The sequence below is a fragment of the Cheilinus undulatus genome, linkage group 16 (assembly GCF_018320785.1).
Source record: "Cheilinus undulatus linkage group 16, ASM1832078v1, whole genome shotgun sequence".
Classification (NCBI taxonomy): Eukaryota; Metazoa; Chordata; class Actinopteri; order Labriformes; family Labridae; genus Cheilinus; species Cheilinus undulatus.
In genome coordinates, this window is record NC_054880.1 from 36,679,527 (window position 1) to 36,751,615 (window position 72,089).

The following is a 72,089-nucleotide window of genomic DNA, read 5'->3' on the forward strand; positions in this document are numbered from 1 at the left end:
TAAGCTGTTAGCTTGGATGTCGCTGTAAGACCGCTGCAGTTTACTCCGACCTGGACCGCTGTTCTTAAATCCAGAGCACAGAGCCACACCGACGGCTTGTCTTGTGCAGAGAATATATTTCGTGATTTAAGACTCGTCTGCAATCTTCAGTTTTCAATTTTTCCATCACGAGCTCCTGCCCCCGTCACTCTTTCTCCTATCGTCCCTTTCTCTTTGACCGTTCGTGCGTCTTTCATGCAGCAGCGTCGGCTGCTCTCCTCTCATCCTCATCTGTTTTAATGCTGCGTGTCACACACAAACGCGACGCTCAGGCAAACCTACACTTGAAACGCATGCTAACATGTTGTTGGTGGAGACTTCAGGCTTCTACCTGTTGAGGGAAAAGTGTCAAAATACTGGAGGATAAACAGCAGAAATTTCTTGTCTTAAAGCTCCTCTCTGACTACAGAGGACCAGCGCATCAGCGCTGTGTGTGTGCACTCCAGCTGTGTGTGTGCACTCCAGCTGTGTGTGTCTGTCGCCAGCATGAGCCAGGGGTGTACGCTATGTTAAAAAAATATTGGATAAATATTCCCTTAATACTACATGTTTATGGGAACAAATAAATGTTAAAATCTCCACATTTGTGTTGTTAAGAGAACACTACTTAAATGTTTTAGCATGTCTTTAATGGCAGGGAATATGATAAATGTGCTGTGTACAGATAATTAACATATAAAAACAACAGGAACACTAAAGTAGAAATTCAGCTTAATTTTACACGTATAAAGACCCTTACATACCTGTCTGAGGAGAATTAGAAATGTTCATGAAACCTGCTGCAGTTTTTATTTTATTGTAGAATAAACCATTTATTAACAATTAGTGTTTTATTGTTAATATAAAATAACTACCTTTAAAGACATATATCTGCCAAAGAAAAAAAAATCTCCAGTAAAGTCTGACACATGCCTGTGGAGTTTCATATGTACACTGAGGAGAGCTTTATTAAGAGGAGAGACAGAGAGAGAGAGGACAGCATGTAGCTATGTACATTTAAGAAACCACAATAAAATTGGCTCACAGAAAAATAACAATAATGACAAAATCACTCTGCCAGTCAGGCATTTCAGCTGGCATCCCAGATAGTTGCAGTCAGCCATGTACTAGGTTTTTACCTAGTCTTGTTTCCTTTGTAATTTGATCAGCTAAATTGATAATCACAGCTTTCTCAAACAGCCTGCATTACACATTACTGTTTTTGTTGTTAGAGATTGTGGTTTATTGTATGACAGATAAACACTGAGGAGCACTGGTTTGTACTAAAGACAACAATCTGTGGAGGAGGGCAGCAGGCTAAGACACCATAAAACACAGAAAGTTGTGATGCACCAATGTATCAGTGAAACATCGGCATCAGGGATGGTGGCCAACAGTAAAAACTGTGACATGGCCAATGTGTGTAAAACATGGAGAAACAGACAAATCTGCGGTGCATGCTGTAGTAAGAGTCAAAGCTAAATATGACAAAAGCAATAAGAAACAGCAGTCTGACAAGTTTTTGCTGCTTATCGCACACACCTTCCAGCTGACTTCAGATCAGCTGAGTATAGTCAGACACTTTTACCTGCCTCTCGTTGCCAACTTACACAGGTTTGTTCAAGAATGAAACCAGAAAGACTGCAGCAGGATGCCTCAACCAGGTGGAGTAATAATCTCTCTCCATCTGACCAGCTGATGAGAGCAGTCAGCGTATCAGGTTTATCAGCTGAGGATGTGATCCCCTGAGAGGCCTAAAATGTCTTTTAATCACAGAGACAGCTGCTGACTGTGGTGTTAAAACAACACATACGCTTCAAAAGTTTGGTGATGTCAGTGGGTCACAGACTTGATGCAGTTATTGCAAGAAAAGGATTTGCAACTAAATATTAAATCTTATTCACTTAAACCTGTTTAAAGTCTATCTGCTCCAATACTTTTGCTCACGTAAAAATGTGGTGTTCCGTTACAAATAAAGCTATCTCCTAAGCTGTGTATCAGATCCAGATGTAAATACCTGGCAATAAAAGCTGAAAAATAAATCTCTTCTCTCATATTCAGCTTTTTCTGTCAAACTCTAATGTTTTTAGTTGACAGCAAAAATAAAGGAATGGGGCCCACCGTTCCAATACTTTTGGAGTGGACTGTAAATCTGTCCACATCCTTGCATATTTATACTTCTGATCATGTCTAGTCAGCATTCTTGCACCGTTTGCATTATTAATACTCACAGACTTGTATATACAAGACAAAATACCTAAGAAGAGCTTGTACAAATTTCAATCTGATTTTTCTTGTATTTTTCAGTTTTATTTCGTTTTTGTATTTACACTATTGCTGCTGGTAGAATGCCTTAATTGTTGCAATGGTGTCAACTCCTTGATCGGTAAGAGCTGGGCTACATTTGAACTTATGTACAGCTGGTGTAACCCATAGCTGAAGTTTTCTGATCTACTCATACGATGGTCGTCTCACAGCAGAGGGAGCATGTTTCAACGTCTCAGCTGTCTGTGGTAGAGCTGAATCAGGTCGGCTCTCGCTCTGCTTACTAAGTCATTCATCTGTCCGTCTGTTAGCGCCCACGAGGGACATGGACTGGCTGTTTTTTTAAGTGTACAACCTCCTTACAGAGGATGAGGAGTGAGATCCAATTTCACTGTGACTGTAGGAAAAACTAAGAGGCCACTGACTCTGCAGTAAGACTCTCATCCACTCCTCTGACGGACCTGCATTTGTGCATCTTTGTGTGAATAAGAGTGTGTGGTGTGTACATTGTGTGTGTGGTCCCTGCTGTGAGTGTTTAATAGTTAATAAGAGCCTTGTTCACTTGGCAGGGTTACTGCCCACACAGCAGATGCTGCTTAAATGCTGAGAGACACAGCTTTGGTGATGTACAGAGAATAGATAGAAAACACAGTTGCTGTGTTTTAACAGTACAAAGTCTGACATATGTCCATAGAGAGCTGGGACAATTTATGGAATATTTTTGTAGAGTTTATATTTAAATAATTAATCTGGAGGCTTTTATTAGAACTTTTTGACAGACAAGAGACTAAGAGTCATCAGCCTCTGCATCAAAGCTAGCTCAAATAGAATTTCAATTCTGTTCCTGCCTAAAAAGCCACTAGCAGTGACTACACTTCCACCTCTCAGACATGCAGCACCTCAATCCAAGACTCAGACAAATAGGGAGAGCTGATCCAAAAATACAGCTCCTAGCCAAAAGTATACCAAGATGACTTAGATTCCAGCTGATAGGAAATGATTGCTTTACTGACACAATACCCAGCCAAAACAGACCGAGGGATCATATGGGTGCGCTTGTTTTGCTTCTCAGAGTCTACCAGACACAAAGAGGGTGAACTTTCTTATTTACTCCACCCCTGTCAAACACACACTACGTATGTTGAATTGGAGATAATTATTTTTATTGATAAACTATCGAGTCAGTGTGCTGTTGGGACTAGATGAACGCTTAGTGTTAGTTCATGCAAGACATGGTAGTCATACGCCCAGCCGCGATCAGCTGACAGCTGATCCCAACTGTCTCCTCCCAGCTCCCACAGCCAATCACAGCTCTTTCTCTTAACTCAGCAGTGTATCTAAATATTCACTTCTTACTCATCCCTGCTTGTGTAGATGCTGCTGATGGCAAAGCTTAACCTCCTCCACCCAAGCCTCCTCCTTTATAGCAGAAAGCTTGTTGCACTCTCATTCATATTCATGCTACTATGGATTCACTGCTGGTGAACTAATTTTATTTATTCAGTATGCATTGTCATAAATGTATCTCTCTATATGGGGGTTTCTTGCCATGCATTCCCTGGACTGTGGTGCTATTACAGCTTGGTACCAATAGAGGGGGCCAGTGTATTGGTATGCAGGGACTACCCAGAGTGTAGCCAGTAGCAGTTGTAGGCAGAAGACAAAGCTGTAGAACTGCCATGCTGAGACCTGTAGTAACTGTTGACAGTTACCTGCATTAAAAGCCAGCTCAACTGGAGATGTCGTGCGTGCATCTGTTCATTGATATCTGATGATATTACATATGGCGACGAGGATAAGAGCTGAGGAAAAAGCTGGATAAAAGTCTGCTACGTGAGGACGACTCCCGTGCTGGTTAGCAGGCAAAGCTAGCGTCTTTGCTAACAAACAAGTGAGTAGAGATGTGCCGTTAGCAATAAAATGGCTGCTACAGTCCTTTTGATAGCAAGTCACAATCATGGGAGGAGTTCTGTGAAATTCTGTACCATTTCTTTGTGGCAAACGGCATCGATGATGCAGACAAGAAACAAGCTGTGTTGTTAAGTGGGGTGGGTTCTCAGACCTATGCACCAGTGAGGAACCTGCTCAGCCCAGCTAAACCCAGAGAATGGTCAAACAACGAACTGGTGAGCCTGTTGAAAAATCACTTTCACCCCAAGCCGAGTGATATAATTCAGCGGTGGAAATTTAATTCAAGAAAAAGTAGGGCGGATGAAAGTGTTGGGGACTATGTGGGAGAACTGAGGAGGCTGTAATTATGGGGGACTCTCTGACCATGATGCTGAGAGACCGCTTGGTCTGAGGTATGGATGACGACAGGATACAACGGAGGCTGCTGTCAGAGGATGGATTGACTCTTGACAAAGCGCTCAGGTTTGCACAGGCTATGGAGGCAGCAGACAGAGATGGTGTGGATTTGCATGGCATGAAAAAACAGGGTAAATGGACCCGAGCGACGGGGTCACTTAACAAGGTCACAGATGCCCACTCAAAACTCCAGCTGGACACACAGATATGCTACAGGTGTGGTGGAGACAGCCACTTGGCTGAAGACTGCAGGTCGGCCAATCAGAAGTGCCACAACTGTGGGAAGGTGGGACACATAAGAGAGCCTGCAGAATTAAAACAGTGGGGAAAACTAAGAGTACTCAAGTTAAAGAGGGGAGGACAAAGAAAGGAAAGAGAACTAATTTCATACAAGAGGAAAGGGGAGATAGTGATAAAGAAGAAGTTTTCACTATGTATCACATGAAGGACAGTGACTTGTTTAACTGGGGGAGAGAAGTACACCAAGAGCCACGATTATCAGCAGACTGTGCTGGATGAAGAATCAAGAAAGTATGTCACAGTGAACACACACAAGGGGCTGTTCATGTACACAAGGTTGCCCTTTGGTGTGAGTTCCAGCCCAGCCATTTTTCAGCGTACAATGGAAGGGGTACTGCAGGGAAAAGTGACAGTGTATCTTTACGACATTATCCTGACTGGAACAGATTCTAAAGATCACCTTCACCCACTGGATCAAGTGCCGCAGCGATTAGAGAATGTAGGACTACGCTTGAAAAGGAGCAAGTGCCAGTGTATGGAAAAGGAAGTGACATTTCTGGGACTTCAAGTGGACAAGACAGGGCTGCATCCACTGCCAGCAAAGGCGAGGGCAGTATAGGAGGCACCCACAGCCACCTCTGTGGCAGAGCTCAAAGCATATTTGGGACTGCTGAACTTCTACAATAAGTTTCTCCTGAACTTGTCCACATTACTGGCACCTCTGCACAGACTATTGAGAAAGGTTGAACTGTGGTCTTGGGGGCCAGAGCAAGAAAATGCTTTCAAGCAATCAAAAGAACTTTTGCAGTCAAGCAGTGTGTTAATGCACTATGATTAAAAAAAAAAAAAAAAAAAAAAAAAAGGACCTGATACTGTCCTGTGATGCATCGCCATACGGGGTTGGAGCAGTGCTAGCTCACCGTATGAGTAATGGAGAGGGGAAACCAATAGGGTTTGCATCAAGAACGCTTTCAGTGGCAGAAAAGAACTATTCCCAACTTGACAAAGAAGGACTAGCAGTTATTTTAGTACTTTAGTATTTTATTTTAGTACAGTATTTCTACAAGTATCTGTATGGCAGACAAGTTGCGATTTGCACGGATCACAAACCTCTGATAAGTTTATTCCATGAGATGACAGCTGTGCCACAGATGGCGTCACAGAGGATCATGACATGGGCTAGTATTGGCACCCCTAGAATTAACTCTAACCCTAACTGAAGAAAAAAGCCAAAACTGACATAATTTTACACAAAACTCAAAATGGGCTGGACAAAATTATCAGCAACCTTTTAAAACTGTAGGTAAATCATTTTATTTCAAGCTTGTGATGCTCATTTAAACTCACCTGTGGCAGTAACAGGTGCTGGCAATCTAGAAATCACACCTGAAGCCAGTTAGAATGTATAAAAGTTGACTCAACCGTTACGTTGAGTGCTTGTGTGTGTCACACCAAGCATGGAGAAGAAAAAGAAGAGCCCAGAATTGTCTGAGGACTTAAGAAGCAAAATTGTGGAAAAATATGAACAATCTTAAGATTACAAGACCATCTCCAGAGATCTTTAAATTCCTTTGTCCACTGTGCGTAATATAATCAAGAAGTTTATAGACAGTTTATAAAGTGAAACATGGCTGGTCATTTAAGGTCACAGCCTCACTGTCATCTGATGTTTGTGTTGATCTGTGTGCTCAGTGATGAATAATGCATGAAGCCTTTGTGGGATTAAAGGGTGACAATGTAACTACAATAAAAACAATAATCTCTTACTGACAGATGAGTCAGACAAATCCTTTGTCCACTGTGCGTAATATAATCAAGAAGTTTATAACCCATGGAACTGTGGCTAATCTCCCTGGATGTGGACGGAAGAGAACAAATGACAAAAGAATGCAACGCAGGATAGTTGGAATGGTGGATAAACATCCTCACTCAACTTCCACACAAATTCAGGCTGTCCTGCAGACTCAGGGTGCAAAAGTTTCAGCTCAGACCATACGTGGTCATCTGAATGAGATGAAGCGCTATGGCAGGAGACTGAGGAGAACCCCACTGCTGACAAAGAGAGTAAGCCTCAATCCTTCTGGGAGAACATTTTGTGGACAGATGAGACTAAGGTAGAGCTTTTTGGAAAAGCAGGTCATTCCACTATTTACAGAAAACAGAATGAGGCCTACAAAGAAAAGAACACAGAACCTACAGTCAAAAATGGTGGAGGTTCAAAGATGTTTTGGGGTTGTTTTGCTGCCTCTGGCACTGGGTGCCTTGACTGTGTGCATGGAATCATGAAATCTAAAGATTTTGGGCCACAATGTAGGGCCTAGTGTCAGAAAGCTGGGTCTGCATCAGAGGCCATGGTGTTCCAGCAGGACAGTGACCCCAAACATACCTCATAAAGCACCAAGAAATGGTTGGAGACAAAGCGCTGGAGAGTTCTGAAGTGGCCAGCAATGAGTCTGGATCTACACCCTATTGAACACCTATGGAGAGATCTCAAAACTGCTGTTGCAAGAAGGCACCCTTCAAATCTGAGAGAACTGGAGCAGTTTGCAAAAGAAGAGTGGTCCAAAATTCCAGTTGAGAGGTGTAGGACACTTGTTGATGATTATAGGAAGTGATTGGTTTCAGTTATTTTTTCTCAAGAGTGTACAACCAAATATTAGGTTGAGGGTGCCAATAATTCTGTATGGCCCATTTTGAGTTTTGTGTAAAATTATGTCAATTTTGTCTTTTTTCTTCAGCTTTTTGTGTTGTTCCAAAGCATATAAAGGAAAAAAAAAACATTTGTATACCAAAAACATTTGTAACTGCAACAATTTTTGGGAGAAATGGTGTATTTTCTGGTGTAATTCCAGGTGTGCCAATACTTTCGTCCATGACTGTATGAGTATGTTATCATGTACAGAGCAGGTAAAGACAATGGTAACACAGATGGTCTCAGTCGTCTCCCACTGCCAGAGACGCCCAGTGAGGAAATGTGTTAATGCTAGATCAGCAACAAAGTCCAATGATGACATCACACCAACTTCAGAAATGGACAACAAAAGACCCCATACTCTCCAGGGTACATGAGTACATTTTAAGAGGTTTGCCAAACAACCTAGACAAAGACAGAGACAACATGAGCTGGGTGTGCAGGATGGATGTGTGATGAGGGGAGCCTGCATTGTGATACCAGAGAGGGTATAGGAACAGCTGCATCAGTCGCATCTTGGAGACGTATGAAAGGCTAGGCAAGTGGGTATGCGTGGTGGTCTCAAATGAAAAACGAAGTGGAAAACAAGGTAAAATCATGCACCACATGCTAAGAACACAGGAAGGAATCACCTGCTTGTGCACCACTCCACCACTGGGAGCGGCTGGAGAAGCTGTGGAGGAAACTTCATATTAATTATGCAGTTCCCTTCATGGGAAAAATGTTCCTAGTTATTGTTGATGCACATTCTATATGGCCAGACGTCTATCCTGTAACCTCTGCTGCCTCAGAAGCAACAGCCAACTGTTTGAGAAGCAGCTTAAGTACAGTGAGTGAACAAACCATGAAATGGAATTACACATGCCACATCCACCCCTTATCAAATGGTCTGGCTGAGAGAGCTGTATTAACCTTCAAAGAACTCATAAAAAAGAGGGGGGGCACACTGGATGACAAAACTGAATAGAGCTTTGTTTAGCTACAGCATCAATCTACAATCAACAACTGGACTGTCACCGTATTACACTTACCTTCGTCTGATACCAGGATTACCAGGATTTGCTCTGATTTTTGGATTAATATTTGATGGAGAAGGCAGGCAGCACACACTGTGAGTTTGATTTTTTCCTCTGTTTTTCCTCACGCTAAAGGGCTTGTGTCTGTTTCTGTGTTTCTGTGAGCTGTTACTGCTGGACTTTGTTAGAATCTTGAGATTCTTCTCTTTCTATCAGTCTATAACACGACAAAGCTACTTAATATTTCATGCTTTTAATGATTCTGTTAACAGCTTACATTCCAAACAGCCAGAGTATAGGTCTCCATGGGGCCCCAAGTAGTCCAAGGCCCCAGGCAATCACCTACCGTTGCCTAATGGTAAAGTCCACCTTTTTAGCATTGTGGTGGGTTTATGTTCAGGAGAAGTGACGTGATGGGGGATGGAGACAGGATGGGGGCAAACTGAAGTGAAAGGTGCAAATATTTTGGATTTTATTCAAAATCTGTGCAAATTTGTGATTTTTTTCTGCACCAATTTCAAACCAGTACACCTAAAAAGTCTTTGGAGAGATATCAAGGACAATTGGAGCAATGGTGTGGCATGCATATCCAAACAGACACACCACCAATTATACTAAAATAAGATGTCTCAAATAAGACAAGACTACATAATATGCCTTTCTGATTTTTAACTCACTCAAAATGTTAATCACACACTCACATACACACATTGCTGGCTCCACATATTGCTGTGCTCATGTTATGCCTTTGTTTTGCATATTTCATTCAGTCATGAGGAAAGTGTTTTCTGCCTTTTATGCTACAGCAGGGCGGCTGAAAAGTATTTACTTCTTCTTAGTCAAAGCATGCACAGAAAGACTCACTGTGACATGATGTTCATACTATGCAGATGGGAGACAAACTCACAAACACTAATTTGCAAACAAATCTGATTTGTACTCACAACGAGTTTTTCATTCCAGGAGTTGAAATAGACTCACACCTTTACTTTTTGATGCCATGCTTTAGGTGTGATTTGTAATGTTTTTATAAATTTTATTTATCTTTAATAATCAAATGACAGAAATGAAGATGTAATTCATGGAAAACAAACTGAAACGTGGCTGGTCATTGAAGGTCACAGCCTCACTGTCATCTGATTTTTGTGTCGCTTTGTGTGCTCAGTGATAATGCATGATGCCTTTGTTTGATTTAAGGTCGACAATGTAACCACAATAAAAACAATTGTCTCTTATTGACAGGTGAGTCAGACCGCATTGGGGGGAGGATGGAAGAGAGCGGCGCAGACAAACAATATAAAGGGAGAGAAAAAAGAACAGACAACACTTTCCAGTTCCCCCTCAGGGATTCCAAGGCGCTCCCAGGCCAGATGGGATATGTAATCCCTCCAGCGAACTCTATGTCTGCTTCGGGGTCTCCTCCCAGCCGGACGTACCAGGAAGACCTCATCACTCCACAGGAAGGCGCCCAGGAGGCATCCCGATCAGATGCCTGAACCACCTCAACTAGTCCGTTTCAACATAAAGGAGCAGCGGCTTTACTTTGAGATCCTTCCGGATGTCAGAGCTCCTCACTCTATCTCTGAGGCCAAGCCTGGCCACCCTTCTAAGGAATCTCATTTCGACTGCTTGTATCTTTGATCTCACTCTTTTGGTCATTACTTAGAGTTCATGACCATAGGTGAGACCGGCAAAATTGCAGACGCTGCACCAATCCACCTGTCAATCTCATGGTCCATTCTACCCTCGCTCATGAACAAGATGCTGAGATACTTGAACTCCTTCACTTGGGGCAAAGACTGACTCCCCCCCTGGAGGGGGCATACCCCACTGTTTTCCAGCAGAGGACCATGGCCTCAGACTTGGAGGTGCTTATTCTCATACCAGCCACTTCACACTCCGCCGCAAACCGCTCCAGAACCTGCTGGAGGTCCCCAGCTGAGGAAGCCAGCAGAACCTCATCATCTGCAAACAGCAGTGATGAAACTCTGAGCTCCCCAAACTAGAGACCCTCCTCCCCCTGACTGTGCATTGAGATCCAATTTTAGATTAGTTGCAAAATGTACCAAAAAGTAAAACAATGAAATATCATGCTGACATAAGTATTAAGATTCTGTCCTGGTTGAAGCACCTTTGGCACCCAGTTACAGTCTTTTTAAATATGGTGCAACAAGCCTCCCACACACACATTGCGGGATTTTTTGCCATTCTTCTTTGCAGAAGCTCTCAAGCTCAGTCAGGTTGGATGGGGGCCGTCGGCGGACAGCCATTGTCAGGTCTCTCAAGAGATTTTGGATAGTGTTAAAGCCCGCTCTGTCTGGGCCACTCTAGGACAGAGTTGTCCCTGAGACACTCCTGTGTTGTCTTGGCTGTGTGCTTAGGGTCGTTGTCATGTTGGAAGGTGAACCTTCAGCCCAGTTTTCAAGTTTTCATTGAGCATACCTCTTGCTTCAACTTTCCCTCAACCCTGACAAGTCTCCTACTCTCTGCTGCTGAAAAGCAACCCCACAGTATGATGCTGGGACAGGGCACTCGATGAGCAGTGCCTGGTTTTCTCTTGACATAACATTTAGAACTGAGGCCAAAAAGTTCAATCTTGGTTTCATTAGACCAGAGCATCTTGTTCCTCACAGTCTGAAAGTCCTTCAGGCACTTTTTTGCAAACTCCAAGTGGGCTTTCGTGTGCTTTTCTCTAAGGAGAGGCTTCTGTCTAGCCACTCTGCCATAAAGCCCGGATCAGTGGAGGGGTACAGTGATGGCTGTCCTTCTGGAACTTTGTCCCATCCTCACACTGGATCTCAGGAGCTCAGTGAGAGACCATCTTGGTCTTGGTCACCTCTCTTACTGCGGCCTTCTCTCTAGATTGCTCAGATTGGTTGGGCAACCAGCTCCCGGCTGTGCCAAGCTTCTTCCATTTAAGAATTATGGTCAGCCAACACTTATACAGACTTGTAGGATTTCAAAAGACAGTTATTTTAATTAAACTAAAGAGCAATGTGACTTTTCTTGTAATTTCCAAAACACTGAAATATGGTGGATAAAAATGTAGTTCTGAAGACTGTATTTCAGCACACTCCTTGCAGTGACCGATCCTCTTCATTATTGGCTGTCTGTAGTCTAAAATCGAGTGCCATTGGAGGACTAACAGAATGTCTTCAAGGGGCTAAAACATCATTAGGCAACATCTTTGACGTTTTTGGTACATATCTGACTGCTAACAAGCACCTTTACCCCTGATTTATGACCTTTATAAGTGGCAAATAGCACCACATTGATTTTTTCCTTAATGGCCACATCCATACCTTGTGTATTATTAGCACTCTGTCCACAGGGAAGTACGAGGGTACTATCCAAGATGTCTATTGTCTGGGGGACTATGCACAGAGACATAGGCACATGCAGTGCAATTAAAAAAGCCATTTCTATTAGATGTGTTGTTGACTGCTATAGTTTGTATAATTCTCAGAGGGCTGGGAAATGTGGCACTTAATATTTTATCCAACTTCTACTACCACAGCAGCCCCTGGAGTTAAATAAAACTAATACTTATACTACTACTAATAATAACTTTATTTGTACAGCACTTTTAAAAACATGGGTTTACAAAATGCAAAGCGTTCACTAAGCATATCTTAACCATCATAAGACTGGTTTTTACTAACTGTATTATCCTCAAAGTGAGGCATATGGAAGTGGCCCCACCATCCTTATATATTTTTGTATGTGGCCCTCAGTGGAAAAAGTTTTAACAGCCCTGATCTAAACCAACGGTAAACTGGTCCATAACTACCACACTGGCGGGACTTCAGCCGGAGGGACCTACAATATGGAGTTGGCCGGACTCTGTCCACTGTCCTGTCTATCAAAAGAAAGCAAAAAAGCACAAAAGTAAAATATTTCTTAGAAATAGGCCTTAAAATGATTCTTTAATTAGCAGGGCAAGTTACATGTCAATAGTCATGATGGCGAAAAAGTTAAGCTGAAAAAGTAGGTCATATTTATTTTGTATGGAAGGAGTTTCAACACAATGGCAGCATGTCTTATACTCAGACACTGAGCCAATCAAAAGCCTTCTTTTTAGCCTCTTTTTGAATAAAGTGAATTCCACTGTTATCCCTCCAAAATGACAGACAGACACACAGAGCCATTCCCACCCTGCAGGTGCTGACTGCTAAGAGTTTGCACCCTCTTTCTGAACGCTCTTCTCTCTCACTATATCATAAACAACAGTTGTTATAAAAACAATGATACGTTTCTTTACCAAACAGCGTATCATTCTTATAAAAACAATGATACGCTGTTTGGTAAAGGAACGTGTGGTTGCTTATTTAGTTGACAAGAGTCAATGATTCAAGACAGCAGACATGCCTGTGGAACCGCTTCATTCAATAACATTTTCATCTAAAATGTGCTGTAATAACTAAACAAAGTAACTTTTGTGCTGGATGTTGAATATGGACAAAAGTATTCAGCCACCTGCCCATTACACCAACAGCGACTGTAGTGACATTCTATTCAAATGCATGTACTGTGATGTGGAGTTGGCCCCCTTTTTGCAGCCAACAGCCTCCTCTCTTCCCTGACGGATTCCCACAAGATGTGGGTGTTTCTGTGGGAATTTGTGCCCATTTGTTCTGTAGAACATTTATGAGGGCAGACACTGGTGTTGGGCGAGACGGCCTGGCTCTCAATCTCTGTTCCAGTTCATCCCAAAAGTGCTCGATGGGGTTGACGACAGGGCTCTGTGCCACCAGTCAAGTTCTTCCACACCGAATGCATACCACAGCCATTATCTCTCCTCCACCACCAAACTTGGCACAATGCAATCAGGCAGATGTAAGTATTTAACTAGTAGTAATGCCTTTGTTATTAAGTAATTCCTCATAGTAATGTAGGAATTCTCTTGTTATTACATCCACCCTTATCCTCGTATTGATAGGGCAATTCTCTGATAATTAGGTGGTATTTAACACTAACCAAGGCCTCCCATAAGGGGGTATTAAGGGAAGAGTGTTCTGGGCTAAATAGTGAAAAGGTGGTAAAAACTGGTCAAAAGTGGCAAAAATGGGTTAAATAGTATTTAAAGACATGAAAAATTTGAAGTGGTAAAAACAGGTCAAAAGGGGCAAAAAGAAGTTGAACAAATGAGCAATAGTGGCTTAAACAGATGAAAAGGGGCAAACATGGTTTAAAGTGGCAAAAAGTGGCAAAAATGGATGGAATTGTGAGAAAAATGGCATAAATGCTTAAGCGTGGCAAAAAAAAAGGGGAAAAAGTGGTAAAAATTGATAAAAAGTGGTGAAAAGAAGTTGAAGAAAGGTGCAACAGTGGCTAAAACAGATGAAAAGTGGCAAAATGGGTAAAATAGTAAAAAAAAGGGCATAAATATTTCAAAAGAGGTGAAAATGGGTGAAAAGTGCCAAAAAGAAGTTGAAGAAAGGTGCAATAGTGGCTAAAACAGATGAAAAGGGGCAAAAATTGGTTAAAATAGTCAAAAAATGGCAAACATGGTCAAAAGTGGCAAAAAAAAGAAAAAACTGAGAAATATGTGAAAAGTGGCAAAAAGAAGTTAAAATGGGAAGTGTGGCTTAAACAATTTAAAAGGGGGGAAAATGGGTAAAGTTGGCAAAACATCAATGCAAAGATGGGAGACAAGTGGTAAAAGAAGGGGTGAAACGCAGCAAAAAATGGCAAAATTGGACAAAAAGGGGCAAAAATGGGTTAGAAGTGTCAAAAAAGATGTGGCAACAATGGAGGGGAAAAGGTGGTGATATAAATAATAACAACACCAAAATCCAAGCTTGTCACACTTTTAAGCTCCAACTTGAGGTACCTGCTAGCCAGGATGCTAGCACCAATGCCACTGATCCATCAATAAATCATGACTGAGGGCCCATTCACCCCTGCCAAACCTGTGGACGGGCCTGACCCTCACCCTTGTAGCATCATGGCAATTCTCTGCTATTTAGGTGCTATTTTACGAGGTAACTTATTAAAAATGGGGTGATTATTTTCTATTTACTAAGTTGCTTGATAGTTCCCAATTTCTTTAGTTTTGCCCACTAAATTAAAGTGAGTCCTTCCAAGTAATTTTCAAGTCATGGTTAGGGTAAGGGGTTAAGGTATGTTAAAATATTACCAGAGAATTGCCACATTACAAAGAATTCTGAGATGATTAATATATGATTACTAGGTAAATACTCCCCTATTATAACCATATTTCTGAGGTTTACTTGGGAAATGGCAAACTTATTCCTAGGTAATAACTAGATAATTACACTTACTACTGTAAAATTACTTGGTAATTAATAACGTTTTATGTGAAAAGAATACTGTCAGAAGAGGAGGAAGCAGCTGCTGCTTGTCTCATTATTTCCCTGACATTTACAGTAAAAAATCATCTGTCAACAGTCCTCATAAACAGATCCTGTTACTGTGACACTCATTTAACAATACATGGGCATTTGCCAAGTGCTGTTTGACACTTGCATCATGTGCTTCTCCCTTTCTCAACCAGATAGAAACAGGGTTGCTCCCTGATTTTGAGGTCATGTGGCATTGTTGGCCAGAAATAGGAGGTGGCTCTTGCTGCACTCTTGCCTAGGTAAGGGTCAAAACTAAATATGAATTTTGGGTGTTTGTCCTTTCTTGATGTTTTAGTCTGGATTGTCTGTCTTCATCCATAACCTCCTCTTCCTCCTCCCTTATGGCCCATGGTCCCTCATTTCTTTCACTCTCAGGGCTTTTTCACTAAAATGAAACAAGGAAAGATTCTGCAGAAACATAAATCCTATTTACACCCACTGCTGAATGGGTGAGTGCTGACTGGCAGTCAGTTTTTCTTTTTTCAGCTAATGCTGTTTCTGAGGACTGGGAGTGATGCCAGGCCCAGTGTGCTGTGCTTCAGTTGGTGTGTTGGTTTTAGTCCCGGCTTCAAGGGCATTCCTCCGCCAGTCTTCTGGCACAGCAACATGCTCAGCAGTTGGTGGACTACAGTTTACCGATGCATCCTCAGCAGTGGCCAAAAACACACATGCCCTTAATGTATAGGCTCTGCTTGCATCATGAAATAGCAAATCAACACTCTGCCTCATGCTTTTGGACAGATTTGACAGGTGATTTAAAGCTCATATCACACTGCATTGTAGATACAAGGCAAACAAGCTCTTCTTCTTCTCTGATCCAGAGTTTCCACCAGACTTTTTCATCCCTGGCTAAATGATTGTCCTAAAGAATTTCAGCCATTCAGAACAACTACCAGATATTCGCTTTAGGTAGCCATATGGCCAATAATCTGCATTTTATAACAGTAACACATATGGCCATCCGGACACCAAACACTGCACATCACCACAAAACACACCATCCCCAGTGAGAAGCACAGTGGTGGCAGCATCATGCTGTGGGGAAGCTTCTTGGCAGCCGGTACTGAGACAGGGTCAAACAAGGGAGTGAATAATTTTATAGGCACTGTACATTTGGTTTGGTTGGTTTTGGTTTCACAATTGACCTATGGTTAAGCCACGCCCCCTCCACTCACTCGGACAAACAATGAACATTCACTGACAGACGCTATTGCAGTTGTCACAGTAGGAGACATTTCACTGGAGGCCATTGATGATTTTTGGAGACAGAAAGATCACATATAATCTAGAAGTCACCAAAAGGGTCTAAACTTCGCACTGGAAGGATCTTTTAATCATTTTATTGTCGAGAAGGTCGATAAAAAGCTTCAGTTACAAGTCCAAACATACAGGTCCCAGTGCAAACATGATAAACAGCATCTTGTTGCCATCACAATCTCAGACCACAAGATAGAGGATCAGCATCAAAGTGCCACTGAAGTTGGGGTTTTAGGCTCAGAATATGAGAAAAATATAACGGCCTTTTTACCGTGTTTACCAAGAGTGTCCCTCCGTTAGTTTGGTGCTATAGTATATTTACATTGACTCATTCAGCATAACGTTTGCCAAACTTTGTTATCTTGGCTATTACAGATAAGTTAACGAAGCTAAGCTCCAGAAGTTAACGTTAGTTTAACTAGAGCCCTTTGGACAACAGCTAACAATGATGTACGATCACCAAAGAACAAAAACTAGAACAAAAAATGCCAACGAACTCCCAACAAACGACGTGACACAACGAACAACGCAGCTAGGAGCTAACGTTAGGCTAACTTTAGCTGCCGTTAGAGATGTTAAAGATAACTTTATATTTCTTTCCAGCAAAGTGACAATATGTTGCCTCAAATATGATGTTAGCTTACCTTAGAGCAGATGTTGTTAATTTTATCCACGTTAGGTTGATGTTGTGGTCCACTGCAAAACTTTTATCCAAAGAAGACACTTTTCTTAGATGTGGCTTAGGAAAGGGTAGAAAATACACTTCGTCGCCAAGACTCTCAGGATACCTTCTGTTGGAGTCGCATGTACCCCATGAACACTGTTTGACCATTTTTAAACTTAAAATCTCAAAAAAAAAAAAAAAAAAAAAAACTCATAAAACCGGACGAAAACTGACTTTCTCCCATTCATTTAAATGGACTTCCAGGCAGCTGATGTCCGAGTGTATTGGAGTAGTATATGCACTGTGATTGGCTTATCGCGTTTGAGGGCGGGACTTAGCCATAGGTCAATTACTGCAAACGGACTAACAGACAGGTCACTTTGGCACATTGAATAATACATGTAGTTTGTATGTAGAAGAGTAGAGTAGTTAAGCCTTTCAAAACAATACTTTCACACTGGATATGAACCAGACTGTGTTTCAGTTCGGTCAGACCAGGGCAGACTGTTTGTCCAGACCATAGTCCAGGTAAGGTTTAATACCGGTCATTTAGGTTTGGATCAAATTAAAAAGTCTGAAAGTCTGGACCAAACAACGTAGGCAAGAAAGCACCCTTAATACAAGCTTAACAATAATTCATTTTACGTTTGGAAATGTTTGGAAATGTCTCTTGTGTATAGACTCCCTTGTGGTGCCTTTATGTACATAGAAGGGGTAGTGAGGCCGACATCACTAGACACTGGTAGAAATGGAAGGATAAGCTAAGGAATGGACTGGCTATGAAGAAATGAGAGTTGGCATGAAGAAGCTGGACCTGGATCGCAATGAGATGTAATGGAGGTGGCTGGGGTGGAAGAGAGTTGCAGCTGTTCCACTGAAACAACAGACTGACTGCAGAAGAGAAGAAAACAGATTTTAAATATAACAGCAGCAGGAGACGCAGTGGCAGAATGGGATTGGCTCAGACCTTAAAAAATTAGACGCCCATACCAGCTGATGACCAGAACAGAAAGGGAGAATGGAGGAAAGGAGAGAAGTGAATGCTGGTGAATGAAAGGATATATGGAAATGAAAATGTCTTTCTGCTTGAACTTATGCTGAGCTTCATTACCACTTTACTGGTGATACCACTTTATTAGTAATAGTTCTGTGTATTTCATCATATTCCTAGCTGCTAATGCTAATATTACATTGCTTTGGTTTCTTTCATCATGGTTGTTATTGCTAATTCTTCATATATATGCTACCATCATTATTGACGTAAAAGCCATATCCTGTAAATTGGGAGGTAAGTTTATGGCCATAACTACCATGAGTTTGTCTTCCATTTGTTGTTTCTCTTGTCCCTCTCTCCTTCCTGCTCTCTCCCTTGCCTCTCCTACTAACTTTTTCCAATCCTAGCGTGGCTTTGACAGATGGCTATCAAAATGAGTCTGGTTCTGCCCGGGATGCCTGCCCCTTAAAGGAAAGTTTTTTCTCTCCACTGTAACAGGGCTAAATACTGCTAGTACTGAGCTCATGGTGATTAACGCCATTCTTTATTATAAAAGGCAACATCAGAGAGTACGGTCTAGACGTGCCCTGTTGTCTTGAGACAACTTCCATAATGGATTGCCGCTATTCAAATAATGACTGATTGATTATGTGGATGTAGCATATCCAAATTGATGTAAGCAAGTGTTTACTTACACTTAACCTTACAGATGTTGCTTATGATGCAATTTATTTTACACTCAGTAAAGCTTCAATATGTATAATATTGATATAATATAATATAATATTAAATATATATTTGTGGCACCCTGCATTGTGCTGAATTCATTTGACTGTCATCAAAGCAGTAGGAAGTAGTGGCGTTTAAGCAAAACTTGGGGCCTCGGGGCCTCAAAACCAATAAAACTGCCCCTATATACATTCAAATAGGTTTATTGACTCTTCTCAACACAGAAGTGCTAAAAAAAAATTGCGATACTTTTCTACTTGGCTAAGATTTTTGCTGCAAGAAGTCTTTGGGGTAGACTCTTTTCAATACAGAAGTGCTAAAAAACAGTGTGATCATTTTTTAACTTTAATTTTTTAAGTCTTGTTGCACCAGGCTACAAAAGACATATCCTTAACAGCTTGCATCTATTGAATCAAGGGTGTCCTATTTTGAAGGGATTGTTTGAAGGGTGTGTCCTTCATGGCGCAACGTATCACTTGATTCCATATTGTCAAATTGAAATGTGATGATGGATGCATCATTCAGCCAAGGAACCAACTTACATGTATGGTTTCTCAGTTCAGCAGCTGGCTAGCATGAAAAAAAAAAAAAAAAAAAGAGCTGTCTTAGTGCTCTGGCAGTTTGCATGCTCCATGTACAAGGGTGTTGCCCTCAACCCTGCAGCCTGGGTTCAAATTTGACCTGCTGATCCTTCCTGTATATCATCCCCACTCTCTCTTTTCAATTTCTAACTCTATCCACTTCCCTATCTATCAAATGAAGGCATAAAAGCACAAGAATAAAATATTTTTAAGCCTTTGTATAACATAATGTCTGATTTAAACTGTAAAATAAGACCAACCTTAGGTTTAACCAGTGGACCAGGTGTAAGTTTTTAGAGTACCTTGACAAAATGTCTTTTATATAAAAGCAAAAATAGATAAAGTAGTATGAGCTTTTCATTTTGTTGTGCATGGTCTGTGTGCATTCTCTGTAACGCCTGCATATGGGTGTGCAAGAAATACAAGTTAAGAAGGCATTTTAAGACAACTCATGCTGACTTTGACAACACTTGGCTAAGATTTTGCTGCAAGAAGTCTTTGGGGCGGACTCTTTTTATTACAGAAGTGCTAAAAAACAGTGTGATCATTTTTTAACTTTAATTTTTTAAGTCTTGTTGCACCAGGCTACAAAAGACATATCCTTAACAGCTTGCATCTATTGAATCAAGGGTGTCCTATTTTGAAGGGATTGTTTGAAGGGTGTGTCCTTCATGGCGCAACGTATCACTTGATTCAATATTGTCAAACTGAAATGTGATAATGGATGCATCATTCAGCCAAGGAACCAACTTACATGTATGGTTTCTACTCAGTTGAACAGCTGGCTAGCATGATTAAAAAAAAAAAAAAAAAAAAAAAGAGCTGTCTTAGTGCTCTGGCAGTTTGCATGCTCCATGTACAAGGGTGTTGACCTCAACCCTGCAGCCTGGGTTCAAATTTGACCTGCTGAACGTCTTCTTTGTTGTTTTCTCCATGTGTCGCTGCTATGTTAATAGAGGTGAGTCCGCCAAGTACAAGTAGATGAAAATTTTATGAGATTTTGGGTTAACAAGCACAGCCATAATGTTATATTTATCTAAATGAATCGATTTATGTTCCAAATTCACGTATCACTGAGCCCACACAAAATATGCGACGGGAGACTGGCTGGCCAGAAGTTGGCATCTGCACCATGTTGCCAGAGGCAGGTTGCTACGTCATTCAATATAGTAGATAAGGATTGTACAAGTTTTCTGAAGAAAAAGCTCAAACGATGAGACTGGATGGATTTGAGTAAATCATTTATAACAAAAGATCCATGTAAAAAAAAAAACTTGAAAGTGAAACATAAAAGCAGAATCTGCTTTCTTTTATTTTCTCAGTTAAAAGAAAAGACATAGCCTACTCCATAATTTAAAATAAAATAATTCTATAAGTAATACAGTTTCATATATGTATAGCTATTTTTTGTTTTGAATCTATATATACATATTCATATATAAATCTAATCGTTTTAGCTTTTTATTCAAATAACTTGCACAACAAGGCCTTTTTCAGGCGTATACGAAGTACTTCCAGTTCAGCGTTTATTGTGCTGGACCACTTCTGCCAAAATGGACCGTCTGCACCATAAACGATCTATGACTTATTTATACTTATATTTCATTATCACTTATCACTTTTATGATAAGTGATTTTTTTATTAAATGATTTATTAAAATCCATGTAATCTCCTCATTTGAGCTTTTTATTCCGAAAAACGTGCACAGTCCTTGTCTACTGTGTTGAATGACGTAGTGGACTTGCCTCTGGCACTTGGTGGCGACGTCAGCATCGCCAAGAAGCACTGTTGAGCCACTTCCCAAGTGAAAGTCCGGACTTAAATCCAATTGAGGTGGCTTTCACACTAGGGACCCGGTCCCGGATCAGAGTGCACTGGAGCCCAAAGTCCTGTTCATTTTGGCAGTGTGAATGCAAAAGAACTGCGCCCAGGCACCGGGCCGGGGCCCACTTGGGTAGGTGGTCTTGGGCGCGATTCAAGTGGACTCTGGCTCGGTTCAGATGAGATGTAAATGCAACCATGCCCATTTAATCCTCTGAGCTATAGTAGATGTGCAGATACGAAGAGCAAAGTTGCTGGCATCTTAGCATGGTGTTAAGAAAAGGGTACTGTGCAGAGCTCTATCTCAGGCCTTTCATATGGGATCATTTTTCAGAATTGGCCCCAATTCAAACTGATTGGTTTAGCCCTGCTCTAAAGGATGACACCTCTGAAGTGGAGCACATCTGTTTTCTGTGCACAGAAGGAGATCTGGCTACAGCTCTAGGTCAGAAGGTGAAGGAGACCAGGGTGGAGATTCCAGACAGCGTTTTCCTTTTAAAATAAGAAGAGTAAAGAAGAGTTAGAGGAAGATTGAAATGATAAAAGAAAGAGGGGCTGAGGCATGAAGCTCCTCTTTTCAAAGGCTGAATTGGTTTTAGTATTTGTTTTTGTCAGTGAGAAAATATTGATTGTCATGCCTCTTCATCTCTTCTCCTCTTTAGTTCTTAGTGGGTGACATAAATCCTCCTTAGTCTTTCTCCGACTTCTTCACCATGGAAATGAAGTTTATTTACTTATTTATTTAATCAGTAGCAGGAGAAAGTACTCCACAGGTGGTGAGTGTGCTTGGAAGAAAATATCTGGAGCTTGGCTGAATGGATGTGCCCTCCAACCATTTTCCAGAAGAACAGAAGGATGCACGGCCAGACACCATCTGGGCTCACTACCACACACTGTCAGGCTTTTATGGGCTTTAAAGGAGAAAAATTTGTGTGTACTTCATATTACAAGAGGCTGGTTGATCTCCTGATTGGTTCATTTCAAGGTGCAGATTTCAGATCCTGGCTCTGTGGTCAGGCAAGTTCTTCGGTGTGTTCAATGGGATGTTGATATCTTTCATGGAAAGAAAATACACGTATGCATGGTTATGATTGAACTGTTGAGGAGTCATCGCTTTCTTAAGTTTTTTTTAAACTCACACTCTAGCTCAGTTTCTTTTAGATAAAATATTTAACACTGTTCATCGATAGCTAAGTCTAGCCAAGTACATTTTTTTAGCTGAAGGCAAATACCGTCTCCTTTTTAAGGAAAAAATAGCGGTTGGCTTGGTGCTTCAGTTTTCCCAGAGAATCAAAACGCTTCATTAACATACAATCAGAAGATTGTGACCCAATCCAGCCCATTTGGGGGCGTTGTATGCTGATAACAATGTTGGGATCAACTTCTATGAAAATACTTCTTACAATCTCATCTGTATGTTAGAATATTGTGTAAAAGTCCAATTTGCAAAAGTTTCCTGAGCCTGTATTCTCTCACTCTGGTTCAGTCCACACAACCACGATCATGAGGAAGACTGCTGACTTCACAAATGTCCAGAGGACAATCACTGACCCCTCTACAAGGAGGCTAAGCCACAGAAGGTCCCTACTGAAAGTCAGGCTGTTCTCAGAGGCTGTATCAAAGCATATTCATGGAAAGTTGACTGGAAAAGAAAAGTGTGTGAAGAAAAGGAGTGTAAGCAACAGGGATGAGCTCAGCCTTCAGAGGATTGTCAAATAAAGCAGATTAAAGAGCTTAAGGGAGCTTCACAAGGAGGGGACTGAGACTGGAGTCAGTGGATCAAGAGCCACCACACAGACGGGTCCAGGAATGGACTACAAGTGTTGTGGTCCTAGTCTTAAGCCACTCCTGAACCACAAACAACAATATAAGCTTCTCACCTGGACTTAGGACAAAAAGAACTGGACTATTGCTCAGTGGTCCAAAGTCCTGGTTCTAGGTGAAACTAATTCTAAATTCCATTTGGAAATCAAGGTCCCAGAGTCTGGAAGAAGATCTGGAAGGCACAGAATCCACAGTGCTTGAAGTCCAGTGTTCCACAGTCAGTGATGGTTCAGGGTGCCATTGCCAGTATGCTTTGTTACTTCAGACTTTAATCATCCAATCCACCAAAGAAGAGTCAGCAGAATAAGCTGTTTGGCATTTGCAGAGATTTGGCAAATTTATCATGGGGGTCAACCCACAACCATAGAAAAAGTTAATTGGACTAAAAATGCATCACATATACAAACAACGCTACTGTTGCTTTAAAGTTGAATCAATAAACATGAAAACACTCACTGCTTGAACACTGTACACTGATGTAAGGCCACATGGCGTCTATTTGTGTCGTTTATTCTTAGCTCCAGAATAATTCAGACAGCAGTAGAAGAGCAGAGTCCCTGTCTAAGTTAACACTTTCAAAGAGACGCTGAAGCATCTGAGATATAAAGGAAATGTCCAAGTGGCCCATGGTGCCTTCGATCTCTCATTCTCCCAGGAGGGAGGACAGACTGACGTTTGGCCAGTGCTACACTCATTACAGGCCAGCAGGCACATATCTCCTAATGATTCAGAGCCACACTGAGAGTGGATGGCACCTCTGAGAAGCTTATAATGGGCCTCTGGGGACACCGTAGCTCCAGGCACCTTTTGCTAACTCTTCTCCTTATCCACTTAGCTGGATAGAAGTTTATATATCGCATATATCATTGCTCTGCTGCCTTGGGACTACACAGTTGATGTGTGTGTGGAGAGGCTGGAATGGTAAGTGCTGTTCTTTCTCAGCTATCTCCACTGCAGTGATGCAATCCAGCGCAGCACAGCAATGATCATCCACAGTCAAAATGAAAACCTGCTTTAATGAGACTTGAATCATTTCCTTTGACCTCATCAAGATCTCATAATGCATGGACAGGAAGACAACAGAGAACATAATGGCTCTGAAAATAGCATATTAGTTTCAGTAAAGCACATGATTTCCACTCTTTAGGTTCAGTAAGACAAACACTTACACACCAGGGATGAGCATTTACAGTAAACTCAATATATGAGTGATCTCATCACCCTATGAACAAACACTGGATTGCTTGTTAATAACACATACCATTACCATCTGTTGGTCAAGGACATCTGACTCTCTTTCTGCAGCTAACCAGAGAATGAGCCCTCTCCAGTGATTTATTGATTATACTAATGTGTGTTGGATCAGTAGCATTGATGTTAGCTGTCCTGGCTAACATTTAGATCATTTATAGAGCTGAAACGTGTGTCAGGCTGTTATTGGGTCTGATGTTGAAGTTATTTATTTCAACCTCTTCTAACCATGGCCAATTTTTGCCACTCTTATGAGTCAGTTCTCATTAATTTGTACCCTTTTTTTTTAAGATTTATTTTTTAAAGCGACTACACACATATATCCCTGGGGATATTTTCTGCACCTACTTTAAATGATAAAATTCGTGATTTATATTATCTTTTTAAATACATTTTTTTCTCTTATCACTTCCAGCTCTGATCATGACATAACAAATCATTGGGAACTGTCATGATTTTATGTGTTTAAATAGTGCTGTCAAACGATCAAAATTTTTAATCAGATTAATCATAGGGTTGCTGTGGATTAATTTCGATTAATTATGATTAAATATCATTCATTTTTAATCTCTTTTAATCACGTGTCATTTTGCATAAGCAAAATGACTCAAGAAAGAAGGGAATATATATGCCAGGGCTATTCAATTACAAATTCAACTGGGCCAAATTTTTAAATCAAGAAATGTAGCCGGGCTAGACATGTCTGGCACCCAGAAAGCAGCTGGTAATGTCAAATTTCCAAAAACTACAGATCAATTTGATGAAAAATATTCACTTTTAATTTTTGGCCTCTGATCATGATCTGATTTTTTAAAATTGAATATCTGCTGATACAGAGTCCCGATCCGATACTCATAATTACCTGGATTAGAGTTTCAGTTGTTACTACTAGATATCTCTTATCTCTTATAACTTATTCCATTTAACTCAGTACAGCCAATATTGTTGTAAAAAAACATAAAATCAAATTTCTGCTCAGATTGGTGTAACAGCTCTGTTTCACTTTATCTGTCAAAAAATAAATTTACATATTCACTTAGTGCAGTGTTTAGTATTCAATCAGAACATCAAAATCCATTTAAAGTGGTCAGCTGAATGACCTGAGCAGTCAAAAAAATGAACTCATATAACCTCAGTTTCACTTAGAGGGTTAGTGTAACAGAGTCAAAAATCAAATACAAGGAACTCTTGTAATTTCAGTGCAATTTCTAAAGTGCAACTAGAGCTGCTACATCACTCCCCCTCCCCTCACTTTTTTCTCAGAGACTCAGCAGTGACATGGGGCAAACATCTGAGCTCCAAATGTCTGTAGTGAAGCTAACGGCAGTGAAGTTGCTTTTCTCTAGTATGCTATCATGTACTTCATTGTACAGCTCTGTTAAAGCAGTGCTAGTAATGTATCGTGGAGACGGCAGGGCATAGCTTGGGTCCAAATTCTCCACCACGGAGATGGGCTGGTTGTCCAAAGTGATGAACTCGACCACTTTTTCTGTTATCCTTTTTGCCTTGTTGCTCTCTCGAGGGTATTTATCTCTCCTCTTAAAGTCCAGAGGTTGTTGCTTCGGTGACGCTGCCTGTTGCTCTTGTAAAGTCCCCGTACTCTGCTAAATGTTTTGACCGTAGATGACGGATCAAATTTGTAGTGTTAAACACAGCTCTGCTGCTACCACCTCGTGAAACAGTCATGTTACAGATGCTGCAAGTAGCTTATGGACTGTTTTTGCTCTCACGTTTGAAGTTTTTCCACACTGCTGACATTTTAACACACAGAAGCTAATGTTGCTACTTGCTACTTCTGCTTTGTTGTTACTGGTGCGTTTGCGGACTGTCGTAAATTGTGCTACATTTACGGCAACTGACGTAAATGATCTGCTGGGCTGATCAATAAAAAATGCTTAGTATCAGCCCTGATCTGATACATGTGATTGGGATCGGGACGTCCTTGCTTTTATTCATAGTCTCCCTTTTAAATTTGGCAACATGACAAAAGCACATCAAAAAGTGCATAAAAACACAACAACAGAGCTGTATTTGAACATAACCTGAGGCAGTAGAATTTTTTTTTTTACCTGAATAAAAATAAAACAAATAGAAGTTCTAGCAGAATCCCTGATGAACCTATGCTTCGCGTTAATGTGGTATTTTAAGCTGGAAGTGCTTCGGTGAAAAGAAAACTCCTTCCTGCAGAATCTGCATAATACTTTATATCAGTCGACTGTTCTGTCGTGTTTTTTTTGTACTTAAATTTCCCAGCGAGATGGCCAACGTGCTGTTTAGCGTCTTCCATATCGAGTTGGTTGGTCACTACTGGATCAACGCCCCATTTGCGCATGCGCGGCGGCATGCTCGACGGTAACCCTCCTTGGACAAACTGCCCAAAATGCATTGCCAGAGACGTTTAAGGGATTTTGTGTCATTCTGCGCTGTAAATGGATTGATTGCGTTTAAATTTTTTAATCAGATTAATCATGATGATGGATTAATCCGCATTAATGCGTCAATGTTGACAGCCCTAGTTTTAACTCTTTAAATGCCAGTTGGTTCAATATTCAATTGAGAATGAGATATTTTCCATATAAAAATCATAAGTGGATTTTTAAAAGAATTATTATCAAAAATGGTCCCAAGTCATCAATTACCATGAACATCAAGTTTTATGCATTTTCATGTTTTGTGCAGTGTCCAGAAATTGGTGGAAATAATTCAAAAGATGGACCCCTGGGAAACATTTCAACCCCTACTTCATATGGTTATATTCATAATTTTTTTTTTTTCAATTGATTGATTTATTCTTTGATATCACCTCCAATTCTAATCATGACATCCCTTTAAATACTAACCTTGCAAAGCAGATGGATACACCCGTTTCCTTGTTTTTCACTGGCGAATCCATCTTACAAAGCTCCCATCAGAACTGTTTTGGCCCAGTTAGAAAGTGACAGGACCAATCAGCGACGAAGGGCAGTACTTTCATGTGCAGTAGAGTCATGACGTAAACAAGCAGCAGTAAGAGATGGTGCAGTTATGGAGGAAGAGATTAGCGTGGATGGTGCTAAAGCGCCAGTTTTTTTCAAAACTTGATGACATTTCTTCGTTAAAAGAAGAACAAAAAGCAGCAGTGAGTTGTTTTCTTCTCAAAAACGACAAAATTCGAGTACTTACATGTCTGTAGTCGCCATGTTTTGCGTTATTCGTCAGTAGCTGCACACGTGCAGCTTGGTAGCGGCTACGTCACGTGTTTTGTTGCTCTGATTGGCCTGTAGAGATGTGATGGACAGAATGTTTATGCAGTCATACTCCAAGTATTTTTCAAAGCCTCTGCCTTTTCTCCAGCGTTTCCTATTGAAGCTTTCCCAGATGGAGGTGTGAAACAAATCCATCTGGCATGTCAGGTTATTTAAATACCTGATACTCTGAAATTTTGACTTCCTGTGTGGAGATTTCTGATCAGTGGGTATTGATGCAGTTTGGCAGCTCAGGCACTGAACCTGCAGCAAATCCCCAGTGAAGCACGTTGGAGTGGCACTTCAGAGATGCAATTTCTCACATTTAACATGCAAAACCCAAGCTATAAAAAATCCCACTGTAAGTGGTGCCCTACGGATACATGCTTGGCCCAAAAAGGATAATCAAACTAAGAAATTATAATGGGTTTAAATGGGCAAGAGTTGTCCCCAAGGGATGTATACGTGAGTAGAAGTGAGCAAAAATACACATCTTTGTGCAGTTTATGCCAATCACAGCAACAGAACATAAATTAGGTCAAGAATTACAAAACATAATGCAAAAAATGTGCCCAGGAATACCTAAGGGTTAAATCTGGGTGTGCATGAAAAATATGTTTGAGTTGCAGAATGGACTTCTCATTGACACCTGCAATCCTTCACCAACCTGCAGCCATGCATCTAAAGTTATCCTGTTTCAAAAGCTAATTAAAATCTCTAGACACACAGGTGTCGCTGTTTCATGAGGGGATGAAATGAAAACTGTCATCATTCTTGTTTTTGTCCTTGAGACATCTGTAATATTTCTGCAGGGTGCAGAATAAGGGTTGACGTAAGAACTATGCGATGTTCAGTGATCTGCAATCATTGAGATCACCTCACCCGAGAACTCCTACCAGAGATGCAGCAGGATGGATTATAGATGAATGATAAAAGCAGGTTTCTCTGGCTGAACTTGGGAGTTTAGCATGTACTGCAAATTAATATTCACAACCAGCCCTTTAACCTCAGAGAAGATGTATTTCCCTGGGCTCCAATTAAAGGTAAGACAGTTGTTTTTGCTTCTGCTGTGATTACCTTAACCCCTAAAAACTGAAAATATTCAAGTCATGTTAATATTCAAAATCTGTTTAAAATGGCTCGCACTGAGTCGTCTGATTCACAGCAGCTGTTATCAGCCTTGCTGACAGTACTTGTTAAATTATTGTGTTTCTGTCAAACCAACTGACCCATACATTGTTATTCTCTATCAAGACATGCCTCTTTATTCCCCTTTTTTTATTCCTGTTGGGTTTTTATTCAAGCAGGGTGTAGCTGACAGTGACAACAGGACCACATTAACAATTTTTAATGTTTTCTTTTTCATTTAAAGTTTTTTTTAAAGTGCTGTCTTTACCTAACTGTGTAAGATTTATAATATTTATTTTAAATTAATAAAAGTGTTAATTGGAAATACTTAAAACTGAATTACTTAAAAAAAAAATTAAAACCAGGAAGATCCAGATCTTCTGTCATTGCTCCCGTTTGGTTCTCAACACACCTTTCCAACCTGCAAGACTGGCTAGAGCTGACAGCTCTTTTGTCCTGACTGCCATCAGCCTTCTAAAAACCTCAGCATGACGTTTTTTTCTTAAAGTATTTTATTAAAAAATAGCTCTGAGTTTTTATATATATGAAATTTTTAATTGTAACACTTAATCGTTTTAGTGTGCTTTTCTGATAGACTGTTTAGTCTTTTGTGTGGATTTGTGTGGCTTTGCTGGTTGTAAACAATTATATCATTGTAAATGATAATTGACGTCACTTAAGTTTTCATCGTTATCATCTAGATAAAGAGACTGCAGAGATTTCTTCTTTCATAGAAATTAATTATGTCCAACAGCACTCTGAAAATCAGTACATGTGTTTGTTCCATCCCTAACAGCAAACAGGCAGGATATACAGTTCTGCACTGGCATTACGAGTAGCAAATCTTACCTCTGTCAGGTGATTAAATAATATATGAAAAAATATGTTGAGTCGAATATGTAATGTTGGTGTCAAACTTTTGGTTTCTAACAAAGGTATTATGTTTTTTATATATATAATTTGAGTATGAATATGTCCATGATAATGATAGGTGTGTGCATGCTGTCTTGCAAGTCATTTACAACATTGGCAGAGCAACAGCAGTGATAACCAGTCAATCTTAAACCTCTCTTTGTCTCTCTCTCTCTCTCTCCATTATGTTCTATTTGGGCAGCATGATGTGATTATGGAACAGCCTGCAACTGGCTGACAGACCCTAACAAAGGGTAAACAATACGATGGTTAGCATTCAAGCTAGCATTTATAAATGATGGTAATTGGATTCCAATGGATAAAAAGACCTTCAATATCGGGTTTACTGGTGTGGATTTAATCATTTAAGTCCCGAAAAATTACATGAGATCCAGACTCACTGAAAATGCTGCAAGGGATTCAAAAGCAATCAATAGCGGAAAGGGGATGGCACCACGGCTAGCCTCAAAGGAAAAGAAGTAAGAAACAAAGATTTATGGTGTACAAGTTATTTAACTTTTGATCAACTGTGTCACTTGTCCCGTACGACAGTGCTGGTCTGGAAGGCATTTTAACGATCACATTCAGAGAAAAATGTCACGCAGCCACTATTCTTTGCTTTTGCAGTGGGTCCTTTGATTCTTCTTCTCTGCTCTAAAAATGGTAGCCCGTACATGCAGTGCTTTCCAGCAGCGCAGAAGACTTGATTTTTGATTTATAGAGCTAACATTCAGAATGGCTAAATAAAGCAAAATATAAAGCCAAACCAAACAGTATCGGATCGGTGCATAAACTTGTGTACTCGCTTATACCAGTACCTGAATTTTAAGCAGTATAGAACGTATTTCCAATACTGGCATCGGAATTGGAACAACTCTAATTTTAACTGAAATAATTTCCTGTTTTAGGTGTGTTAAAAATCTATTTTTGAGGAGTATGGATATGATAACAAAATGTTCATAATTACAGTAATGATTAAGATGAGTTTCTTAGCATGCCTGCAGTCTGCAAGGCCAAATATTTGTCACTGAGCAATCAGTAAAACTGAAGGATAAGAGTGATGGCTTTGAATATGAAGTTGTATCAACCATGTGGTAATAAACTAAACTTTATTGATAAAAACAACATGTGAAAATTATTGATGGCATCAGCTGATCACATAGGAGGATAGTTAAGAACAATGCATTCCCAATGAATGGGAGAGATCTAATAAAAGACCAGCCAGTCAAAGAGAGGCTTCAAGTCACATTCTTGGCTATCTATTTATGCACATTTACATTATATATATATATACAGATGCATCTCAAAAAATTAGAGTATCATAAAAAGTTCTTTTTTTTTGGTCACTCTTTTCTGAAACTTGTTACACATAGAGTGAAATATTTCAGGCCTTTATTCCTTGAAATGTCAATGATTATGACTTACAGATAAGAAAACCCAAAATTCAGTGTCACATAAGATCAATAAAAAAATTATGTTTTACACAGAAATGTCAGGGTTCTGAAAAGTATGTTGATTTTTATGCACTCAATACTTGGTTGGGCCTTCTTTTGCATGAATAACTCCATCAATGTGGCGTGGCATGGAGGCAATCAGCCTGTGGCATTGCTCAGGTGTAATGGAAGCCCAGGTTGCTTTGATAGCGGCCTTTAGGTCATCTGCATTGTTGGGTCTGGTGTCTCTCATCTTCCTCTTGACAATACCCCATAGATTCTCTGTGGGGTTCAGGTCAGGCCAGTTTGCTGGCCAATCAAGTACAGTAACACCATGGTCATTGAAGCAGCTTTTGGTACATTTGGCAGTGTGGGCAGGTGCCAAGTCCTGCTGGAAAATGAAATCAGCATCTCCATAAAGCTGGTCAGCAGAAGGAATCATGAAGTGCTATAAAATGTCCTGGTAAATAGCTGCGTTGACTGTGGACTTCAGAAAATACAGTGGACCAACACCAGCAGATGCCATGGCAGCCCAAATCATCACTGTGGAAACTTCACACTGGACTTCAGGCAATGTGGATTCTGTGCCTCTCCACTCCTCCTCCAGACTCTGGGACCTAGAAGAGTCACTTTTTATGGACTAAATCTAGACTAAAATGTTTTGAGTTTCCATCGACTAAAGCTAGACTAAAACTAAAAGGGGTAGAAATTACTAAAATGGGACTAAAATTAAAATGCATTTCATTTAAAGACTAAAACTAAAACTAAAATTAAAAATAGCTGCCAAAATTAACACTGTGATGCAGACCCAGCTTACTGACATTAGGCTCTACATTGCAGCCCAAAATCTTTTGATGGTCTCCAGATTTCATGATTCCTTGCACACAGTCAAGGCACCCAGTGCCAGAGGCAGCAAAACAACCCCAAAACATTTTTGAACCAGTGTTAATTTTGTCCCCACATTTTAGTCTTTACTTTAAGTCCAAGCATTTATCTTCTTGCCCAAATTTGGTACCAAATCAAGGTATTTTGTTCCCTGTATTCTGCTAAACCTGTGGTCCCTGCTTTGTACAGCTGAGAGGCAGAATAGATACAGATGCATTGCATTTTGACAGAATTACCCACAGTGGAGAAATATCACAGATTTGAATGTCCAACAAAAACTAAATTATATTTTAGTCTAGTTTTAGTCATCACAGCTCTTTTTTTGTTAGTTTTAGTCTAATTTTTGTCATGGGAATAAAGGCTGTCGACGAATAGTTTTAGTCGACAAAATTAACACTGACTCTGCTGTGCCTGAAAGTACTACCCCTCATTGCTGATTGGTCCTGTCACTTTCTAACCGAGCCCAAACGGTTCAGACAGGAGCTTTGCAAGATGGATTCGCCAGTGAGAAACATGGAAACAGGCATATCCATCAGCTTTGCAAGGGTAAAAGACCTATAAACCAATCAAATCATCATCATCAAATCATCTGAAAAACCACTCATACACAGCGTTTGGGAAAGGGCAGAGCCTTTGAAAAAAAAAAAAAAAACTTGGAAGGTGACTGGATGAATGTTCTGTCACATCTTTACAGGCCACTCAGAGCAACAAAACGTGACGTAGCCCCTAACGAGGAGTAAACTCCATAGAGAACTGCATAACACATACCATGGCGACAGTAAACTTTTGTTGTTTTTGAAAAGAAAAGAATTCAGTGCTGTATTTGATCTTCTTTTAAAGAAATGTCATCAAGTTCTTATAAAACTTATGCTTTAGCAGCATCCATGCCAATGTCTTCCTCCATAATTGCACCGGCCTCTTCTCGCTGCTTGCACATGTAACGACTCCACCACACCTGAAAGTACTGCCCCTCAACGCTGATTGGTCCTGTCACTTTCTAACCGGGCCCAAACGGTTCAGATGGGAGCTTTGCAAGATGGATTCGCCAGTGAGAAACACGGAAACAGGCATATCCATCTGCTTTGCCGGGTTGGTCTCTTTACTCTCCTTGGAAAACTTGGCTACAGTGAAAGTAAATGCTTTGAGCCACACTAGCCATTCATGCAAAACACAGAACACCGTGCATCACACAGCGCGATGTCTATGGCCATATGTGGGTATTGACTGATATAAGCGAAGTCTCAAGGTTGATAATTTCTTCAAGGATATTTTGTAACTGAGTGACTTGAATTACTCAAGGAATCATTTCAGCCCTACTTTGAACCTCTTATGAGGCAGCGAAAAAAATTCTGTCAAAGTATCTACCAACACTTTAATATAATTCAAAAGTTATCTTATATTCAAAAGTTCTAAAGTATAACAGAAAGTATGGTATTTTATCAATTAAGCCATTGATTGAAATGTTTGTGTGTAATTCTATGTCAACCCATTTTTGCCAGCAGTATTACACAAGGTAGCAAGGAAGCTGATCAGCCGTCAGGGGCCAGGGCAGCTGTAGCTGCTGAACTCATCCGTACTTATTATGACGATAGAAGCTCAGCCCAACCCTCTCTTAAAATAACTTATGGACTCGGCACGGTTAAAAGAAAATAACAACTTGCCTGACAGATTTACTAGAGCTAAGGTGTGTTCACAGGACACATTCTTGGCGCTTCTTCTTTGCATTCTTGAGGCGAGCAGAACGCTTCCTCTTCGTAATCAATCAGGTTTGAGTTCTTTTTATGATCCTGTACTTTAATCTGGGTGTGTGTGACAAACAACTGTCTGATTTTTACTGGAAAAAAAGATTATGTAAGACAAAAATATCATACTGTCCTTGTATCATCTTACAATTTTGTTTTGTTCAGATTTAATGTTTTTAGTATCCAATGAGGATTCACTTTCAAGACTGGAATATTCATAAAAAATATACAGTGCTTAACAAATTTATTAGACCACCCTACCCTAACCAAAGTAAGGTTTATGCCACAGCTGCCCTAAACAACATTGGTAATTACCAAAATCATTTTTTTGTGTTTCTGCAATGATTAACACACCAATATGTAGAAGTTCTCTAACCAAAATGATATTTTTAATGCTAAAAAATAATTATTATTGTTATCCTTGAATTTTCAAATTTACTGATCTACACAAAAAACTGATAAAATAGTAAAGCACATTGTTATATCTTGATTAATATGTCAAATTATAGTTATTTACTTGCATTCCTGAACAGAAAAATGAGTTTTAGTGGTTGAATGTTATGCTTGATTCATTTCTGACTTCTCAGAGAAGCCCAGTGAGCCGGCTCAAATTTGGGTATAAAAAGGTGAATTCAGTTTGAAATCCCTCATTTCTGTTCAAAATGGTAAAACGTGGAGAGCTCACTGAAAATGAAAGAGTCCGCATTAAAGCACCTCATGATGCTGGATGGTCTCTGAGACAAATATGACAGGTGGTCTAATAAATTTGTTAAGCCCTGTACATTCACTATGACTGTTTCCGACTGTAAAACAACAACCTGTTGTCCCCAATATCTGATCTGACCTCGATTTAGGATCAGTCCACAGAGTCCAGAGGGATTCTATGGATAATGATTCCTCACTGCTGCTTAAAGAGCTCCAAGTTCTCCTGCTGAGTGAAAACTTGACTTTAAGCACTAGTCTGAGCCCCTACTGTTGTTGTTCTTATGCATGCCCATTCTATCAGAATCCCCCTGACACCCCTTTAATCCAACTCTGGACATCCTATGTCCAGAGTTGGATTAAATTTTCTGACATTTTTTACCGAAACGAATTTTTACCATTTGATGAGACCTGGAGTTAAATACACTGCACGATTTATAAATGATGTCCTGTTTAAACATAAGAGATCAAGACCACCATTTCACTTCTTGTTGGCATAAAATTAAATTGTATATAAATAAATTCAGTTGATATTAGTCTGGCATTATTTATTATACTGAGGAATGACGGGATCACATTTATTAAGGCCTGACATGCGAAAAACTGGTGAGGGGTGCAGACAGGACTGGACTCCATTAGGATGAGGGAGCTGAGTGCAGCTGTGCATGGTGGTTAAATTGTTCATCTATGATAAAAATCTTTGTAACTTGTTGAAACAAAATTAGACAAGAGAAATAATTCTCCTTCTGTCTTGAAAAGCATACAGTCTGTATCAGCCTCTCTTATGGACAGCGTGTCTGCTGAGCTGAAGTGATGCTGCGCTGATGGGCGCTCTGCTGTGCGTCTTTTATACGTTGTTCCTCCCTGCTCTAAAGAGAGTTCAACATGCAGTATTTAACTCAATTATTGAATCATATTAAGCCCTGCCTTTGCTATAATAAGATGTAGTTCATCAATGATCAATGAACTAATTAAAAAGTCTTCTACTTTGACTTCTCTGCATGTATTCCCTCCCTTCTGACTCAGCTTTTATTTAGTCATGCTCTCCCCTAACATCCCAACCACACTACCTGACCAGCTCTGACGTCACGTGAGCTCTAGCCAGTCAACACTGCAGCCTTTGAAAACTTACACCAGCCTGAGCATAGGTCTCCTGTGTCACCTCATGAAGGACATACAGCAGCTATTTCTGAGGATTAAAACATCAAGATCCTTCACACTGAAATTCCTGAAACACCAGAATGCTGGACGCAGCGACAGCCTGTCTTGTCCACAGTTAAAACACATAAAGAAGGCACACCGGTATTTGAGTGGTTAAGGCACACACCATGTACACAGGCGACCTGGGTTCGAATCTGGCCCATGGCACTATCTCCTGCATGTCTCTCCCTGTTTCCGACTCTATCTACTGTCCTATCAAATAAAAGCCAAAAATAAATCTTTAAAAAAAAAAGAAAGTTTCGCCGCCAAAGTCAGCCTGCTGTGTACATGGATTGGGCTTACAGCTACGTACTGATCCACAGCAAAGGTATTTCTAAAAGTAATTCTGGCACCAGTGCAGCAGTAATTTATTTAAGCGTCCTAACCCAGATGTAATATTACTCATAAGTTTGAAATCTCGTTTTTTTCATGTTAAATAAGGTAACATTAGCAGAAACTAACGTCATTTCTAATGCTGTATCTTAATAAATATCATAAATACTTGCATATAACTTGACTCCGCCAGATTTAAATTCTTAAAATACTGCTTTTTATTGAAATTATTGATTTAGATGGCTTAGTTAATAGTTGAAATATTAGGCCTAAATAAAAGTCTATTTACACATTCATGTGCCATCATGATTATTAGTGATGGGAATTTCGGCTCTTTTCAGTGATGTGGCTCATTTGGCTCGACTCAGTATAAAGAGTCGGCTATTTCGGCTCCTAAACGGTTCTTCATTCAGGTCCCAGTTTGGCTTCATATGACTTGTCAATTTAAGCAATATTGCAACATACGATTGGTATTTCAGCAGGTATTTTATACCAACTATGCTCAATTTTTAAATCTGATGAAAATATCATGAAATTTTTCAAAATCTGCCTCCCCAAAACACCTTGTGGATCAAACGAAATCTGCTCACTGGCTGGGATGTGTGACACATCTAACAGAAAACACGACTCATTAATGCATGGTGGGCCTGTGGATGAGGATTAAAGATCATCCCTACTAATCAATCAAATAACACACAGACACACACAATCTATGTACAAATGATAATACTACTTCTAATAATAATAATAATTATATATATATATATATATATATATATATATATATATATATATATATATATAATTTTTTATTTTTTCCCAGGTGCTGCGATCAACAGATCCAAGCTCTAATTGTGTGTTTACATGTCAGGGTTTTAACTTAACAAAATCACTGTCCTGTGTGATATAGAAGCTTATCAGTTCTAAGGTATGTGTACATGATAGATCCTTGATAAGGCTTTTGGCACTCTTGAAGTGAGTGGAATATTTCAGCTGCAGCATGAAATCAAAACAAGTTTGAGTACATCCTTTGGCCCTATACTTAAATCTGGGTGTGCATGACAGATATGTTTGAGTCACAGCATGGATTGTCACCTGCAATCCTTAACCAACTTAGAACTTAATATCCTGTTTCAAAAGCTGGTCTAACAAGTCTCTAGACACACAGTTGTCGTTGTTTCATGAGGAGATGAAATGAAAATGGTCATCATTCTTGTTTTTGTCCTTGAGACATCTGGTATAAGGGTTGGGAAGTAAATCACAGATGTTCAATGATCTGCAATCATTAAGATCACCTCACCCAAGAACTCCTACCAGGGATGCAGCAGGTGAATGAATAATGATTCAGCAGATGAATAATAAAAACTGGTTTCTCTGGCTGAACTTGGGAGTGTAGCGTGTACTGCACATCAGTATTAACAACCAGCCCTTTAACCTCAGAGGAGACATATTTGCCTGGGCTCCAATTAAAGGTAAGACAGTTGTTTTTGCTCCTGCTGTGATTACCTTAACCCCTAAAAACTGAAAATATTCAAGTCATGTTAATATTCAAAATCTGTTTAAAATGGCTTGCACTGAGTCGTCTTTGATTTACAGCAGCTGTTATCAGCCTTGCTGACAGTACTTGTTAAATAGTACTGACCCATACATTGTTATTCTCTATCAAGACATGCCTCTTTATTCACTGTTTTTATTCCTGTTGGGTTTTTATTCAAGCAGGGTGTACCTGACAGTGACAACAGGACCACTTTATCAATTTTTAATGTTTTCTTGTTCATTTAAATCAGAACTCTAATACTGGTAATTTACCCAGCAGTTTTAAGTAGTTTTTTTAAAGTGCTGTCTGTACCTAACTGTGTGAGATTTGTAATATTTATTTTAATCTAATCGAAATGTTAATAGGAAATACTTACAACTGAAGACAAAAGATCCAGATCTTCTGTCATTGCTCCCGTTTGGTTCTCAACACACCTTTCCAACTTGCAAGACTGGCTAGAGCTGACAGCTCTTTTGTCCTGACTGCCATCAGCCTTCTAAAAACCTCAGCATGACTTTTTTTCTTAAAATATTTTATTAAAAAATAGCTCTGTGAGTTTCCATATATATGGAATTTTTAATTGTTAAGCTTAATCATTTTAGTGTGCTTTTCTGATAGACTATTTAGTCTTTTATTGTGGATTTGTGTGGCTTTGCTGGCTGTAAACAATTATCTCATTTTCAAACTTTTGGTTGTTTTTTATTTTGATGAGGGTGGTTTCAGTGCTGTGGTGAGTGCGAAATCCTGACCAAAGAGGTTCGTGGAGCTCATGGTTGGACATATGTAGCTGGAGCTGGCAACAACTGCTTTTTCAAGAATTTTGCTATATATAGGTAGATAGATAGTGCTTTAATTAAGGAAATACTTGTAATGTGTGCATGTCAGAAAAATAAATTTTTCAGCTTTACAAAAATAATCAAAACACAAATAGATGAAAGTCTGCTGAACCAGTTTTATCCTGGTGTCAATACATTCCCTACTTAGAGGGTGTTGGCCAAGTACAACGTTGGGTACTACTTTCAAGCCTTGCCAAGAATGTGACCTGAGGCCTTTCTTTGACTGGCTGATCTTTTATTAGATCACTCCCGTTCATTGGCAGTGAAGCTACATTGTTCTTAACTTCATCCCCTTATGTGATCAGCTGTCGCCATCAATAATGCTCACGTTGTTTTTATCAGTAAATTTTATTAACAAATGGTTGATACAACTTCATATTCAAAGCCATCACTCTTATTCTTCAGTTTTACTGTTGGTCCATGACAAATATTTGGCCTTACAGACCGCAGGCATGTTAAGAAACCCATCTTAATCTATAACTGCTGGTCATTCCAAAAGCTCACGAGTCAAACTGATGTCCACTTCAAGGTGTAATCTTCACAGAAGAACTGGCGTGTGTGGAGCACCGTGAAAACTGAAATAAGACAATTAACAGTTTGAAACAATAATACATCATATAAAGTCTGACATACATCTTAACATAACGCTACAACTCATAAGCAATAAAATAATATTTGTTCGCCTGAAGACCAACAGAAAAAGGGAACAAAAAAAGGACAACGGGTATATACTTTTGTCACGCTGAAACCCGCAAATCTCTCTCTGAGTCCTTCCCGGTAGCTAGCTTCTGGTCGCTATCACGTCACCCTCAATAAACTTTATTGACAGAGCGAACATTACAGACAAAATAATAAATAAAATAATAACTTGACTAATAATGTAACAAACAGTACCAAAACAGACATTTTATGTCTGAATACAAAAATTAAACAATCTGGCAGCCATGTAAATAAATTTAGGTACCTTAACCTCTCATGTTGTCATGGCAACTTAAACAAACTGACAGCGTCAGCTACATAATCATTACAGTTATTATGAAAACTTGTATTCTCATTATCAACAATAAGCTACAACAGATTTTGAACACACTTAAACAGGTAATTGTCAGTTAAAATGATTTCATATATTCTGTAAATCTGTCCAGCAGTGGTCTGAGGATTGATGCATGTGTCAGTGCCATCCATAACAGTAAACTGACTGAATCATAGTCTTGCATTGCTATTTAGAGTACCATATTTAATTCAAGGGTGTCAGATCACAACAGGGAGTGATGTTTATTACATCCATAATCACGACGGGTGCGTGCAACCTGTCTTGAAAGTCATTTACATCGGCACAAGCAGCAGGGATAACCAGTGAATGTAAAATCTCAAACACGTCCTGATCTGACCTTGTCTGGTATCAGAGGTGCTGGCAGACTAGATGTAGTATCATAGCAGCTGAATGAAACTAAAATAGACCCACTGCTGAACAGTTCATTTATTCAAGTCATCAGTTTTCTCAACACTTTAGTCTTTAGCGTCAAGCTATCAAAAGATTAGCAACTGACTGTTTGTCTTACTATAATTGGAGAGCTGTCTGTATGTATGGATGTCTCACTTTGTAAACCTCCCTGTTGCTCCAGTTGTCATTCAAACCTCTCAAAGGACTTATTAGGTATACTGGTTCGCAACTGGGACCATGACAAAATCATATATATATATATATATTTTTTTTTCTATAAAATGGCAAATTACAGTGCTGTTTTTGCTACAGTTGGCCCCCACTTACCTCCCCCTCCACCAGTATCGCTGATGTGAAGTGAACGTATTGCGTCACTTCCTGTTTGCGCTCTTATGCTACTGTTGGTTTTTCTCTGACCGTAGATCAAGCTAAAGTTAAACTCTTTCAACTGCTAACCACTACTGTTTTACAGCTGTTGTGCATTTAGGTGTACATATAGTTAACAACAAGCACCCTCGCAGTGTTGCTGCTTTTCTCTTAGCCTCCATTTCGTCTTTCGCCACAACTTAGCCTAGCTTAGCCTCAGCTGCTCTGCCTGTCCTGCTCGATGACCCAGCTGTTCAGCTTTTCCCAGTCCTACTTTACCGATAATGGTACGTGTTTTAAATGTAGTTTATTTGTAGTTCTGGAAGACAGAGTAACGCTTTAGGAAATGCGGCTCCACACCAATGAATCTCAGTGAGTGGATGAGTGGCTGTACGGGGAAAGCAAAGCCGTAACACAAAGACACACTCGGCTCACCACCAACGGCTTCATGTTTCTAACAGATTTCCCCTCTCTGCGACACACCTGCAGAAAATAAAACTAATAGATAGATGGATGAGCCAGTGTACAATTTGAAGCAAACGTGTTTTGACCAGTACAACAACACCTGTGCAAAAAGTTCCGGCTACATAGCACTGTTTAAACCAGAGAAAATATGATTTGATTATGGACCACACAAATGTTTAACAACTTTTTTCCTGGGTTTTTTTTTGTGTGTATACAGGTCTATGTGTATTGATAGTATGGTTGCAAGATGTATAAAAGGTGCAAGACTGCTGACTAGACATGATCAGAGGTATAAGAAACGTCAGGATGTGGCCAGATTTACATGAGATAAGTGAAAAATGTCCATGTGAGGTGAGGGATCCTTCTTACAGTATCAGAAGCTGGGTTTCCATTATAGTTTTTCGCAAAATAAAGGCAATATTTCTTAATTTTCAACCAAGTACAGTTGCACTGAAGGGAGTTTTAGGCCTGAGCCTTGCAATTCTCTTGAAATCTCATCTTGTGTGACTCCGCTGCAAGGAAGCTGGATGTTCAAAACCTGTTGCATGTTGGAAGGGTTATGATTACATCTACAGCGGGTGCCTTGATAATTTTGAACAAAAGATGAAGGCAACGGATGATAGTTCAGAGGCAAAGTCCGAATGAATGGCAAAAGCCACATATAATGTTTGATGTTAAGAAAAGTCTCATCTCCTCTCCTGTCCACACTGCGCCATGTTGGCTCAGAGTGAACTGATCATGTGACACCATAAGCTACATTCTGTGACTTGTAAATGCGGAAAAAGTGTTTCCACTGAATTTGAACCACATGCCTCTAAAATCAGACTCACACATTGTTGGGTTTACTGTACCTTCTGATGTGGTTTACCAGTCATGCAAAATAATAACATCAGATTTCTTTTTCCATTTTCCACAGATGCCAGGGTCTAGAAAAACAAAACTTTGCAGAACGCTAGCGGCTATCATCCTTGCCAGCTCAGTTGTGGCATTCTTTTTGTCTTTTGAGCCTCGATCCAATGTTTGCCAGTCTACGACAGTGCGGTTGCATGAAGTGCAACACGTTGAAGGCGTGGATCCAAATGAGAAGCCCATACTCCTGCTGTGGATGTGGCCTCTTGGTATTAGGTTCCATCTCCAAACTTGTGCTAGACTCTACAACATCACTGGCTGTGTTCTGACAGATAACAGAACCCTCTACAACAAAGCCCAGGGAGTCGTTTTCTTTCATAAACAAATCCACGGAAATCTTGAGAACTTACCCACGGACCCACGTCCTCCTTTTCAGAAGTGGATTTGGTTTCATGTAGAATCTCCGAGGAACACACAGATAAAGCGGGGATTGGACAACTTATTCAACCTGACACTGAGCTACAGAAGAGATGCTGACATTGTGGTGAGGAATGAGCTCACCATCAGGGACACTGAAAATACAGAACCCATTGTTCTGCCCAAGAAGGACAACCTGGTTTGTTGGATTGTCAGCAACAGAAATAAAGCAACTGTAACATCTGGGAGGGAACAATACTACACAGAACTGTCCAAATACATTAACATCAGCGTTTTTGGTAAAGGTTTCACTGGGAAGAGGTTGAGCTATGACCAATATTACTCCACCATTGGTAGCTGTAAGTTTTACCTCTCCTTTGAGAACTCGATCTGCGTAGACTACATTGTTGAGAAGCTCAACGGGCCCCTCGTGGCAGGGACTGTCCCTGTAGTTTTGGGTCCTCCAAGAGCAAACTACGAACAGTTTGTTCCCTCAGAAGCTTTCATTCATGTGAAAGATTTCCCCGATCATAAAGCTCTGGCTGAGTTTCTCCTCCGTTTGGACAAAAACGATACAGAGTACATGCGCTACTTTGAGTGGAGGAAGTACTACTCCGTCTCCCCTCACCTCCTCTCAACCAGGAATGAATTCATTCAGCCCATCTGCCTCGCCTGTGAGCATATTTCAAGAGACCGTAATTTCCATGTGGTTAATGACATTTACAGATGGTACTATTCAGGGATCATTCGCTGAAGGTCAAACAGGACTGGGTTTGCATAGATTGTGAATAGTATCTTTGATTATTCTGCCTGTAACCCAGTGAAGTCTGCATATGAGCTAACAGAATTATAATTATGATTGGAATTATTTTAAGTAGATATGTTCCTAGCCATTTTTTTTCCTTCCTATAACCGATTCGGATGCCAAGGTGTTGGATATTGGCCTTTACTGAGTCCCAATCCGATGTCAGTGTGAACTTTCTGGATAGACTGCTAGCAAATTATTTTAAACCTATTTGACTCAGAACATGGCTCAACTAATCATAGTGTACAGCATCTCTGTGACCCTAGTTGATTTTCTGCTGATTATTAGAACAATAACACAGGGGGCTACACCCTGGGCTCTCTCTCTCCATTATGCTCTATTTGGGCAGCATGATGTGATTATGGAGCAGCCTGCAACTGGCTGACAGACCCTAACAAAAGGTAAACAATACGATGGTTAGCATTCAAGCTAGCATTTATAAATGATGGTAATTGGATTCCAATGGATAAAAAGACCTTCAATATTGGGTTTACTGGTGTGGATTTGATCATTTAAGTCCCGAAAAATTACACGAGATCCAGACTCACTGAAAATGCTGCAAGGGATTCAAAAGCAATCAATAGCGGAAAAGGGATGGCACCACGGCTAGCCTCAAAGGAAAAGAAGTAAGAAACAAAGATTTATGGTGTACAAGTTATTTAATTTTTGATCAACTGTGTCACTTCTTGTCCCGTACGACAGTGCTGGTCTGGAAGGCATTTTAACGATCACATTCAGAGAAAACTGTCACACAGCCACTATTCTTTGCCTCTGCAGTGGGTCCTTTGATTCTTCTTCTCTGCTCTAAAAACGGTAGCCCGTGGATGCAGTGCTTTCCGGCAGCAAAGAAGAATTGATTTTTGATTTATAGAGCTAACATTCAGAATGGCTAAATAAAGCAAAATATAAAGCCAAACCAAACAGTATCGGATTGGAGCATAAACTTGTGTACTCGCCTATACCAGTACCTGAATTTTAAGCAGTATAGAACATATTTCCAATACTGGCATCGGAATTGGAACAACTCTAATTTTAACTGAAATAATTTCCTGTTTTAGGTGTGTTAAAAATCTATTTTTGAGGAGTATGGATATGATAATAAAATGTGCATCATAACAGTATTGATCAAGATGAGTTTCTTAGCATGCCTGCAGTCTGCAAGGCCAAATATTTGTGGTGGTGGTGGTAGGGGGCAGGGGGTGGGGGTCGGGGCCTGATTTGGCCCCCAGTTGATGATTGGTGCTCTATATTAAATGTGTGGTGCATGTACTATGATGCCATTGCTCATAACAATAAAACATGTACCTTCAAAGGCTGGGGATCAAAAATGAGATAATTTTACTGACTCATTTTACTGATTTTTTTCACACAAAAAAAAAGATTTTTAAAAATTTCTGCTACTTTTTAGTGAAAATACAGACATAAATTTTATGCTTAATACTATGAATAACCTTAGAAGGGCTCTTTTATTTTTTGGTATGCTATGTAGACAACCTACATTCTCATGATCATGTATTCGACATATAATCCCCATTTAACCTGGTCACATGTTAGATCTTTACATCAGTCAGGAAGAGGATCTGTTATTTTCATTGTTTCATAAGGAATGGCTCCCAGACATGTTGAATGACTTTGACAAGCTCTCGCACAGGAGGCGTGAGCAGCTCTTATTTATTCTTAATCACAGATATTGTCACATACAGATAGGGTGGTCTGCAACATTGACCCTCTCACTCATGGTGTCACACTTCAAAAAACATTTCTCACTAAAAACATGAACTAATAGACTCTACACAAAGGAATTTTAGTTATTTGAAGTGAAGTGCAATTGTTCTTTTCTTAAAAGCCTTTTTAAGTACAACACAAAAATCTCTATTTTACTCTACTAGGGTCATAAAGTTAGACTTACTTGGTTTTTTCAAGGCAATTGTTTCGCATGATTTTTTTAAGTAAGGTTAACTAATTGGATTTTACAGTGTATACAAAAGGTTGGCGTTGATTCCGGTAAGTGTAAAGCTTTTGTTTGTAATCTTTTCAATATGATTTAATTTTTTTGAAGTCCATGTGACTTATCTTCATTGAGTTTCTGTCAACTTTATTGAAGTGGATTACACTTAGATACATTAAGTGTAGTTTATTACTAATGACAAGTAATGCCCACTTGTTTGGTGGAATATATTAAGTTAATTGACTCAAAGAATTTTAGTTGTAATAGCTTGATTTGAAGTTAACTATACTGAGATACTTTCAGTGCTCACAACTGAAAAAGAAGTACAGCTTACTCAGATATAATCATTTCACTCTACTTGACACAATTAAGTTCTTTTACTTACTTTTCCCAAGGTAATCGGTTTCCTAAATTCTTTTAAGTAAACCTAACTTGTTAGAATTTACAGAGTGTGTGCACCAGGGAAGGTCTAGACCAGGGGTTTCCAAACGTGAGAATGATGGGGCCTTTTTCATATAACATACATTGAGGATATCAAAATGAATTAAACCAGTCTAATGTAGGTTAAGATATTCTTAGTGATTGTGTGGCTAGTTAGTGGTTGAAAAGGTGAATAGCCAATCAATTTAAGGATTTTTGGGAGGCAAATCAGATTTCAGGGGACCCTGGTTGGCCTTGGATACCACTGGCTACGCACCTGGAGGTGCTGCTATTTGATGCCATAATCAATTAGGGTGTTATAATCAAGATATTGTTTTTATTTTGGTTGCAAATATGTTTACCATTTACTGTGTCATCTTAGTTTAATCACAAATTAAAAATAAAAACTAAGCTGAAACTAAGAAGTGTCAGGCAAAAGCTCAATGTTCCAATGTGGGCCACATTTCACTTAATGTTTAAAATGTTCCGCAGACTGTGAAAAAAAAAATCAGACATGGTTGTTTTCCACACATACCCAGTGTAAATATAGGATCATTACAGGTACTCAAACCGGTTTGATTTCAAACTGAAGACAAACTCTTCCTCTAGCCTGAAGAGAACCAGGAGGATGTGCCAAGATTGTGTTCTTTGAAAAAACCTTAGACCTGGTAAGGCCTCTAGTTTCAGTCAGGCCATCATTTTCTTTTAACTGCAGCAAGTCAATGGCTGTGTCCGAAACCACTCACTCATTCCCTACCCCCTTCCCCCTATATAGTGAGCCGCATATAGTGGACTGTATAATGGACTCAACTGCAAAACACAAAAATGATTTCAGACACTACCCCAGCTGCGAGCAGTGATGTCATTGCTGTATCACAATTAAAAGATTTAGCAACAACAGCTCATAGATTTTTTTATGACAATGGCTGAGGATCGAAATTAACAGTAGAATTTCACTGAAAACTGATACTAAATGTGATGTATTTTCCCCCCAAAATAAAAATACTAAGAGATAAATAAGCTAGTGTCATATGTGGCAAAATAGTGTACATTTTTGTGTGTATTATCACTTATTTTTGCATAAAGATGATGGTCTCATGTCTTGAAATCTTCAGATTTTTAAATCATTCACATTTTCTTACAGTTTTGGTTAAAACCAACAAACATAAAGTATTAAATAAAGATTTTTAATGTGTTCCTGTGCTCCTCTCATTCGTCTGTCATGTTTGAGAGCAGCAACCGCTATGCGTGATGGTAAATATTGCTGGGCTAGTGAGCATTCGTTGTTCACGACTTTTCAAAATGCATTGTGGGATAGAATGAGTGCACTGTATAGTGAATAACAATGCTCACTCAGAATTCGGACACCACTACAAAATGGCGTATTCACTGTGTAGTGCACTATATAGTGAACAGGGAGTGATTTCAGACACAGCCAGTAAGTGTGTTTACATGAACATGAGTACTCGAGGGGTGTTCCATGAAAGTGGATTAAGGGTTAAGCCTGGCTTACTTCGGTTAGTCTGGCTTATTTTAGAAGGAATTTCATTCCATCAGCGTGGCTAACTGGAGTCTCAGCTGAGTAACCATGGTAACACAGACTTCAGAACTAGCCTGCTCCAGAGCAGGTTAACTGTCCACCTCAGTCTAGCTGTGCTTCAAAAAATGTCAGACGGACTGAAACTGATACGCCACATAAGGTTCTGCCGAGCGTATTGTTGACCTCATTTACATATTTAATTCTTTGAGGCTTCAAATTCCATCAATACATTTTAAAACACCATGACAATGTCTTAAACAGATTATGCCAGTTTTTTCCACAATAAAACTTCTTATTCCTCAGGTTTATTGTAGTTTCAAAGACTAAATGAAAATATAGCTCAGGCTGTGGGTCAGTATCATCATAAACTTTGACACGTCATAATTTCTAAAAGAACCAAAAGCTTCTATCCAAACTGTCATTGATGCAAAATGGCTTCAAACCATTTTTATTGCATAATGATTATAAAATGTGATTTTTTTTTTACAAAGAGTCTTTATCAGTTTACTTAGTTATAGTTTAGTTTATCTGAAACACTTTTTTACTCAAAAATTGTAAAAAAAATAAAAATAAATAATAATAATAATAAAATTATGCTAGAATTAATGATAGAGGTATTTGTAAAAAGGTGGGCCTAAAGCGTTTCATGAACACAATGTTAGTTAAAATATTTTTTAAAAGATACCTGCATACCGTTTAACAAAAATATACATTCGATTCTTCTATAAACTATCTATAGATCGATAAATAGAATTATGGTCACCATCAATGATTTCACAAGATGTTGATGTGAGTGATTCTGACTCTGCTCTGAAGGCATTTAGTCAAAGTCATGTCTTATCACTGCTATTGGCCCCTAAAAATCAGCTGAAATAAAAACATTTTTTCATAAAGCACCATTCCTACATTAGATAGACCTGACAGCTGGAAATAAAAAGAGAATACAACAATTTAAAGTTTGAAAATAAAGGGCGTTATCTAATTATTAAAAGTGAAGAGGGAATGAAGGTCTATTCAGTTTAAGCACATGACTGATATTATTAATCTTGCAGTATTTCTACAATAGTCATGATCACTATCTAGTTACCCAAAAGTCCACTTTGTTAAAACAATCAATCGAACTACAGTATGTCGTGTTGCAAACCGTGCTGAGGGATAGTTCTGAAACCAATCTTGATAGTTTGATGAGCACTCACCCACTTAACATGAGCAGTTTCTTCTCTTTTTTGTTTTCCGACATCAATTTTCACTAAATGGAGACGCATACAGACAGCTTACTCTGCAGCAATGACTCCCTCGCTCATGGTCCCACACGTTGTAAAACATTTCCCATTAAAACATCAACTAATGAACAACACATGCATAACTAGAAAAGCATTCGGAGAACGCAGCCTTCCGCCATTAGCCCTGTCTCCCAATAGTAAAGAATCCTTTAAAAAATTCCTGGATCCAGATGGTGATCCAGATCACCCCCAAAATCTAATCAGTTCCTCCCTACGCCATTTCTGACATTTATTTTACTCTTCTATCCCTCAGCACGGTTTGCAACACAACATACTGTAGTTTGAATGATTGTTTTAACAAAGTGGACTTTTGGGTAACTAGGTAGTGATCATGACTATTGTAGAAATATCTGTAAGATTAATAATATCAGTTATATGCTTAAACTGAAAAGACTTTTATTCCCTCTTCACTCTTTCATCTCTGTAAGTAATCTTAGCAGCATGATCCAGCAGGCAGAAATACAGTATAAAATGTTTTTCTTTCTTCCCTGCTTCCCGCGAGTGACGTGACTTAAGGCCGGCTCAGACAACGTGATTTTTTTTGGTCGTTCACAACGGCACCATGTCAGACTATGCGACCAAAATCTTGTCCCGTCTTGGCCGACAGCCTGCCCACACTACAAGAATGATCCAGACCGCTCAGTGTATGCTGACATCACTGCCGTCTCCGCGACCGAGTGCGAGTTCACAGGTTGATGGGGGGCGGGCCAAAGAGTGTCAATCACTCTACAACAGAAGTGCTCGTGTGATTGTAGCAGTCTTTTGCTCAAAAAAAGAAAATAAGAAGCAATGATGGATTGGATTAAAGATAATAAGTATGGATGTATCAAGAGGAGGACAATATGGACTGGCTCTCCTTCAGATAGAACTTGAGGTATGCATGTGATAACGTAAAAAAACCAAAACAAAAACAAAATTCACATAGTTTTAGGAAATAAAAGGGGAAAAAAGTGGTAAACCTTGTAAATGATGATGCAAAGATAAAGAGCAAATGCTCTCCTGTTGCTAGACGTCAGGATTCACGTCATTGACGTCAGGTCAGGGTGTCAAACTAGACGGCGATGTATGAAAAATTCTGACATGCTAGTCTTGTTGAATTGTGGTCATGAGGAATTGTAAGGAGTCTTGAAAGCGTCGTTAATTATGTCACACTACAAGACAGTTTGTCGTTCCCTACTCTCAAAATCGGGCCGAGTTTTGACGACGAGCTGCGACATCGCAGTGGGGCTTAAATCTGGCTGGATTCGTGTAGTCTGAGCCGGCCTTTACGTGCCGATAATTAGATAATGCCTTTTTTCAAACTTTAAATTCTTGTATTCTCTTTTTATTTCCATTTGTCAGGTCTATTTTATGTACGAATGGTGCTTTAAGAAAAAATTGTTTTTATTTCAGCTGATTTTTAGGGGCCAATAGCAGCGATAAGACATGACTTTGACTAAATACCTTCGGAGCAGAGTCAGAATCACTCACATCAACATCTTGTGAAATCATGGATGGTTACTATGAATCTATCTATCTTGATCGATCATTGATCAATCGATAGATTAGAAAAGAATCAAATGTTTATTTTTTAAATAGTATGCAGTAATCTTTTAAAAAATATTTTAACTAACATTGTGTTCATGAAACGCTTTAGGCCCACCCTTTTACAAATACTTCTATCATTGGGTTGTGGGAGATTTTTTTAGGCCATCTAATGAGTTTCAGAGTTTCTTCCCTATAGCCTTTAAAGACATTTATGTCTTCAGCACACATCTAAGCCACATGTGGAAATCCACGCCGTAACGCTTACCCTTTCCAGCATAATAAAACAGAAAACAAGGCTCTTTTAGCCGCTGGATGCCAAAAGAGCTACAGTCACATTTGAGGATTCTTGGCTAGTAAGAGAGAAACTCATTAATCCAGACCAGACAGCTACTGAAAGCCAAGAGCAAAGAAAGTCTATGTGACAGAGGTAAAGTTGTTTTTCTCAGGCTTGTAAAACAGAAAGTGCCAGGCCAAGTTAGTACCAGGTACCAGGTCAACCAACCAGTGGAGGACAATGCAGGAGGCAGACTTAATTAAAGCTGCAAGCAGCATTGGACGGGTCCTTGGCGTGTCGCACGTCCCTCATGCCCGTTTGACCTCCACTTTGAGGGTTTCATCCCTTTTTGACCAGAGCTTCGTGCGCTAACACACACACAAATGCACCATCTCTCCCATTCACTTCATATGGGTTATATGTGTGGCTGTCTTTGGCGACTGATGTCGCCAAAGACTTTATGGGGGACTGTATGTGGGTGAGAAGCCACCCACAGTACCAACCATCCCATTACAGCATTGTTTAAATGGGCTGCTTTATTGGAACAGCTCCGTGTGTGCGTGATCAGAGCTCATTAAGGGGCTTCCCCTGGTTGCTATGGTAACTAATGCCTGCATTCTGGGTGCTTTCATCTGTCAATCAGTGGATGACATCATCCCTAACTGCTCTCTTGATCAGGAGTGAAATTGACAGAAATTTTTTTTAATCTCCCCTCACAGATGCCACAATTTTGACCAAATCTCTCTAAAAATAAGATATTTTTGTAGTAAATTTTGTCAGGAATCCATCCATGTCATTTTTAAAGCTGTATGACCTTTGGTTTTTTGTGTAGAGGCCCAACTGTTGCAGCTTATGTGGATCAGATTTTTCGTCACCCCATTCATTTGAATGGGAGCAGCAGGGAGGCCTTCTTTGGGGTTGACCAACTTTGAGGGCCTGGTTTTCAGAAACCGTTTGAGAAACAACAAATTCCTTCAGAACTTTTGATCAGCATGGCTTTGTGTGTCTTCTCTGCAAGTTTCAAGTTGATACCATATATGGCCTAGGAGAAGATACATTTTGTTCAGAGCCCTTTTTTCCTGGAAAATTCTATTTTGAAAGGCAAATTGCCGGCTTCCTGTTTGAGATAGGTTAGGGGTGTCAGTGCGTGATTTGTGGGTCTCGATGAGACGAACGTTTCAACGTTGGTTTGATCCCTCTACGACATTCCTACTGGCTGTGAGGGCCGTTTTAGTGTGCCTAGGTGGCGCTAGAGAGCACATTTTGGCATATTTGGGGTTAATTTTTTTCATTTTATCAAATTTTTCGCCAAATTTCGCCAGGTGTGTGCCAATTTTGGTGAGTTTTTGAGCATGTTTAGGGGGTCAAATTAAGGTTCAAAGAGGCGTGGGAATAAGAAGAAGAAGAAGAAGAAGAAAGAAACGGACGAAATACAATACTCCTGCTAGAAGGGGTCCTCGGACCCTAATAAGCAATAACACACGGAAAACCAAGTTTGTGGGTAGCGGTGGCTTGTAACTTGTAAAAAGTGGGTCACCAGTAAAAAAAAAAAAAAAAAAAAAAACAAAAATTTTGAAAGCACTGGTCTAAACCAGTGGATGAAATGTAAACAGCCATGACTTTTGCTTTTGTCCCGAAGACTTTCTTATTATTTCAGCAGGGTGCTGAGTCTGGGAAATAAATCACAGATCTGGGTGTGAGGTCTATAGATCGTCCTTTGACTTTATCATCTGTTTTTTGACTCTGAGTCTTTGTTGAAATGTTCTTTGTAAACATTAAGATTGCCTCGCCCAAGAAGAGAAGCAGCAGCAGGGTTGAGATGGATGAAGTAGAATAATAAAGCTGTGTGCAGATCTAACAGGTTTCTCTGGCTGAACCTTCATGACAGACACACATCTCTGTGCTCCAGATAAAGGTGAGCAACCCTTTTATGTCTGCTGTAATTACCTTAATCCCTAAAAACTTAAGTAATGTTGCTCTACAAAATCATAAGGACTTAAATGGCTTGCATTAAATAGTTATTATTTTACAGCTTTTGTTACCTGACTTACTGAGAGTGCTTGTTAAATAATTGTGTTTTTGACGCAGATATTTTAACTAGGACATCCTTCATTTCCTTCATGTGACCTTGACAACAGGACCACTTTAACCATTTTAATGTGAATTTTTCTTGTTTTAGTCAGACCTTTAACACTGACAATTTACTGAGTAGGTTTTTACTTTGAGTTTTATTTTTTGTTTGCTTTTTTAAAGTGATGTATTTGGCTGGCTCTAAGTCTCTCACCTGACTTGCTTCAAAAGAAAGCCGTGTAAGATTAAAAATTTTAATTTCAATCTAATAGATACAGTATGTTGATAAGTGATGTGCTTTAAATGCAGGAAAAGCTGATCATCCGTCTTTGCTCCTGTTTGGCTTCAGACACACCTTACTAACACACAAGACTAGACGGAGCCGACAGCTATTTTGTCACAAGTGCCCTTAGACTTTACAAAAAAAAAAAAGACTCAATGTGATGTTTTCTCTTAAAATATTTCAGTTTAAATAGCTCTTTTTATGTATGGCATTTGTAATATTCAATGCTTAATCATTCTAGTGTGCTTCTCTGATGGACTCTTTAGTCTTTTTCTTGAGGATTTGTGTGGCTTTGCTTGAAGAACATGTGATGAAAGAATTCCTAAACACAAAATAAAAATTTTACCCCAAACATTTGCTACAAGAAGGAACCAGACAATGCCATCAGCAGCTTAAAGCCAAATATAGCTACAGGCAGTGATGAGTACCAAAGTGAATGGTATCATTATTAAAGGAAGAATAACCTTTACTACTAAAAATCATGTCATGTACTGTGCAATCAGAAAATATTCCGATCCCTCCGCTTTTTTTCAAGTTTGTTCTGTTGCAGTCTGATAGTTACCCACACCGATGAAATCGGCAGGGGGTTATGTAAAGGGGGGGTGATGATCCGTGCACCCGTTCGGTTTTTCTCAGACTTCGAAATTTTGAACACCATAGTAATCCATGGGAGCGTAAGTTCCTCGGTGGCGCTGCTTAGGCGTGGGTCTGCCGCCTCAGACGGCCATTCTTGTCTATTATTAGAATGGACAGCACTTTTCCTTCTCTGTCCACTGTACTGAAATGAGGCCAAAATACATTTGGAGCAAAGACATGCACAGAAGGGGGCTGGCTGAACCATGGAATAGGTGCTTACCCTTAATTCCATTAACTGTATCACACATTTCTAAAACTGATATTAAGTCAAAAATCCCTCAGATTAATCCAGTCCACAGCAGAACTAATTAGCTTTCTTTTACCCACCCTTTTCTTCAATGGAAAGAAAAATAAATAGATAAAACAGAAGCACTCTTAAAAGCAGCCTATGTTGATTTCCAGAGATTCCCTCGGGAGGATTCTGGAGCTCCGCTGGATCCATCGGTGCTTATCCAGCTGATATCTAACCTGTATTCTAGTACTGAGAGTGCTGGTGGTTTTCAAGTATTTGGGACAGCCACTGCCTGACCAGGGGCTTGTGTCAACCCTCCCACCTGCCCAGTACCCTAGTCCATGGTTACTTGCCACATCAATCCCTTTTTCCACCCTAAAGTTGTGGCCTTCACTATTTCCCCAAGTAATACGCACGGGCATCCAGGGTTGTGTCAGTCCTTCTTCCTGCTGAATGGTGTCCTTAGTCAGTCTTACTCACCACATCTACACCATACTTCAGCCTCAGTTTTTGGCCCAAACATGCAACCGAAGTTCTGCACAATACTGTAACTGTATTCATAGGGAAAGCAATTGAACCACATGCCACTAAAATCAGACTCACACATTGTTGATTGTGCTGTAACATCTGATGTGATTTCCCAGTAATGCACCGTAATAATACGATATTTTCTTTTTCCCTTTTTCTACAGATGTCAGCGTCTAGAAAAACAAAAAAACTTTGCACAAAGCTAGCTGCTATCGGCCTTGCCAGCTCAGTCGTGGCATTCTTTGTGTATTTTGAGCCTCCACCCAGTGTTTACCAGTCTACAACAGCTGAAGCCGTGGATCCAAATGAGAAGCCCATACTCCTGCTGTGGTTTTGGCCTCTTGGTTTGAAGTTTGATCTTGAAGCTTGCGCTATACTCTACAACATCACCGGCTGTGTTCTGACAGATAACAGAACCCTCTACAGCAAAGCCCAGGGAGTCATTTTCTACCATAAACACATCTACGGAAATTTCCTTTTGCGAAACTTACCTAAAGATCCACGTCCTCCTTTTCAGAAATGGATTTGGTTCAATGTAGATTCTCCAGTGAGCACAGCAAAAACGTGGGGATTGGAGAACATATTCAACCTGACGCTGAGCTACAGAAGAGATTCTGACATTGTGGTGAGGAATGAAGTCACTATCAGGGACACTGAAAATAAAGAGCCCATCGTTCTGCCCAAGAAGGACAAGCTGGTTTGTTGGATTGTTAGCAACAGAAATAGAGCACGTTTTACATCTGGGAGAGAACAGTACTATGCAGAACTGTCCAAATACATTAACATCAGCATTTTTGGTAAAGCTTTCACTGGGAAGAGGTTGAGCTATGACCAATATTACTCCACCATTGGTAGCTGTAAGTTTTACCTCTCCTTTGAGAACTCGATCTGCGTAGACTACATCACTGAGATCAACGGGCCCCTTGTGGCGGGGACTGTCCCTGTAGTTTTGGGTCCTCCAAGAGCAACCTACGAACAGTTTGTTCCCTCAGACGCCTTCATTCACGTGGATGATTTCCCTGATCCTGAAGCTCTGGCTGAGTTTCTCCTCCATTTGGACATAAAGGATACAGAGTACATGCGTTACTTTGAGTGGAGGAAGTACTACTCCGTCACCCCTCACCTCCTCTCAACCAAGAATGAATTCATTCAGCCCATCTGCCTCGCCTGTGAGCACATTTCAAGAGACCGTAATTTCCATGTGGTTCATGACATTTACAGCTGGTACTATTCAGGGATCATTCATTGAGGGTCAATAATATTATTTTTGAATATTCTGCTTGTAACACAGTGAAAGCTGCATCTATGAGCTAACAGAATTAGCATTATGATTACAATCATTTTAACCTAAGAAATGACCTATTTTACGTGGGTTAAAAATCTATTCTAGATGATTATGAATTACCGTTACATTCCAGGCCTAGGGGAACAGGGACATAACACAATCCCACTCATCCCACTCCCAAGGAAGCCAGAATTTAGTCACAGTTTAACTAGCTTTGCACAATTAGACAAGGGTCGTACTCCTATAAAACACATGAAAGTCCATTTGGAGATCATAAAAAACTGTTTGTGCTGTTTTGTAATGACCTAACGCACCAAATGCTAGAGGTCATTTGGACATTATGTTTTAGTCTAAATCTTGTCCGTCATAGCTTCAGTATATCTCAAAAAGACTGTTTAAATGTGGCCTTTGTTTAGTCAATTGGATTAAGTATAAATATAGCCCAACCATAGTCGTTGAAAATGGGGCTTTGATTGGTCCATTGGATTTGGTCTAGATACAGCGCAACAACAGTAATTGAAATGTATCAGTCAGTCTTTATTTGCGTAGCGCTTTTCATAGAAAACAATGTAGCACAAAGTGTTTCACACAAAAACAAAATAAAGACAAAAATACATTTCACCCTACCCCAACCCTTCCCTCTACGTGTAAGTTTTATTTCTAATATGAATGTGGGATTTAGTATCTCGTACATGCGTTTTATCATATCGCGTGTTTTTTTCGTATCTCGTACGTGCAATTTTTCAGTATCTTGCATGCGAATAAAACGTGTGCGAGATACTGAGAAATCTCACGTGCGAGATACGAAAAAAACACACACACACAAGATAATAAAACTCACGCGCCCGCAAGCACTGACCCCGATGCTGATTGGTCCTGTCACTTTCTAACTGGGCCCAAATGGTTCAGATGGGAGCTTTGCAAAATGGATTCAGCAGTGAGAAACAGAGAAACTGGCGAATCCATCTGCTTTGCAAGGTTAGTGATATCCCATGTGTGGTTAAAAATTCAGCTCTGAAGCCTCCTGACATGGATTTAGACCTTGTTTAGTCCACTGGATTAAGTCCAAACATAGCCGAACCATTGTTGTTGAACATTAGGCTGTGTTTAGTCCGCCTCATTAGGTTCAAATTTAACCCACAAAAAAGAAAAGATAACTTTAAAATACAAAAAGTATACATTATGTAATTAATTTCATAAGTAAATGGTTATTGATTGGCTCCCTTCAGGTGGTTGTGGTTCACTGTTATTGTTCTAGTATTATGTAGTTAACTCTGCCAGGGAGGTTATGTGATTGGGTGGGTTTGTTCGTTTGTTAGCAACATAACTCAAAAAGTTATGGATGGATTTTCATGAAATTTTCATGAAATGTCAAAAATGGCATAGAGAGGAACTGATTAGATTTTGGGAGTGATCCGGATCACCGTCTGGTTTCAGGAATTTTTAAAAAGATTCTGTACTATTGGGAGATAGGGGTAAGGGCGGAGGTCTGCGCTCTGTCAGTGCTTTTCTAGTTGAACATATTTTTGTTCTCTTTGCCTTTTATTTGTAATCATTTAATTTTTGTTAAAGTGTCAAAATTAAAAGCATGTTCTGACACAACACAATAAATGTTTAAATAGTACGTTTGTGAATCATCTCACTTTTAAACCATGGTATTGCATGGGTGAAGTAGACAGTATACAGCAAAAACTTAAGTGTTAAATTTTCAGTGTTTAACATTTCACTGTTGATTTTAAGTCTCAAAGTGTAAATTTAACTCCTTTCAGAGTTAAATGCCCTTAGTGTTGGAGTTATCTGACGGTGTTAATCTAACTCTGTAGAGAGTCAGTTGATCTAAGCTCCGCCCACTGCCATTTCAAATTTGGGGGGGTTGTGTTTTCCCATCATGCTTTTGGTGGGTTGTTTAATGTGTTTTGGATGCATTTACTTGTTTAGATGTTGTGTGTTGTACAGGGATCATTGTTGGGATTCCTTTGCTCATGTTTTTGGTGAATTAATGTTGTATAGTGAGAACTTCTGCACCATGAGTGAAGTCATCTCTTAGTTGGTAACTCCTTGACTGTGGGATGGCTGCCATAGAAGTGAGAAGAGAGTGTACACTTAAAATCAGGATGTTTCCTACTTTTGCATCACTCTTGTTCCATGATTACTGTAAGACACCTTACATCTCCTCCCTGTGTTATGTATACTGACTGTATCTCTGCTTGTTGTATTTCAGTAAAGGATTTTAAAACAAAAGAAGAAACACCTTATTAGCCTCAGCTGATCAGTGTAAGATAGCAGTTACTGTGAGAGAAGTACTAGATAGATTCGTAGAGGTAAAGTCTTTGGAGACGTCTTTTCTTTGACCTAAGAACGATGGCTTGTCAAAACCAAATCTACTAAGAAGGACGTCTCCATGCATGGAGCTAAATCCATACCAAAAGTTTCGTTAATTTGAAAAAAAAAAACCTGAAACTGAAAATTTATGGTTTGATCCTGAATTTTAAAAAATAAAAACACTGAACTGAAACTAAAAATAAGTATAAGCGAAGTTTGTTTCAATTTAAATATACCTTTGATTCAGGTCTTTTATTATTTTAATAAAATCATTTATTTTCATTTTATACTTTTAAATATATTTTCACATTTGAGGTGTTAATGTTTTCAGATCCAAATCTTTGTTTCACACTTAAATCTTCTTTTTTGGTTCCAGCTCATTTTTCACTTTCAGATTGTATTTTTTCAGGTTCAAACTTTTGGCCCTGTTCTGCGTGGGGGCATGGTCTCGACTGAGAAGGGTGTGGATTTGTGGGTGACAGCATAGCAGAAAAGGCTCAGAGCCTTCCCTAATTATGTTGCCTTCAGGTAACGTGGGTACTTTGAGATATGACTCAACACTTCCTATACACTTTATTCACCTAACTAGCTGTAAATAAAGGGATGCTGAGGACAAAGTTAGCTTTTACAAGCTTTTTTAGACAACTCTTGGCAATTATAAATCTATTAAAACATTAAAATACACTTTATTGCCAAAAGTATTCACTCACCTGCCTTGACTTGCTTATGAATTTTAGATACATCCTATTCTTAATCCATAGGGTTTAATATGACGTCGGTTCACCCTTTGCAGCAATAACAGCTTTATCTCTTCTGGGAAGGTTCTCAGTCTTCTCAGTGGCTCTCAGTCTCCACTCTAATTCACCCCAAAGGTGTTCTATCAGGTTGAGGTCAGGGCTCTGTGCAGGTCAGTCAAGTTCATCCACACCAAACTCATCCATGTCTTTATGGACCTTGCTTTGTGCACTGGTGCACAGTCATGTTGGAACAGGAAGGGGCCATCCCCAAACTGTTCCCACAGAGTTGGGAGCATGGAATTGTCCAAAATCTCTTGGTATGCTGAAGCATTCAGAGTTCCTTTCACTGGAACTAAGGGGCTAAGCTCAGCTCCTGAAAAACAACCCTACACCATAATCCCCTCCCTCCACCAATCTTTACAATTGGCACAGTGCAGTCAGACAAGTACTGTTGTCCTGGCAACCGCCAAACCCAGACTCGTCCATCAGGTTCCCAGATGGAGAAGCGCGATTCATCACTGCAGAGAACGGGTCTCCACTGCTCTAGAGTCCAGTGGTGGCGCGTTTACACCACTTCATTCCACGCTTTGCATTGCACTTGGTGATGTATGACTTGGATGCAGCTGGTCGGCCATGGAAACCCATTCCATGAAGCTCTCTACACACTGTTCTTGAGCTAATCTGAAGGCCACATGAAGTTTGGAGGTCTGTAGCGATTGACTGTGTAGAAAGTTGGCAACCTCTGCGCACTATGCGCCTCAGCACCTGCTGACCCCGCTCTGGCATTTTATGTGGCCTACCACTTCGTGGCTGAGTTGCTGTCATTCCCAACTGCTTCCACTATTCCACTATATACAGTTATAATACCACTGACAGTTGACTGTGGAATATTTAGGAGCGAGGAAATTTAACCACTGGACTTGTTTGCACAGGTGGCATCCTATCACAGTACCACGCTAGAATTCACTGAGCTCCTGAGAGCGACCCATTCTTTTATAAATGTTTGTAGAAACAGTCTGCATGCCTAGGTGCTTGATTTTATACACCCATCTCCACACAGGATCTCTGGAGCTCAGTCAGAGTCAGTCAGGTTCTTGGTCACCTTCTCCCCTGATTGCTCAGTTTAGCCAGGCCACCAGCTCTTGGAAGAGTCTTGGTTGTGCCAGACTTCTATCATTTGAGAATATGGAGGCCACTGTGCTCTTGGAAACCTAGAATATGGCACAATGTTTTTGTAGCCTTCTCTAGATCTATGCCTGTCAACAATGAGCTCTGCAGACAGTTCCTTTGACCTCATGGTTTTTGCTCTGTTATGCATTTTCAGCTGTGAGGCCTTCTACAGAGAGGTGTGTGCCTGTCTAAATCATGTCCAGTTATTTTAATTTACCAAAGGTGGACTCCAATCAAGGTGAAGAAACATCTTAGCTAAGATCCAGAGAAATGAGAGGAACCTGAGCCAAACTTCAAGAGTTGTTGTAAAGGGTCTGAATACTTACGTCATTGTGATATTTTTAATTTTTATACATTTGCATCCAAGGTGAACATCATCAATAAAATAATTCTTGTAAAACTTGGTCTTAGGTGAACTAAGTCATTATTCTCTACTGATTCCTGTCATCAATACTGACTTTCTATGTCACATGCAGACCCTCTTATTCAGTACTTCCCAAACTGTGGGCTGGGGCCCACTGGTGGGCTTGGATGTACTGCAAACAGGCTGGGAGAGGTCATTTCAATAAATAGAACTCATAAAACTAAAAAACATGTTTTAAATGACTAACATAGCTAAATAGAAGTAATTTTAAGATTTTAAAAGTTACAAAACCCAAGCAGAAGTTTGAAATCATGTCACCTTTTCATCATTTATTTTGTTTGATGTATGCAACCAATGTCATGGTTTAACTGGTGCTGGATTAACTTGTGACACTGTGAGACACTGAGTCTTTACTGTTACCTGAGAAAAGTTTGCTGGGCTAAAAATTACATTTACAAAGGTGAATATTAGAAAAGAAAATTAAAGGAACATGGCACATGCCTGATTAAAGCTGGTACGTTTTTCTTGAAAGACAGTCTGGCTATGTTATGATTCTTTTTGTCTTCCTCTCTCAAGTCTATGAAACATTTTTACACCCATCTTTGACTCCTGTGTGTGTCTGTTTAGAGACGACAGATTTCCCCGTCACTGCCATCAGTGTTTGTTTTAAAGGGCTGGATAGCAGCCCTGGGTAAAAGGTAAATAGTTTAATCATGAGTTAATTAAATATTAAGTTTCTCTAATGAGTACTTTCTGTATATAACAATGATTACCATTATAATTATGTTCCTAAACATAAAATGACAAGCGATGCAGCAGATTCATTGGGGGGAGGATCTTGTGTAAGGCTGGAGGCTGGTTGGAGTCTGTCGCCCACTATTCCTGACAGGATTGCCTCACATTAAAGGCTTAAGAAACGGAGAGAGACTTTCGTCCTTATGCTCTGCAGAAAGGTAAAAACTTTTTGTTGTTGTTATTAAAATCTCTCAAGATAAAAGAATAACGAATATATGTTGATGGGCAAAATAAACTGATACAGTGGCTTCATCACTGAATTATCTTATGAATAACAAACACTTAGATTTTTGTTTGTTTGTTTTGTACTTTTTTAAATGCAAATATTTTGTATGCAGTAAGGCATATCCCCAAATTCATACTCCTTTATCAAAGCAAAATTAACATTTTTGTATATGTTCTACTGGATAAAAGGTTGTCAAAGCTTCATATGTCTGAGTTTTGACAGCTTTGATCCTGATCTCATTCTATCAGACGTGGCAACAAATTCATGTGTCTTTGAAGGGTTAAAGTAACATTTTATCAGTCAAATTTCTCACGAAAACTGACAATGAAAACACTGACCAAATAAACAGCATTATTGTGTTCTGTGATAAACGGCCACTTATCACTCTTATAATTAACCAGCATTGTATTTTATTAAAGTGACAGCTCGACAATGACTTTGGTCAAGTTTCCAAGAGTAGAAGAGAAATTACTGGTTCTGAAGTGTCACTGAATGGTAGCAGTACTCATTGGGCTATCTTTGGAGGGAATCAGGATCAATTTAAATGGTCAGGTATGTAAACACAAACAAGGGATGTGACTCTGGTTCACACTGCTCAGTGTTCAACATCTGAATAGACTAATAGTTATCAGAAAGGACAATACGGAAAAGTACTGACTTTTTAAAGGTCATTTGCCATCAGTATATATAGTTTATTCTATGTGTTAAAATAATTACAGTAATTAAATGTCCAAGCTTATTTTCTTTAACCCCTTAAAGCCTGTTGTATCATATTTGAAACATACTTTCATGATACCTCTATCTAATCAATATGATCAATAAATTAATAAAAAGAATTCTGAATACAATCTGATAAATGATAAAAATGCCCTCAGGTGGATTGTCATTTACCAAAAACACTTAATGTATCAAATGAGATACAAAAATATATATAAAGTGCTTAACAAATTTATTAGACCACCACCCAAAGTAAGGTTTATGCCGCAGCTGCCCTAAATTAACAGCACTGGAAAAAATTGGTATAACCAAAATCTTTTTTTATGTTTCTGCAATGGTTAATACACCAATATGTAGAAGCTCTTTAACCCAAGTGATATTTTTAATGCTAAAATATCATTATTATTGTTATCTATGAATTTTCAAATTTGCTGATTTACAAAAAAACTGAAAAAATAGTAAAGCACATTAATATTTATTGGTTAATATGTCAAATTATAGTTATTTACTTGCATTCCTGAACAGAAAAATGAGTTTTAGTGGTTGAAAATTATGCTTGATTCATTTCTGACTTCTCAGAGAAGCCCAGTGAATTTGGGTATAAAAAGGTAAATTCAGTTTGAAATTCCTCATTCCTGTTCAAAATGGTAAAACGTGGAGAGCTCACTGAAAATGAAAGAGTCCGCATTAAAGCACTTCATGATGCTGGATGATCTCTGAGACAGGTGGTCTAATAAATTTGTTAAGCACTGTATATGTTAAATTTTATGGAAATTTGGATTTTTTTGGATTTCATTAGAAAGAGAAATAAACATTTCAGTTCCAAAAAATGAGAATTTTCTGGCTATAATCTGTGTATTCAGGCTTTGAAGGGTTAACTACACATCAGCATTTTCACTAGACTTTGTTGTACATGGTCAAAATGACCGGCAGTCCTCAAGAATTCCAGCTATTTACAACAGCTACCGGACATTTGCTTTAACATTATTTTGCAGCATTAACAGCAGCAAAACGCATAAATCGGAAACTATGTGATGCATTGATACATACAAGTCTGCGCTAAACGTGACAGAGGACACATTTTTATTTCCAAACCTGACCCAAAACTGAGAAAGTAGAAACCAAGCCAACAGTAAACCTGAGTAATTATTACACTATTCTTCACAAACTGGCTGCTGCCATAACTTAGCAGCTTACAACAGCCAAATACCATCCTCCACCGACAACAACGAAGCATTCAAACACATAACTCACCAGTGCTCTGTTAACTAGACACTGTGTTAAAACTCTACATTTCAAATGAAAAATGAGTCTTATGGTCAGTTGTCTAATATCAGTCCTCATGATGATATAACTGTAACCTCTGCTAAATCTGGAAATCCAACCATCTTGCTTTATTTGGACTAGTCCCAAAAAGACAAAAGCTCCACAGCAGATAGTCCGGTCCGGTCCTCCTCCCATTGATGGCTTATCCAAGATTGCTTCTGCTAATTAGCCAGGACACCCTGAGCCTTAATAACAAGCTACAAGGAAGAGAGAAGGAGATCTCGCTATCAGCTCCAGCTCCAATCCAACTTCATCCGAGGATCAGTCATAGGTCGATTTATCAAAGTCCACTACAACTTTGCTCAGCGTAGGCCGTTCTCTCTCTACTGCTGCATCGGTGTTTGTTGCGCTCAGCTATACAGTTCCCTTTGTTTCAGCCTCTTCATTACTCGACGCGATGACTAACTCAGAATCCTTCCATACTGCCGATGATATTAAGCCTTTGGTTAACAAGGAAAACCTCGGTGGGATTAAAATTCTGCTTTCTGAGAATGTTCTGGTCAAACTTTCCTTGCATAGTTTCCAGCAGCACTGAGCTCATTTAGAGGTAGGCTTGGTTTGACGTCATTCGCGTTATCTTGCATATGTACGCAACTTAATTAGCCATGTGCTTGCTGTCTGAGGAGAAAACAACCCCAGCACAGCAGGACAATAGGTGAAGTAAGATTAGGCTACTTTGTTTTTTTATTTATAAGAATTCTCACAACATATCTTCTAGGTAACATAAAATATAATATGCAAGTATTCAGTTTTTACTTACCTGGTCAGTGGCACGTTTTCTTCCTGACATTTTGACCGGTTATATTTTTATCTGCCGGACAGCTGCCCTTAAGACCAGCAAATGCCAGCTAACGGAAACTCAGCTATACATGCTACTGGAAAGTGGTGCTCAGTCTGACAGAATTAGTTAGTACCGTGTCTTCCCAGGACATCAGAGACACAAAATTCAGAAATGGGAAAACTCATAGGACTCTAATGTTTCAGGAAATGTACTGTATACTATGCCCATGTAATTTCATTTTGAGACATTACCATGAGCCAAAAAAACAGAAGGCCATTGTTACCAGGAAAATAAATATACCAAGTCCTGACATGTCACAAACTGGTCTTTATGTATTTGTTCAGATACTCAGTGAGAACAAGGAATACAACCAATTACAATAATCAGGTGAAGAACCACTCAATATAACAAAACAAATCAAAAACATTAAACATTTTAATAGTATAATCAACAAAGATGGCATTTGCATGCTTGTCCTTGATATCTTCAGAATCACTACACTGCATTAATGATCAAACAACTCATCATCTGACTCCCCAAACTCAGTCAGGTTCAAAATCATCCTGCTCTACCAGGTCTTAATGTGCACATTTCTGTGCACCTGAGTCCATGTGCCATGCAAGGACAGCTCTGAATGAAGCACAGTTGGTCGAGCGGTTTAAGGCACTACCCATGTACGTGGGCGGCCAGGGTTCGAATCTGGCCTGTGGCCCTTTGCTGCATGTCTCTCCCCACTCTCTGCCCTGTTTCCGGGTCTATCCACTATCCTTCCTCTATCAAATAAAGGCATAAAAAGCCCAAAAATAAATCTTAAAAGAAAAAAGAGGACAGCTCTGAATGATTACATTTACTCAAATTACTGTGATTGAGTAGCTGTTTTTTTGTACTTGCACTTTTTGAGTAGTTTATAAAATCAGTAATTTTACTTCTACTAAGTATATTTTTGGGAAAGTGTTGTACTTCATTACATTTAAAAATGCATAAGGTACTGCGTAAAAAAATACAAAACGAGGAGGTTCTAGCTGTCTGTAATCCACATGAGACTGGCCAGTTGCTTGGCTTTGACAACACCTGACAATAACAGAGTGAATGATTTCACATCACATCCATAAACTGATCTTGTCCTTCTCTTTATTATAAAGGTGTGACTTTACCTGAACAGCCTGGTTAGAGATTCATATTCTCATGTTAATGCAAATACAGAAAAATCATATTCCACTATGCAACTCCTTCATAGCTAATATAAGTACACTTTAAATTAATAACTTTACTTTTACTTGAGCAGATTTATAGGCCAGTAATTTTACTTCTACTCAAGTAAATTTAAACCAAAGTAACTGTGGTTTTACTTGAGTACAAAGTTCTTGTACTTTTTAAACCAATGAACATTGTATGAATTCAAACGATGTATATTTCAGCGATTATCAACTGGCAGGCCTGTGGCCATATCAGGCCTCCCATAGCTTCACATCCAGCTGCAGTGTTGATGGGGTTGAGGCGTGGTGCTGTGAACCAATTTCCCAGCAGCTCAGGTAGCACTCCTCCCTTGATAAATTCCACTACTTTGCCATAGACATCACAGAAGAAGACAGGATCACATGGGATTCGCTGGGTGAAAGCTTCCTGTGGTGTCCAAACCATTAAGTCACAGTAACTCACCTCTGTAACATGCATTTGTACCTGCACTTGATACATGTACTTGTGGTTGTTTCAGTGACATAACTCCATCCTCTCCCATGCCAAGACAGAATGATGGATCCTTGCAGCTTTCTATGAGGAAGCAGTGCCTGGATTTGAAGGGGCATTTTATTTCTGAAACACCACTGCCAAAACAAGTGCAGGAAACCACACCATCAGGTGATGCTCCAATCCAGGGAAGTTCTGGGTTGATGATGAACCTTGAAACCCTTACTTGGAGGTTTTCGTGGTGGTCCTGCATCATAGCAACATAGCTTGCCCTTGCGCTCTCCTCGCTCACCTAATCCCATCTGGCAAAGATTGGAATACAAAATATGAATTAAAATGTGACCATGTCTAAGGAGGCTTTCTTACTGGCGGGCTCCGAGTGCACTTGAACCCAAAGTGGGAAGTGTGAATGCAAACAAGCCCTGACCGAGCACCGGGCCCACTTGGGGAAGTGGTCTCGGGCACGATTCAAGCAGACTTCGGCACAGTTCGGATGAGATGTGAATGCAACTGTGCTTGGATACAGGACAGAGTGTTGTATCAGCTTTATGACATAAAAACTAAACTTCTCTCCACAGCGTGGCAGTTTGTTCACATTTTTCCTCAATAAAGGGCAGAAATCATCATAATCCAGCCAATAAACAGTTTGTTGAGACTCACCTTACAGATGAACACAAGTTGGAGAGAAGGTGCAATAGAAGTCTCCTGTCACCTCAAACCTGCTGTATCTGCGCAGTGCGAGCCCATTTAATCCTCTGAGCTACACGCAGATGTGCAGATACGAAGAGCGAAGTTGCTGGCATCCTAAAAGTGATTTTAATCATCAATGGCTGCAGGATGGACTTTTTGCCAGTCAAAACTAAAATAATCTTCGCTCAGGTCATGACCCCAGTGGTTGCCAAGTTAGCCTCTTCTTCTTTCTCCTCCTTTGTTGTTGGTTGTAAACCAGCTACGTGCATCTTGCACCTGCTGTTTCAGACCGAGTAAATACGCAAGTGCGCCCTGGCACAGTTCCATGTTGCTAGTGTGAAAGCAAGCCGGGGGGGCGCGGTTCGAAACAACTGGGCCTAATGTGAAAGCGACTTTAGTGGTGTTGACTGCTTATCAACATTTACCAGAAGGTGTTGCATTCTGATCTTAAATTTTCATGTCTACAGTGGCTTATACGGTGCTTATTATGATACCAATAGTTTTGTTTTATTTAACAGACCATTATAGGCAAGTACTTTGATGATAATACTGTGGTCAGAGTGTGACACCTGGTAGGCAGTTGATGTCATGCATTCACTATTTGTCAAATCTTAAACAGTGGTCCTTAAAATTCTGAGAAGCTTATATAAATATATATATTTTTTAGAAATCTGCCAAAATCCGACCTAAAACATCATCAGGTTTTCAAACATCTTAGCAGCTAATGACAAAAACCCAGATAAACATGACATGAGTACTACACATTTTTTTTGAGGATATGTGGTGCAATGTTACACCCAGTGGTGGACAAAGTTCAAATTCTTGAGTCAAAGTATAGATAATCCTACTGACATTTTACTCCAGTACAAGAGAAAGTAGCTAAGCATATTTATTACTTGAGTTAAAGTTCTTGAGTCCTTGTTTTAAAAAATACTTGAAAGAAACATCTCTAAATGTATCACAATGTTAAAGTGCAGTCAAAATTCACGTGACTGTACATTTTGATGTTACATTTTATTTAAGAAAAAGTCCTGCTGGTTTGCTTATACATTTCAACATTACAATATTGTTTTCAAACTAAAGAGACATACTAAAAGATTCAAGGGACTATCAGCCTTGTATTTCTTGCATTAGCAGGTGAGGAATTCTCTGCTTTCTCTGAACTAACTCATCAGAGTCCGTGTCTTTTGCTCTACTTTTGCTCTAAGCTCTGGCTCTGCCATGGAGATGTTTGATGTAAAAGAGGTATGGCAACTCTATGTAGACAAGCCACACAAATAGAGTTAATTATCTCACTAGTCAGACTGGAAAAAAGTCATCAGCTGACTAAAGAGAAAAAAGTAAGTAGTAACAAGAGGATCTACAGAAATGTAGGAGTAAAAAGTGCATTTGCCGGTCAAATGTAGAGGAGTAAAGTAAAAAGTCTCCTCAAAATATAAAACTCAAGTAAAGAACAAATACTCAAAAACTTTCCGTAAGTACAGCACTTATGTAAATAAACTTTGTTACTGTCCACCACTGATTACATCGCTGTGAATATTGACCCATGCAAACTCTAAATAAGGTTCTCCTTGTCATCTTTTATTTCTTATTTTGAAATGCTTACATGAGGATAGTTTAGATCATATTTATGTAAAGATAAGGGAAAATTACAGGCATTGCAACTTTCAAGCACTGTTATATGTAAGGTGCAAGCCTCAGAACAAGTTACACCAACTAATACTGCTTAATGCATGCTTCTCTTGCATGAAATTCTCAATAGATGTACTGTAGGCCTGAGCATAGATCTCCTATCAAACTTATCATCCATGTACCTTGTTGCCTCAGTGGAGAACTGAGAAGCACGAGGATAGCAAATACTTCTGATCAAGGATGCAGGTCTGTCTGCTCTGGCTGCCTCCCTGAAAACCGATGCTGTGACTCTTCCTGCCCTCTGATCAAACCAAACCCTAGAGTTACTTTGCTCCCTAGTCTCCTCCTCAACTATCACACACTGGAAAAAAACAGTGAACTGAATATTTAGCAGTTAACCTATTTCTGAATTGTACAAATAGACTTAGATTGATTAGGTTATGGAAAATCATCCACAGGACAACTTTCAAATTGAAAATCTCGCCATCTCTTTCACCTAAACTGAAATATTAAGAGTGTTACCTTTTAACAGCTGGATCATTACAGCTATTATGCTCCAATAAAATTGAAACTCCTCATCTGATGGTCTGATGTCAGGACCAGGAGCTGGAACGTGGCGGGGCTCTTTGTGAGAAAAGCTGATGGTATGTAGCTCTTCAAAAGGAACCCCTCTGACAGATTCCATACTCAGCTGAGTCCAAGCACAGGGCTTCTGAGTGCAAGCCTGTCCATTCCTGATGACAACAGCAGCCAGGACTGAATACAAGAGGGCTGCTGCATGAGAGCACACCTCTCCTAAGCCTGCTTTACAGGTGCAGTGAGCAATAACAACCGTCCCTCTCTCCTGCACTGTGATCCAGGGTTGTGGGGGGTCACGCTAGAGCTTTGTGAATTCTTCACCTGCAGTTCACAGCACAAAAAAACCCAAAACAGCTGGATATTTTGACATCAATTATAATCAAGCAAGTAAAAATAACCTCGCAAACACTACTGTTACAATAGTTTTAACCACATAGCAAACTAATACATTGGTAAATACTTAGCTAGCCAAAAACAAGCTAGCAAACGTAACTTTCGTGGTAGTTTTAGTTGCCCGGAAAGCTAGTAAAGTAGTGAATAAAGACATAACTTAGCTTTCCTGTTAGAGCCCGACTGATATGGGATTTTTGGGGCCGATGCTGATACCGATATTGGGGGCTAAAAAAGCCGATATCCAATATATCAGCCAATAGTGGCCGATAGCCAATATATCGGCCTATATATGAAATAAGAACATTGATATACACAGGATATATACTGTACATGAACACAAATTCTTATAACACCCAAAATATGATTCAAGACAGAAGCAGAACACTACTAAATTAAAATAAGGAACTTTAATTAGTAACACTGTCAGCATAAGGACTGTAAACCCACTGATATATTAGAAAAAGCAAACTGTAAACACTGATAAGTTAGAAAATAATATATTTTATTATTAAAATATTACATTATTTCACAAAGAAGCAACTTAGAAAACGTTAAAACGCTGTAATGCGCTCTCTAAAACTTACGTGAAAAACTAGCATGCTCTCCTTGACATTGGTTTCCGCGAGGACGTTGTTGTCATGGTGCACTAAAGTGTAGTGTTCTGTTGTTTTATAAAGTCACAGCTTACCATGGAGAAAAAAAAATACAGTTTCTCTCACCGTTTCTCTGGTCTTAGTCTATGGGCTGAGATTTGTGCCACTAGAATCTGAATTTGAAGAATGATATTGAATTTGATGAGCATGATTTGAATTTGAATTTAATGTTTTGAAATTGAATTTATTTGCTTTGAAACATAATTTATTTTCTTTGAAATTGAATTTTTTTGCTTTGAAATTGAATTTTTTTTGCTTTGAAATTGTATTTCAATCACTGTATTAGGGCTGAACGTTTTGCAAAAATAATCTAATTGCAATTATGTTTCCCAATATTGCGATTGCGATTTAATGTGCAATTATTTTTAGGTTCCCCAACTTATATGTTGTTTAACAAACACAAGCACAAGCATTTTGCCATAAAACCCTTTTTTAGGGCCATTTTGCAACTTCTTTTGCCACTTTTTTCCCATTTATTCCACTGCAATCCATTTTTTTTTTTGCCCCTTTTCATCATTTTTTGCCACTTTTTGCCCATTTAAGTGACCTTTTGCCATTACATACCACTTGTTGAATTTTTCCCCCAAATTTTTGCTTTTTCTTTTTGCCATTTTCCCCTTTTTTGCCATTGTTTGCCTCTTTTCATTTAGATAAGCCACCTTTTGCCATTAAATATCACTTGTTTCCTGTGTTCCCAAATTTTTGTCTCTTCTTTGTGCCACTTTTCCCCCCATTTTTGCCCTTTTTCACCATTTTTTTGGTCATGTTTACCCATTTAAGCTACCTTTTGCCATAACATACCGATTGTTTCCTATTTTTTGCACATTTTTGCTACTCGTGACTGCTTTTTGCCCAATTTAGTCACTTTTCACTAATTTTTTTTGCCACTTTTGGACCATTTTTGCTACTTCCTGACTATTTCCATGTTTTCTCCCAATTTTCGCCCCTTTTCATCCATTTTTGCTGCTTTTTGACCATTTTTGCCATCTTTAACTTATTTTGTTTGTACTTCTTACTGTTTTTGTCAGTTTTCACTTTTTTCACTTAGATTGTGGTTCTTGCAAAGGTATTTTTCAACAATTTGGCTCTTTGGTTGAGCAGGGTTGAGTAACACTGCTGTAGAGCATAAAATATCTACTGCAGAAAACTGTACCTGGTATTCTGACACATTTCAGGTTAAAGAAATATTGCACTGTCTACCATTAGAATATTGCAGCAGGCCATATTGCGATTTAATCTAATTTGCGATTAATTGCCCAGCCCTAGTTTGTATTAAACTTAAAATTATTCATATTTATTATTGTTAACAGGAAAAAAAATGCAATGCAAGTCCTCACATTACTGCAGCTATTGGAGCTAGCTAATAGTTCAGCATGGCTTCAGTCAGTCTGCGCTGTCAGACAGCCATTCCCCCTGTTCATGCTTACCTGTTCAGTAACAGGTGCTACTGCAGCTGTCAGACAGCCTGTCTGTCCCGTTTCCTTCTGTGCAAAAATACAGTGATTTTTGAGAGCGTGATGGCCCAATATAAGCAGCGGTCTTGTGGGAATTTAATGTTTTATGCATGGTTACCACAATCTTGTGCTGAAATCTTTCTCTCACTCGTTTGCGGGACAGACAGGCTGTCTGACAGCTGCAGTAGCACCTGTTACTGAACAGGTAAGCATGAACAGGAGGAATGGCTGTCTGACAGCGCAGAGTTTCACATCAGTGACCAATTATACCTGAGAGGGATTTTTGCTGACCATCTGGGCACTTCACTTAATTTCATAAAAGTTATATCTCCGCGATCAATAAACTACCGAACAGTCTCCTCTGGCGGGGCGCTCCTCGCTCGTTACGCTATGTCATGCATACACAGAGCACAGAATAGAAAAATAATAACTATTTTAAATGGCGTTAAGGTAACTTGGCTGTTTTAGAGGAACAATTCCCACCACCCTTCCCAGCGGGCTTCTACTTCAATAGCTGGGCATTACATGCACCGGAGGAAAATACTGTAAACCAGCTCTCCCTGTCATATTGACTGAAGCTATGCTGAACCATATTAGTAGCTAGCTCCAATAGCTACAGTAATGTGAGGACTTACGTTGCATTTTTTTTTCCTGTATACGATGATAAATATGAATAAATTTAAGTTTAAAACAAACCTGATTATTGCGTCCCTGGTGTTGAGACATTGTGGAAAAGGCACCAGCTCCACTCAGTTCTTCTTCTTGTACTTTCGGCAGTCCCACTCAGAATCTGTGCTCGATTACTCTTCCTCACGGAGGTGGATGACATAAACGGTGTGCCATGCTGAAGTAAAATTGAATTGTAGAGCTGAATTTGAATTGAATAAACTGAAATTGAATTTTTTATTTTGGAATTGAAGGAATATATAGAGTTGAATGCTCAAGTGATTAAAACACAATTTCAATGCAAAAAAAAAAACAATTTCAAAGCAAATAAATTCTGTTTCAAAGCACATAAAATCAATTTCAACACATTTAATTCAGTTTCAAAACATTAAATTCAAATTATGCTATTCAAATTCAGTTTCTAGTGGCACAAATCTCAGCCCATAATAGTCCTCTTCTTTGCTACAGCTGAGTGAGTGAGTGCTTGTGTGTGTGTGGAGGGGCCAGGCACTCTGGCTGAGTTCAGCAGGGACACACAGGAGCAGAGCGACAGAATCGCTGCGCAGCAAAAAAAAGTTAATATATCAGCTACGTATTGGCTGATGTTGATTAATCTGTGATACGCTATAATCGGTCCGATTACTCGGCCCGTTGATCAATGGGTCGGGCTCTGTTTCCTGTGATCAAGGACATTTTTTTAATCTCCAGGCGTTAAAGTTTGGCCTTAATTACCCATCCTGAGGTGAAGTAGCAGTAGGCTTCAGTACTCTTGTACGCCCTCAGGGATTCGCCGGTGTAGGGGGAGAGATTGTGAATGAGGTCGATAGTAGATGAAGTAGGGATCAAAACCCAAAATACCAATTTTCTTTAAATATTGTTTTTCTCTAGCAAACAGATGCGCGACTGCCGTTTGACTGGCCATTTTTCTCTGGGACTGGTTGATGGTGCTAGGTCCTAGAGATGGCGGTCACAGCTAAAAGGTGACATTACTGTTAACAGCCCTTCTGAAGTATCTCATTCTCTCTAATCATTTTCCTGTCTGTTTTGGCCTATATCCACGTGGGGGAAAAAATAGGCGAGACCTTGATTCTCTAAATTCTCAGAGCCTGAGTTGTGTGCATGGTGCATAAGATAAGTGGGAAGCAGGTGGCCTGAAAGCCCTGACTTGTTAAAATGCAAACTGAAATCAAGATGTGTGTCTCACACAGTCTGAAACGGGCTTCACACACAGCCTGGAGGTCCATACTGCTTTTTCACTGTCATCCACTGCACTGCTTTCTCTTTTCAGTGACTTTTATCTTAAATAATATTAATAATAATATTAAGGGCACTTTTGAGGTTTGGTCCTCTCACAGCAGACGATCAGCTCACCTGTTTGTGTTACAGACTGGTCAGACAAGTAATTTCATAGGTGTTGTTGTTAAATGTTTCACTGGACTAAAGTCCCATTAGTTCGGAAACGGCTATACGCATTTACATTCACATGGACATGTCAGGCTGCCTGTCTCCCTCTCTTACCAGGTTACGTGATATCAGATTAAAGACACACAACTCTGTTAATAGACAAAT

General features: G+C 39.5%; 2 protein-coding genes across 2 annotated transcripts; both read left to right on the forward strand.

Moving 5' to 3' along the window:
• The first annotated feature begins 4,588 nt into the window (after nt 1–4,588).
• LOC121524199 (4-galactosyl-N-acetylglucosaminide 3-alpha-L-fucosyltransferase 9-like) lies at nt 4,589–42,252 on the forward strand. The gene is made up of 2 exons (XM_041809473.1): nt 4,589–4,876; nt 41,260–42,252. The coding sequence occupies exons 1-2, from the start codon at nt 4,589–4,591 to the stop codon at nt 42,250–42,252; spliced, it is 1,281 nt and encodes a 426-aa protein (XP_041665407.1).
• Nucleotides 42,253–47,825: 5,573 nt separating this feature from the next.
• On the forward strand, nt 47,826–54,293 carry LOC121524200 (4-galactosyl-N-acetylglucosaminide 3-alpha-L-fucosyltransferase 9-like). Its single transcript, XM_041809474.1, has 2 exons — nt 47,826–47,846; nt 53,208–54,293. The coding sequence occupies exons 1-2, from the start codon at nt 47,826–47,828 to the stop codon at nt 54,291–54,293; spliced, it is 1,107 nt and encodes a 368-aa protein (XP_041665408.1).
• The last annotated feature ends 17,796 nt before the right edge of the window (nt 54,294–72,089 follow it).

Coding starts and splice junctions, on each gene's coding strand:
- LOC121524199 (XM_041809473.1), top strand. CDS start 4,589: ATGGATGACGACAGGATACAACGGAGGCTGCTGTCAGAGGATGGATTG. Junction 4,877..41,259: donor AGTGCCACAACTGTGGGAAG/GTGGGACACATA, acceptor AATGTTTGCCAG/TCTACGACAGTGCGGTTGCA.
- LOC121524200 (XM_041809474.1), top strand. CDS start 47,826: ATGACTATTGTAGAAATATCT. Junction 47,847..53,207: donor TGACTATTGTAGAAATATCT/GTAAGATTAATA, acceptor CTTTTTCTACAG/ATGTCAGCGTCTAGAAAAAC.